General features: G+C 43.3%; 2 protein-coding genes and 1 pseudogene across 2 annotated transcripts in view; 1 reads left to right on the top strand and 2 right to left on the bottom strand.

The window, feature by feature from the left end:
- Positions 1-21,151: 21,151 nt before the first annotated feature.
- LOC123586585 lies at positions 21,152-23,559 on the bottom strand (annotated as a pseudogene).
- A 4,706-nt stretch (positions 23,560-28,265) lies between these two features.
- Positions 28,266-29,567, top strand: BECN2 (beclin 2). Its single transcript, XM_045455778.1, has one exon. It carries the CDS (start codon positions 28,266-28,268, stop codon positions 29,565-29,567), a length of 1,302 nt encoding a protein of 433 aa, XP_045311734.1.
- A 40,470-nt stretch (positions 29,568-70,037) lies between these two features.
- MAP1LC3C (microtubule associated protein 1 light chain 3 gamma) overlaps positions 70,038-72,089 on the bottom strand; it is a 6,157-nt gene continuing 4,105 nt past the window's right edge. Inside the window, exon 4 of the mRNA XM_045453114.1 lies at positions 70,038-72,089. This exon is cut by the window's right edge and continues 1,271 nt beyond it. The gene's annotated coding sequence lies outside the window, so the exon portion shown is untranslated.

The raw sequence follows: 72,089 nt of genomic DNA on the forward strand, positions 1-72,089 counted from the left end.
GAGAGAGAAGTTTGGGAAGAGAGGCAGAGAAAGAGAGAGAGAAGCTAAAACAGTCTCCTCACTCAGCATGGAGCCCAACACAGTTTTTGATCTCATGACCCTGGGATCATAACCTGAGGCACAATCAAGAATCAGAGCTCAATCGACTGAGCCACCCAGGTTCTCCTTGAACATTTTGTATTCAAAAAGCAAAATAAAAACAAAAGCAGCATTGTTTTCCTAAGATGCCTTGCACAAGTCGGGGAGGGGCACAGAGAGAGAGAAACAGAATCCCAAGCAGGTTCCAAAGCTGTCAGCACAGAGTCCAACGTGGGGCTCAAACTCAGGAACAGTCAGATCATGACCTGAGCTAAAGTCAGATGCTTAACCAACTGAGCCACCCAGGCATCCCTCACCACTGCCTTTTAAACAGTACCTCTCTTTTCTAGATTTCCATCCAAGATCATTGTCATCCTGGGAAATGATTTATCTGGCACAAGCAGAGTCACCACCTCTCACGGTTTTGCTGTCACCCTGTTGCCAACATCTGCTGTTTCCCTCCATCTAATACAAGATATATGGGCTGTGGACATAGCCTACAGGCTTGAGTGTAAGTATGATTGGTCACCTGGCTAAATCCTGGTTATTAAGTATTTGGATTCACTAAAGTTCTAAAAGCATGAAACTAGAATATAAAAGGAAGCTATAACAAGGTTCAGCTTTTTATAACATTGGGTGGGGTCAGCTATGTGAGTGATGTGGAAAAGAGTGTGATGAAAAGAATAGATCACTTTTTTACTTGGAGAATAAAATAGTTTACAAAGAAACTAAAGTAAAACTGTGTGCCAAAGGAGCCCAAGATATTAAAAAAAAAAAGAAGGAGAAGGAGAGGGAGGGGAAGGGGGGGGGAGATGTGGGGGAGAAGAAGAAGGAGGAGAAGAAGAAGAAGGAGGAGAAGGAGGAGAAGAAGAAGGAGGAGAAGGAGGAGAAGAAGGAGGAGGGGGGGAGGGGGAGGGGGAGGGGGAGGGGGAGGGGGAGGGGAAGGGGAAGAGAAAAGAAAAATCCTGCAAAAGAATATATCAAAATGTCACCTGCCGTCAGAACTCATCCATTTCTGGCTGGAATGTTATTTGGTACAAACACCATTGAAAACAGTTTGGCAATAGCTATCAAAATTACAAATTCACATATCTTTTGAAGCAGCAATTCCACTTGTAAAGGTAATTTATGATATGCTCACACATTTGCAAGATAATATATGTGCGCCCTTAACTAATGCAGCATAGTGTGGAAAAGCTTGAAAATAAAACATCCATCAGAAGGAACTTGTTAAATAATTATATATGACTGAAGTTTATGCAACTGTAAGATTAAAAGATAAAAACACTTTATGAACTCATACAGAATAATCTCCATACACAATTTAAATAAGAGAGGGGAGAAGTAATATGCATACTTTTCAATGTAGTATGTATATCAAATTTGGTTGCCTTTAGGGAGAGAAAATGTGTGGAGACAAGGAATTTTTTTTTTAAAGACTTAATTTTTCAGAGCAGGTTTAGGTTTACAACAAGATTGAGAGGAAGGTACCAAGATTTCTTGTATAGTTTTTGCCCCCACATGCATTGCCTCCTCCGTTAACAGCATCAGTCGCCCAGAGGTACATTTTTTCTGAGGATGAACTAACATTGACACATCGCAATCTCTAAACATTCACAGTTTACCTTAGGGTTCACTCTTGGTGTTGTACATTGTATGGATTTGGAAAAATGTATAATGACATATATCCATCATCATAATATCATACAAAATATTTTCATTACCCTAAAAAGGAATGTTTTCATTGTGCACTCTTTTGTAGCTCTTGAATTTGAGCCATGTAAATGAATTGCCTAGTTAAAAAAAATTAATTAATTGATTATTTAAAATAGTTTTAAAAATAATGTAAAATATTGCCAACCTGCTGGAGTGTAAACTTCCTGGAGGGGGAAGGACTATGTCTACCTTGTATGTAGTCCTGTGCCAGCACAGTGCCAGCATAGAGTAGCTGAATAGTAGCTGATCAATAAATGAATGATTAATATTTAGTATTGGGTTTTAAGAGGTTTTTTTTTTTTTGGTAATTTGTAAATATTCTAGAACATAGAGGTATTGATTTTTTAGTGATCAGAAATAGAATTTTTAAGTGGAAAGGAAAACTCAGATACATTATAACTTTTAGACCCAAGCAAACGGCTCCCCTGCTCTGGGTCAGCCTTGTGCCTCAGGTAACCCTGTGCACTGGAGCATCTTCCTCAAAGTTTTCTTGTTGGACGGGACCAGCTGAGCCTGTAGTGCCATTGAACAGGATGCTACAGGTGTGGACCAGATCCCAAGGTGCTCTCCAATCCTTGCCCACTGTCCCCCTGCCAGGGGTGACCAGATGCCCCAAGCAACTCCAGGATTTGTGTCCATGCATTATCCCTGCCTGGCCCTGTGGCTGGGTCCTGCTTCCAGGAGGGTGACCAGAGAACAGATAGCTTTCATTGGCTGGTGTGGTATTTCTTCTGTGGAATTGTGTGGCATGGGCCACCAGCTGGTTCTGATATCCTAATTTTGAGTGACTGTCACTCAAGTCAGACACAGTGTAGTGGGTAAGTTCAGGGCTTGACCACTGAGGGTTTACCACTAAGCCTTGGGCTTGCATCCTCATAAATCCCATTCACTGGTCAGTTCTCACTTATCCATGTTCTGACATGTCACCAAGTTGTTTACAGAAGCCAGGACACCAAAAAAAAAAAAATTTGCTGGGACTCACACACCCCAAGGGTGGCCCTGTTTCTAATACAATCATTTGTATTATTTGAAAGATTTCAGTGACAGCAAATGGAAGTGTTAACATTCTGACAAATCAAAGCAGACATTTTGTTCTAGAATAGAATAAAGGAAATAAAATGGAATAGAATAATGTTGGTAGGTGAGGGAAGAGACCTAAACCACTAGAGTCAGAGTCCCTACCCATCAAATCCAGAATCAGAAGAGCCCAGTGAGTTATACAGTGGGCTGTTTTCACAGCTGAAGTCAGTAGTTATACAGTGACTTAAAAAATTTTATGTATGAATACATAAGCTTCAACCCCCTTGCCCATTCTTGGCAAGTTCAGAAGAGGTCAAGCCCTATGACTCCAGCACAGCAGCTCTGGACCCCCTGCCGCATGAGGCTATGGCCCACAAGGTCCACCTCATCTTGCATGGTCAGCTCCCTGCACACCCCAATACATTCTTCCAAAGAAATTGAACTTTAGAGAGAGCGGAGGGTCAGAGAGAGATCAGCTCGAGAAGAGGCCACGTTAGGGAGACAGTCAACTTCTTTCTCCTAAAATCAGAGACTGAAACCCTCTTAGTTTTCTGCTCTTCACCTGTAGCATGTATCTCTGAGCTGAATCAGGCAACTCTGTACGACCCAAAAAAAGTGCCTTGTCGCTGACTAAAAACCCCTCGGTCCCTCGCTACTCTAGACCAGTCCTTTCTGCTCCCTCCAGGAAGCTCCAGACTCTAAGTCAGACCAGAAGCTGTGGAGAGACCCTCGCTGAGGCCCACCAGCTCCTTCCCTGATGTCCTAGGAGGCCACAAAGGCAGCAAAGCTGTGACTCATGATTTACGTTAGGCCAACATGCTGTTGCACTAAGAAATCCAGCAGGGTCTCTTTTTCATTTTCATGGATGTACCTGTATGTTGCATGTGAGGAGACGTGTATGCTGGTGCAGGCAGAGAAGGAAGGGGTGACACGGATAGAGCACTTGTCACTGAAGGCTGGATCCAGCTGGGTACCATGGACACAAACACCACTTATGGGGCTGTGTGTCATGGGCCTGAGGATGTTTGTTTGGCTCCTGTCTCCCCAGCATTGCTCACCACGCCATCAACATCTTGATTCTGCCTAATCCACAGAATCTGAGAACCTTGTGCAGCTCCTTGTCCCTCACCCTCTGCCCCAAATTGAGGGAGAGCCCATGCAACCAGACAGGGAGGCCTGATTTATTCTGGAAAAGAGTCACAAGTACCCTGGGTCAGAAGAAGCACCCAAAAAGTACTGTTAGTGGATCGCTTGCCGCTGATGCCCATTCATGCATTTATTAAAAAATACATTTTAAGCACCTACTATGGGTCACTGCAGCAGAAGACTCAGCTCAAGAATCTGTGCCTGGTCTTGCATCAGGGGCAGTGGGGGACAACATACATCTAAACAGATAAATGCAATAGAGTATTCCTGATCTGATGATGGGGAGGTTCTGACGTGGAGCTGTGGGGGCCCGAAGGACAGAGCAGCCCCTTGTACCTTGCAGGTAGGGTGGAGGGACAGATGCATTTTCAGGCACAACGTGGAACTTCAAAGGTGAGGAGGTAACTGTAGGCAGTGATGAGTCTAGAGATGAACTCTTGGTAGAGGGAGGAAATGGCACAAAGGGGGCGCATCAAGGAAGAGTAAGGGATGCCGGGAGTGGTTTCACTAGTGGACTTGGCCTGTGTGTTGGGCTGGAAATGGGAGAACAGAGAGCTGGGATGGGGAAGTGGTCAAGGGCTGTAGGTTTAGACTTATCTCATGGGTGATGCTTGGGAGGGACCACAAATCATGGCTTTGCATTTTATTGTATTTCAATTTTTTGATATTAAAAAATCCATATTCTAGTTAGGTTGAAATACATGATACAAAATCATTCTGTTGTATCAAAAATAATAGCAATATTTTTTGTATTATCCCTAGATAAACATCTGCAAATATTCCCATTTATGGAAGCAAGTTCATTACTATAAATCAAAACAAGGCAGTAGACATAGCCATGGAGAAACCTGTGCCTTGGACTTTTAAAAAGTCACAATGGGACACCTGCGTGGCTCAAGTGATTAAGCACCTGACTCTTGGTTTCAGCTCAGACCATGATGTCAAGGTTCGTGAGTTCCATTCTTGGTTTTGGCTCAGGTTGTAATCTCATGGTTCATGGGTTCGAGCCCTGCATCAGGTTATAGCGTGGAGCCTGCTTGGGATTCTCTCTCTCCCTCTCTCTGCCTCTCCCCTGCTGACCCTGTCTTTCTCTCTCTCAAAATAAATAAGTAAACATTTAAAAAAAATAAAAATAAAAGAATTTAAAAACCACAGCCAAAGCAATTGAGGGGATGGGTTGTTGAGCACCAATGCTTGCAGAATAGGCCAAGTAGAAGGGCCTCAGGGAGGGAAATGAGTGGTCTTGGTCAGCAAGTTGGCCAAAGACCCTAGGGGAGCTGGAGGGGACAATAGGAAGCTGCGGAGTTGGGGAGGAGAGTGTTAAGAGGGTAGATGTCAAGGGAATGCGATCAGAACAATTTGGCAAGTAGGAGATCATGGGCTATTTTGTCCAAGAATGTTCACTGGAGTGCTGGGGTAGGAGCCCAGAGACAGCAGCAAGCAGAAGAAGGAGATTGAATGAGGAGGGGGAGCCAGTGAGGGTGCAGGCTAGTCTTCAGGATCCTGGTTCTTGCTGGATGGAAGGAGGTAGCTTCCCAGTAAGTGAAGCAGTGAAGGACCTGAGTGCTATTGAAGCTGAGAGAAGGGAAAGGTTAGTAGGAGAAGGAGAAGGTTAAATAATAGTAGGGGTAGGGGAAGCCAAGCCAGGGGATATGACCTGGCAGCACCAGAGAGAGAACCGGAGAGATCTCTGGAAATGTAGGGGTCATTCCAGAGCAGGAGGAAAGACTAGGGCCTAGAGGAAGGCCCTAGTTTGGAGCAGGGAAGAGGAGGCAGGGTGACTTAGTATCATTCTCACCACCATCCTGAAAGTTTAAAATTATTTCCAAATAAACAGTTTTGAAGATTGTGAGGCATTTATAAGTTATATTTATATGTTTTTTTTAATGTTTATTTTTGAGAGAGACAGAGACAGAGTTTGAGTGGGGGAGGGACAGAGAGAGGGGGAGACACAGAATCTGAAGCAGGCTCCAGTCTCTGTGCTGACAGCCCAGAGCCAGACGCGGGGCTTGAACTCACAAACCACGAGATCATGACCTGAGCCAAAGTTGGACGCTTAACTGACTGAGCCACCCAGGAGCCCCAAATTTGTGATTTATATTTTTAAACAAAAATGGAATCATAACAACTATTTTGAAATCTTGCTTTTTTTTTTTTCAATGTATCTTGTTGATAATAAGACATAGCATAGACAAATCTCCATCATTCTGCTCTGTGGCTGGGCACGATTGCTTTGTCTGGATGAAGCATAATTTATCCCATCTACCTCTTGGTAATGAACTTGGATCTGTCCACAGTTTTTGCCTTTGCAAATGACATGTGACCATAGTTTTGAGCAAACACTGAACAAGATTTGCTTCTCACAAATACCATGAGTTTAAGCATATATTTCTGTTCTCAGCCTCAGTTCTATCATTTGTAGAATGAACATTAAAAATACTACGTTGATTTAGTAGTTGCAAGAATTTAATAATAAAGTACTGTGCATAGAACCTGACATACAGGAGGCCCGACTCTTATAACAACAGCACCTATTATGAACGCCTTCTCTGGACATCTCTCTGCACGTGCACGCACGTGCATGTGTGTATGTGTGTGTGTGTGTGTGTGTGTGTGTGTGTGTTGTTCTCCCTATATAATGTTTCTGGCAGTGGAATTCCTGGCTCAAGTCTATGGATATTTCACACCGTGGTAATTATCACTGACTTTCTCTCTACAAAGTTGTCCCACTGCTATCAAAAGTGACTGCCCCCCACTTGATCATTACACTGGAAATAGAAATCTTTAAAAAAAATTTACCAGTCTGAGGTGGAAAATTGCCCAGAGCTGCTTTATTTGTGTCTGTTTTTCAACACCTGTCAAATGTTTACGGCAGTTGGTACTTTCTCTTTAACAAATTCTGCGTATTTGGGGGTGGGAGGGAGCTCACCAATTTTCTACTGTTTTGTAAGCCTCTTTGCACATTAGAGAAATGTGTCTGCCACGTGTGCTGCAAAACGGTGTCTTTTCATTTTGTTTATGGTCAGCTTTTCTTTTCTTATAGAACTTCTAACTTTTTTACGAGATCCAGTTTTTCGCTCTTCTCCTTTGTGGCTTCTGGGCTTCTTGTCCTGCTTAGGATAATTGTTCCACGATTATAAAACATGGCACAAATGCTTTGCATTATTTCTAATACTGTTAAGATTTTGTTTACTTTACATGTAAATCCTGATCCATCTGGGATTTATATTAGTGTAATAAAGGAAGGAAGGATTCAACTCCCCCACTTCCCAGATGCTTAACGACGGTTCCAACCCATCTATTGAAGAATTTGTCTTCTGGCCTCGACACCAGCTTGGCTCTGCTGTGATTACTGTGTGTGACCTCGCTGAGCTCTTCAAGAGCCAGGGACACAGGGTTTTCTCCTCTCTGACCCCCAGGACACCTAGCAGAGCGCTGAGCACAAAAGGGCAGCTCCCAAGCTGAGAAGGCAAACTGGGGAGCCCATCTGGAGTCTCAGCAAGGGACCATGGCTGTGCTAGAATGAGGTCTGTTCCCTCTTTGCCCTTGGCGGTGACCTGTGACCTCCCTACAGATGGAGCCAACATTTCCTTCCTTCATGACCTTACCCAGCTCAGTGGCTCTTTCAGAGGCCCCTCAGCAGGAAGGGCAGGTAACAAACAAGTAACGGTTACCTGAAACTGGGCTTGCCTCTTGGTGCGTGTTGAGCCCAGACACAACGAAGCCAAGGAATAGGAGAGGGAAGGGTTTTAGTTGCAAGAAGTAAATGAGAACATCGTTGGGGATCTTTTCCAAGCACTGTCTCCCTGGGCAAGTTTGAAGCTAAGGATACCTTCATCTTCATGGAGGGTTTGCACAATGAGGAATTCAGCACAGAGTTGGGGTAGAAGTGGGGCATCTGGGTGGCCCAGTTGGCTGAGCATCCGACTTCAGCCAAGGGCAAGATCATGAGTTCCAGCCCCACATTGGACTCTGCTGTCAGCACGGAGCCTGCTTCAGATCCTCTGGCTCCCCCTCTCTCTGTCCCCCCCACCCCCCCGCCCCTGTCCCTCCCTGCTCATGCTCTCTCTCTCAAAAATGAATAAACATGAAAAAAAAAACATTAAAAAAATTGGGGAGAAGTCATCTTAAGGTGATAGAGTCCAGGTCTTAGTAGATGGAAGTCATGAAGCCTGCAAGGGTCAGCACCATGGATGTTCTGGCTCCAGTCGGTCAGGTACCCAGTGCTCAGAGGGGCTCAGATCCTACAAAGATAACTCGAATACTCTCCAAGTCAGTCTCTACTTTTGAATCAGCACTGGGAGTTTCACCACTGATTTATCATCCCTGATATAATTAGGCTACCTCCTGGCCTGACAGCTCTTACTTTTTTTGTTCCCTTAAAATTATTAAGGACTGAGGTCTATTTTTTCTGCAACTTCAACATATCCCAGGAAGTCCTGCAAGAAACATGTTTGGGGCAGGTAGGGCTGGTCAGACAGAGATCACAGGACGGCCGGGGGCCTACAATGACTTTTCTTGTGTCTATGTCTCATCTTTCTTTTTCCAGGGACTCCTGACTCTTTCTGCTTACACAACCATTAACAAAGGGGAAAAAGGGTCCTCTGTTGTCATCTGTTCACCAGAATATTACAGAGCTGCAAAAAAGTGACAGGAACTACAAGTACCTGAATACCTGGGAATGTGTTTATAATATATTAAATGGAAATAAAATTATATAAGGGAATACATAGATAATCCTGTTTTTGTAATAAACAATTCATGTAAACATTGGAAAGATTTGGAGACACACAACCAAGTATTCTGCATGGTTGTAGCAAGAGGGTCAGAGAGCTGAGTAGTGGTCCAGAAATGGAAGAGATGCCACAGGCCCCTGGGCCTCCAACGGCCAAGTGAACTCAGGGTTCACTGCGGTATTCACATTCTCTCCAGACTCGAACGGGAGGTGCTAATCACATAATTTTCAAGAACCTTCTGGTTATAAAGAGGTTTCCCATGCAAACAGGCCTTTAGGGAGAGAATGTCCAGACTACATTGATGACATAATCACCTTTAGTCAGTACATTGTGTTGTGTTTTGGTTTTTACCTTTACCTGTATGAGCCCAGAAAACACAAGTCCACTAACGAGTGCTGGATCAGTGTGCCCTGATCAGCGATCAGGTTGCACTGACTCTTAGTTCACAGGACACTTGCCAAGGGCAGACCCAGGAGTAGCCTGCCACTCACCCCTCCCAAGCTCCCTGGCAGCCTGCAGGGCATCCTGAGACCCTTTCAATGCAGCACCCACCCCCTTAGGCTAATGTCAAGCTTAGATAAAGTGTCCCATGTGAGCCAGGGTGCCTGGAAAACAGTGCTCAGTGAAGCCATTGCTGTCTCTCCCTCCTCTCCTATTCATCAAAGGATTCTGCTTTTATGGAGGGGATTTGTTTGCTGGCTGTCCTGTTTCCCCTCCCCTGGGATTAGTTGATCTTTTAGAATTCCAACTTTAATTGCGTAATTGACTCTTAGCTATACTTCCTTGGTATTATTATTATTACTTAGTGGCTCCTACGTTATTGAACTATACATTGTTAGCCTTTCAGAGAGTTAACAGTGTGCCACTTCACATAAAATATAAGATCCCTGCACCCATGCAAGGCCATTCCCTGCACAATGCAAAGGTACAAATCTTTGCTTAAACATTCCTATGCAGTTTAAAGGAATCAAGAGAAAAACGTAGTCTTTAATGCGTACCCACATCCTTATTATTTCCAGTGCTTCTGCAAGGGACTTATGCACTTTGCGGGTGAGGACAGAGGTATGGTGGGAACAAGAAGAGTTAGGGGTTCCCGCAGTTTCCAAGACACCAGAGAAGTCTTTTAGGCCCTCCGCTTTTTTCCATGATCCCTACTTGCCCAAGCACACTTCTTGCAGAACTTCCTAGGAGGTGTCAGAATTTCAAAGAAATGGGAAAACCCCAGCAGTTAAGGATTTTAAGGAACAAAGAAAATGCAAGGACAGTCTCTACCAGGCCAGGAAATAGTCCAACCATATCAGAGACAATGAAGCAATGGTAACCCACACCCCTCCCTGCTCAGTGCTGACCCAAAAGAAAGCCAGGCCCTGCATTCCTTATGTCAGACAAGGAGCCCAGGACCCCATCCAGGTTATATGAACTCTCAGAGCAGGTCCAAAATCCCTTCTCCTTATCCAACAGTTACCTCTGCTTCATTACAATATTCATGTCTCCAAAGGAGGAGCAAAAGCTTCATTAACATAAGATGCATGTACAGTCTTGTTTTCTAAGTACACCTGCACAGTCTTATGCCCACATTTACATGTGATGACAAAGCTCCCCTTTCTCCCCTTCCTTAAACACTGAATAAAAAGAGCCCTCCCATCCCTGCTCCAGGAGTCATGGCCTTGGAAATTATTCCCCATCATTTTCTTATTTGCTACAAATAAAGTTTCCTTTGAGTGACAACTGCCCGTGGTGTAGTCTCCATCTGTACCTCATCGAGGAGCAAACTCCCATTAGTTTGGTTACAATGGAAGCCAGAGAATAATCCAAGACAACATACAAATATTGTAGAATTTATAGGTCATGGAAAGAGTCCCAAAGACTTGATGGAATTACCTGGGTGATTCAGGTACTGACCTTTGTCAGGGAGGAAGAATTTCCTCTGTCTTTCAAGGTCCTTCTAGCTGGACTTAGAAAGAAACTGACATGAGACAGATCAACAGGAGAAAGTCAAATTTAATAGCGTACGTATAGGGAATCCACACAAACATGGACATTCCAAAGACAGACAACATGATGCTTATATGAGCAAGGAGAGGGACAGGATCTGAGGACACAAAAGGGAGAAAGACCATTAGCAGGAAGATCAAAGGACTTGATATTTGGAAAGCAAAGTTTGCCCTGTTACATAGAAAAATTTCTTAGGTAAAGAGGAATCTCTGGTAATAGCTCTCTTCCTGGTAAAGCGGGCAGTTGAACGGGAGGTAAAGAGTTTTTCCTGAATCTGCTGGGTTTTGATTGCTTTTAACTGAAAATAATGCTCATGCCAAAGTAACCCGTCTTGGGGTGCCCTTCCTTCGGTCCCTACACCTTCACTTTTCAGGGATTGGATTTATTTCTCTGATCAAATATCTCAAAAGACATGTGGAATTTTCTTTTTCCTTTTCTGCTTTTATGAGTTCAGATCTAATAAATTCACTTGTACTCTCTGTCCTCAAACATTTTGGTTCTGCTTGATGATTGCATTTTAGAGGAAGAGTAGGGTCTTTGTTCCATCAGTGGAAACACTGCAATTGCTTCTCTTAAACCTTCCTGGAGGGTCTGTGTGGCTCAGATAAATGCATCCTTTTGCTCTCCTTTAGGAAGACCATTTGCAGGAGGGACACAGCAGATTGGCCCTCCCAGCGCTCAACCCCTTCAGCCTTTCCTGCTGATCCCCATAGGCCCAGGAGCACACAGCCTTTGTTCTGAAGACCGTCAGAAAGTCAGGAGTTTGGATCAGGAAGTATGGAGAGAAGCAAATAGAGAGGTAGGCAGGGGAGAGACCAGGCAGCACCTTTATGATGTCAAGAATTTATTCTAAATGCAGTGAGAAGTTATTACAGAGTTACAAGCTCAGGGGTGAACATGGGATATATAAATAAAGACATTTCATTTCATGGGAATTGGCCCTAGTACTAAATATTTGCAAACTCATTCGAGCCCCCAAAAGTAAACCTCCTGCTTTATCAAACTTATCTCTAACCTCATAAGTAAAAATGTACGGTTAAAGGAAAATTACTTACTTCTCAACAACCACAGTGATTGTGCAAAAAAAAAAAAAAATAATTAAATTAAAACTGAGGAATTATAATGAAGAAACTGTGCAGACCTGCTTTTAACCAAGGGGGAGGGATGAAGGCAGGTCACTAGCAGGGATGAGCATGTCATTCTATTCCAGAGACAAAATCACAACGTTTCTTGGAAAGCTTACAAATAACTGAAATTGCCCTCCCTGACAATTCCCCTTTGCTCCTTTACTCAGTTCTTAGCCTGAGACAGAGGAGCAGTCCCTGAGCCAGGAGCCTGCCTGGCCCATGGGGTCAGCCCATGGGGTCTCCAGTGGGCATAAACAGTTTCACAGAATGAAAACACCTTGTGACAGAGATGGATCAGACAAACCAAAGCCAATCCTTAATCATGTGTGAACACAGACAAAAGCAGGAACTGTCATCCAAACCACAAAACTGACCAGACATCTTATCCTGGCTAATGAGTGATGGCTGATTCTTTTTTTTTTTCCTTTCATTTTTTTTTTTTTTAAGTTTACTTATTTTGAGAGAGAGAGAGAAAACCCAAGCAGAGAAAGGGTAGAAGAAGGAGACAGAATCCCAAGCAGGCTCTGCACCATCAATAGTGAGCTGGATGCAAGGCTTGAACTCACAAACTGCAAGATCATGACCTGAGCCAAGATCAAGAATCACACGCTTAACCAACTATGCCACCCAGGTGCCCCATGATGGCTGATTCTTGATCAGATAAAGCATTAACTACCATCTGTTCTTTCCACCTTCTAGGTATGAATTATCTAAATATCATAGAATTAGCCCTACTGCTAATCTGTAGCAAAGCCTTGTGTCCTAAACATTCACCAAATCCCTCACATAACCCCAAATCCTGTGAGTCCTTTCTACACCTTTTACTGGGACACACCATGGTGTGAATTGTGAAGAGTTAATAAACTCAACTTTGTTCAACTATAGCTGTGTTCCTGGAAAGTACTGACAGGCCAATTAATTTACATAAGGAGGGTGAGGGTCACATTCCATAGACAAGAAATTTGCTTTTATAAACCCTGCCTTGCTTTTGTTTATAGACTAATCTGGTGATCTAAACATTTTATCTTAATGATACATCTCCCTTTATCCCTTAGAATGCTTTTTGCCTTAAGGTCAATTTAGTCTGATATTAATATAGCTACTTAGATTTGGGGGGAATTAGTATTTGCATGGTATTTTTTACTCTCAGTCTATATGTAGGTTTAACTGTATCTCTTTTTATTGGATAATAAATTATAATAAATTTTCCTTGAACTATTGGCCATTTACATTTAGTGTAAAAATGTGATACATTTGGGTTCTGTTGTACCATAAAACCTATGATTTTTGTTTTCCTGTTTTTTTTTTTTTTTTCCTGGTCTCTATTCTTTATTTAACATCTATTATTTTTTATTAATCTACTTTTCCCCACTTTACTAATTTAGAAGTGTTAAAAAAAAAAAAAAAGAAAGAAAAGAAAACCTCAGGCCCAAAATAATATCACTTAGACCAGGTTCCCAAATCAGGGATTAATATCTAATCTAATTGCAGTTTCAATGTCCCCCAGAAATGTGGCTTTAACTGGTCAGTCAGGAATTTTCTTGTCAGCACCAATAAGTTAATTTGTCACTGGGCCCTCTCCATTCCCCAAATGAAGATAAATCATCTGAATGATAAGATTCCCTTTCCCTTTCCCCTAAAAGAAAGTGACCCTGCCTGGGACAATCTTTTCTTTTCTTTTGCTAATAACTTCCTTGCCCCAGGAAACCTTTACAGGAAGGTTTCCTGTAAAACCTTCCATTTTGTACAACTTGGAGTCCCTCTCCACTTGCCAGATGAGGTGCTGCCTGATTCTTGAATGATTTAATAAAGCCAATTTCTTCAAATTTACTTGCTTGAATTTTTTTTTTTCAACGTTTATTTATTTTTTTTGGGACAGAGAGAGACAGAGCATGAACAGGGGAGGGGCAGAGAGAGAGGGAGACACAGAATCGGAAACAGGCTCCAGGCTCTGAGCCATCAGCCCAGAGCCCGACGCGGGGCTCGAACTCACAGACCGCGAGATCGTGACCTGGCTGAAGTCGGACGCTTAACCGACTGCGCCACCCAGGCGCCCCTTCTTGCTTGAATTTTTAAAAACAGATTTTATGTATTTTTGTTCTTGTGGTGGTCAAGAAATTACAATGTGCTTTATTAATTTATTAATGTCTAAATTCAACTTATTTATGTCATCCTTGATAATAAAAGCAATTTAAAACACTTTACCTCCATTAACCACTCCAACTTATTTCTTTGTTTCATGTCTTTCAATTTTATCTTGTTTTTTAATTCACTTTCTTAATTTTTTTATGTTTATTTATTGAGAGAGAGGAGAGAGAGAGACAGAGCACAAATGGGGGAGGGGGAGAGAGAGATGGAGACACAGAATCTTAAGCAGGCTCCAGGCTCTGAGCTGTCAGCACAGAGCCCGACGCAGGGCTCAAACCCACAAACCTCGAGATCATGACCTGAGCTGAAGTCAGCCGCTCAACCGACTGAGCTACCCAGGCGCCCCATCCTGGTTTTTGTTTTTTTTTTTTTTAAACTGTATATGTTATTATTTTTCTGTTTGATGAAATCAAAATCTGTCTAGATATTTCCCATATTTACCACTTCCTTTAGAACTTTCTTCAGATGAGAGTCTACAGGTGAAGAACTCTCCTAATGTTTACTTGTTCTGAAAATACCTTTATTTTACTCAAGTGCTTAATAGATAATTCATTCAACATAGGTTCCAGGCTGACAGTTTTTCTCCAGCCAAGGGATGGCCTTATTTCACTGTATCTTAATGCAGCTAAAAGTCAGCATCCAGTTTCATCTTTGCTCCTTTGAAGATAATCTATTATTTTTTTCATTGACTGCTTTTAAGGTATTCCCATTATCTTCTACTTTCTTCAGTCTTACTATGATATACTAGGTATGTCTTTTTAAATATTTATTCCACTGGGGCACCTAGGTGGCTCAGTTAATTGTCTGACTCTCGAGTGAGGCTCAGATCATGATCTCAAAGTTTGTGGGTTCCAGCCCTGTGTTGGGCTCTGTGCTGACAGCACGGAGTCTGCTTGGGATTCTCTGTCTCCCTTTCCCTTAACCCCTCCCCTGCTTGTGTTCTCTCTGTGTTAAATAAATAAATAAACATTAAAAAAATATATCCATAGGCCTTAACCTAACTGACCAATGGGCCACTTACAACCAAGCATAGTTACCAAAAAAGGGAAATTTCTATACATCCCTATGCCTCCTCACCTTCCTGCTTTAATTTTTTTTTTAATTTTTTTTAACGTGTATTTATTTTTGAGACAGAGAGAGACAGAGCATGAACGGGGGGAGGGTCAGAGAGAGGGAGACACAGAATCTGAAACAGGCTCCAGTCTCTGAGCTGTCAGCACAGAGCCCGACACGGGGCTCGAACTCACAGACCGTGAGATCATGACCTGAGCCGAAGTCAGCCACTTAACCCACTGAGCCACCCTGGCGCCCCATGCTTTAATTTTTTTTAATATTTATGTATTTATTTGAGAGAGGGAGACCAGGATGTGAGCAGGGGAATGGCAGAGAGAGATGGAGGCACAGAATCTGAAGCAGGCTTGAGGCTCTGAGCTGGCAGCACAGGCCTGATGCAGGGCTCAAACCCATGAACCCTGAGATTATGACCTGAGTCAAAGTCAGAAACTTAACTGACTGAACCACCCAGACACCCCCTCGCCTTTCTGCTTTAAATAATCCCTCCCCCACTGCCTGGTTGCAGAGTCTCTCCTCTGCCGTCCTGCCCACCCTTCCCTTGCAGTGTTTTCAATAAAGTTATATTTCCTTTGTTCTGCTTTCGATGAATTCTTTTACTGCCTGAGTCACTGACTTCCATCAATTGTTGCCCCACATTTGGGGATTCCCATCTGATGGAGACAGACACCACAGCAGGTACACTTGTAATGCCCCCCATTTCGAATCCGAGAGACCACCAAGGATACCGATGCAAACGCACGAGGATTTATTTGCAAGCTCCAGCTTGGGCCCAAGTACACCCGACACAGCGGAGCAGGGACTTGGACCCCTAGGTTAAGAGGGGTAGCAGTTTTATAGGGGCCAGTGGCCAATGAGATTGTAACACACACAGAAAGTTGCATAGTCACGTCAGTCCACACGCAGGTGGCCAATTGAATTACAATTTACTCTATAGTAACTGTTGGAACTAGCCTATCACTCTGGTCAGAATTGGCGTGCAAGTTTGGTGGGCAAAAGGCGGGGTTTACATTCTTTGGCGGTTAGGGGTTCCTCATTCCTATATGAGCCGGTTTCCAGTAAGGGTGTGCTCAGCGCTTGACTAGGGTGGGGGAGTGTCTTAAGCAATAAGTAGGTCATGTGGGGGTTATACATGAGATGGTGGGTGTAGCACAAAATGGAGTTAGTCTTGCTCTGCTTGTCCAGGGGTAGGGGATTTTTGTTAAATTCCTTGGGTCCCACACACTCTAGTCATTGTTAAAAATAAAAACTCATTTACATGAAAGTATACCTCTATGTACACAGAGACGTAAATTATAGAAAGGAAAAGTTAGTGAAGTTTCTGCAGCCAATTCCAATGTTTGTGTCAGAGGGGAGGGACATTTTCCACACCAACAAGCAATTCTCCAACACCAGCTGTGTGTCTTACATTCAACTCAATTCTGACACAGGTTAAAAGCTCAGTCCTCCAAGTCTGTCCCTACCCCCGAGTTCAGACACCAATCTTAATCTAGATTATCACCTGGGCTTCTGACTGACTGGCTGTAGATTGGAGGCTCTTACAACCCCATTTGGGTTTGATTAATTTACTAGAGTGGTTCACAGAACTTAGAGCAACATTTTACTTCCTACATCACTGGGTTATTATAAAAGGGTAATACAAGTCAGGAATAGCCAGATGGAAAAGTTGCATGGAGCAAGGTATGGGGAAGGAGTATAGAGTTTCCATGATCTCTATGGGCACACCACTCCCCCTAAATATCATGTGTTTACCAACCTGGAAGCTTTTCCAACCCTGTCCTTTTGAAATTTTATGGAGGCCTCATTACGTGTGCATGATTGATGAAATCATTGTGCATTAGTGATTGATGAACCCCTCTACCTAGCTTAGAGGTCTGGGGTGTCAGGACTGAAAGTTCCATTGCTCTAATCATAGTTGGCTCAGCTGGCACCCAGCTCCCATCCTTTGGCAGGGTCCAAAGCTTGCCTTATTAACATAGCAAAAGACACTTTGATCACTCTCCTCACTTAGGAATTCCAAGGGTTTTAGGAGGTCTGTGCCAGGAAGGGGGTCAAAGACCAGATATATATTCATTATAAATCACAATATCAGTTATACAAAAGGGAACAAAATCTTGTAAAGTTTACTTGGCAGAGGGGGAGAGTTCAGAGGTAGAGAAGAGAGAAAGGGGGACTTATTCTTTCTACCATTGCCTTAGAAGTACAGTAAAACCTTGGTTTGTGAGCACAATTCATTCCTGAAGCATGCTTGTAATCCAAAGCACTTGTTTAATTTCCCCATAAGAAATAATGGAAACTCAGACGATTCATTCCACAACCCAAAAATATTCATATAAAAATGATCACAATCCTGTAATATAATACAAAATAATAAAGAAAATACAAAATGTAAAGAAAAATAAACAAATTAATCTGCACTTCCTTTGAAAACCTTCGTGGCTGGTATGAGAGAGATAAGATAGAGGAGGGTTATTATTATTTTTAAAAAATTTTTTTTAATGTTTGTTTTTGAGAGAGAGAGAGACAGAGTGTGAACAGGGGAGTGGCAGAGACAGAGAGAGACACAGAATCCGAAGCAGGCTTCAGGCTCTGAGCTGTCGGCACAGAGCCCAATGTGGGGCTCAAACTCACAGACCGTGAGATCAGGACCTGAGCCGAAGTCGGACGCTTAACCGACTGAGCCATCCAGGCGCCCCGAGAGAGATGGGTTATTATGTAAGATGACTTTCACTATCACTAACAGAATCACTGCTATCTATTGGCTCAATGGAATCTTTTTCTTTTCATGCAAATTTAACAAGGAATCTATCCAATGATCCAAAATGAAGCAAAACTTACTCTAAATGGAAAAGCAAAGGACTGTCCATACATGCTTTGAAGTGACAAAAAATATACTAGTGCCAGTTGTGGGCATGTTTTAACATTCTGAAAAATCACTGATTCTGCCAAACATTGCAGCCTGAGGCCAAACATCCAAGCATGGGAGAAAATCACCCACAGTCCCACAGAGAGAGAAAGAGAGGGAAGAACCATTGGCTCAGTTGTGATCATGTGACATTCGGTGTCACGTATTCCTCTCATTGCAAGACACTGCTTGTTTATCAAGTTAAAATTTATTAGAAATGTTTGCTCCTCTCGGGGAAGACTCACAGAACAAATCACTCACAATCCAAGGTTTTACTGTACTTGAAATCTCTAGCAGTAAGTCTTCATATATTACTTAGGTGATACAATTAAGCAACATTTTTTTTTTTTTTTTTTTTTAAATCGGGACGGGGCACATAGGTGGCTCAGTTGGTTAAGTGGTCAACTTTGGCTCAGGTCATGATCTTGCAGTTCATGGGTTCGAGCCCAGCATCAGGCTCTGTGCTGACAGCTCAGAGCCTGGAGCCTGTTTCAGATTCTGTGTCGCCCTCTCTCTCTGCCTCTCCCCTGCTCATGTTCTGTCCCTCTCTCTCTCTCAAAAAGAAATAAACAGTAAAAAATTTTTAAAAAGAAAAAAAGAAAAATTGGGACAGAATTCAGCAGTTAATAGCAAAATGATAGTTACCTTCCAGAGTTGATATGACGGTGCAATCAGTCACTCATGCATTTAGTCACGTCACTGAGTGAGCTCCTGAGGGGCCGGGAACTAGCAAGCTAGACGGTCCCTAACATGACAGAGCGCTCATCATGTTGGGAAAGACATGATAAACAGCTAAACCACAAGTCACTAGTTGTGGATGGAATTAAGTTTGGTAAAGGTGCTCTAAGGGAGGGTGTCTGGGGAGCCCCACTGTACCGAACGGCCTCCTTGGGAGGTGAAGCCTAAACTGAGGCCCCAAGAGTGATGAGCTGCCCCCTTCCTGGGAAAAGGAAGGAGCAGATTCAGGGGAAGGGCTCAGCATGTTCCAGAGAGAAGAAGAAACTTTCCAGTACTGCATAACTGGGAACAAACAGTCTTCCAGAGCTGGTGAGGTTTCAGGCTGAATAAATTCCCAGACACCAGAGAAACAGGATGGGCGGGGTTGAATACTGTCAGAGGAGTTTCTTGATAGGCCACACCACCGTGTTCAGCTGCCTTCAGGGCCAGTCTGACCCTAAATGCAGTAAATTTGGAAAACATTTCTGGCTAACTGCGAGAAGGCCTGCTGTCCTTTCCTAGCCGGGTTCCAAACTGCCTTTCTATCCCATGTTCCATGTTTTTCACTTTCCTACTTTCCAGTGGTAAGGGATTAGTAAGCCCTGCAATGCTTCTTTATGCCAGAGCATCATTTTTCATCCCAAGGGTTGCAAACACCTGCAAGGATGACTCAGGAGAGGAGAGGAGCCAGGGTTTTCTGGCAGAGGAATGTGGGAGCTGAGAAACAGGGTCACATTGTTTCCACTCTTCCTGAGGGTACTGGAGCAGTCTGATTGTATTTCCTCTGGATTCTGATCTGTGTCTCTTCCTGACTGTACTGTGTACTTACACAGGTGTGAAGGAGAGAGAGAAGGGGCTCTCAGCAGTGGCCACTTGCATCCTTAAGGCATCTGAGGCTGCTTTGCTGATGCAGAACCCCCATCAGGACATCCATTCCTGGGAAGATCTGGGGCTCTTGTACCCAGGGCTCTGAAGGAATACTCAGTTGGCATTTTCTCTAAGTCCACTTTTCTATTCTGAGTCAATTATTGCTCTATTCATCCAAGACCAGAGTCATCCTGTTTTAATGGAAAGCATGGTTTTTGATCAGGTGTCAAATATGCCTGGGCCCAAAGCCCAGCACCCGAGGGATTCCGACCCTCACCTGAGATCCTGTTGCTTGTTTCAGAAACATTAACATGAGGAAATAGATGTAAGGTAATTAACACTCTCTCGATTACTCAGCTTGTGCTGTGATAATAACTGCAAGTTTCAGGGGTTTACAACCCAAGCATACATTTCTCACTCCAAGTTTTGCAGGTTGGCTGGCCTGGGTTCCAGATGCCTTCTCACTTGGGAATGGAGGGGAAAGGAGTAGCTCCTCCATGGGATATGCTGTTCTCACGGTGGAAGACAGGAGCACAAGGGCGGTGGGGGAAACTTGGGCTTGGAACTAGCACACTGTTACTTCAGCCCACAGTCCACAGTCCACAGTCCAAAATAATTCCCATGTGGAGGGAGAGAAAGATGAATATTTGCTTAACAATAATACAGTTGCCACACTAAACCAGGAACATGTCAGGTCCTCCAAAGTTGTTAGCCTCCACCCCTCCTCCCATGCCTACAGTAGGATTCAATGAATGCATGGCCAGAATGATAAGCCAGCCCTGTTGCCAGCCCAACTTTGAATGTCAAGCCAGCTGGCCAGTGTCCATTCTGGCCCCACAACCTCGACCTTCATCCTAGTCTTAGTGCCCTGAGCATCCAACCTGCCTCAGCTTCCTCATCCTTTCCAGACCCTCACCTCACTCTACTGTGCCGCATACCACGTAATCCTGTGTCCTCACAGCTGGTGGTAGCCCCCACTTTCTACCTTCTCCATGATCCCAACAGGCCATGGTCCATGTAGTTTCGTGCCATTCCAGGCCATTGTGGGCTCTGATTGCTAGGCCCATTGTGAGTGTGTAGACAAGAATATGACATCAACCACCACCTTTGTCATTGAAAAAGACCGCTGAGCCTAAGGTAGCAAAATAGGTGAAAACATAGTCCGTGGTCATATGGTTATATCGCATGGCTATCTTTAAGAATAAGCCTATGCCTTTTAACAAATTCTGGTCCTCAAATTACTTCTCAGTGATATTATTGTGGGGGTTAGGAGAGAGTGTGGGGTGGGCACAAGAATTAGTTGGCAACCTGGCCTAATAAGAGGTGGAAAATGTATAATAAGTGAGGTTGTGAGGACTTTGAATATCACTTTTTCCAAGTCCCTTATTTTACAAATAAGAAAACTGAGAGGTACAGAGAAGAACTTTCTATAGTAAATTATGAGAAGAAACCAAGCCCCTTGAGTCCTGGGCCAAATCTCTTCCCACTGCATCAGAACAAAATGGAAAAAATCTTTAGGTCATCAAATGTCCTGAACCCCAGAATAGGCTATAAGAGGGAGGCTATGTTAATTTAGTCTTCGATTGAGAAGATGTTAAATGGGGCCAATGGCATGGACAAAGGCATCAGAAGCAGTAGGCGTTGTCCAGGGGTGGGGAGCCTTTGGGCTTCAGCCGGTTTGGCCTTAGGTGTAAAATACAGTCCTGCCTGGGAGCATTCAGGATCTTGAAGGGACTGTTTCAAGACATCAAGACTTTGGCTGCTTTCTGAGGACTTTCCTTTCCTTGCTAATGCTTATGAGGACAATAAAAACAAAGGTCTGAGCCTAGATATTGATGGTGGTGCTTTCCTTGTACATATAGCAAAAGTCTTGGGGAATGAGTGATCTTCACAGTCTTCTGAGGGAATGACATGTCATCATCAGGAATTTCTAAAGGCATTCCTTGTGACAACGGAGAGTAATTCAGTACATGCAATAAATTGCTACTCCTAGATTTTCAGTCTAATTATCAAATCATTATGATTAGCAGGCAGTTCTCTGAAAAGAAAATTACCTGTATATTTTAGTAGAATGAGCTGTCCCCTGGAGGGAATTATTTCAGTCAGAGTCATGGTGTCTAGAAGCCCTTCCATAGGAATGAAAACAAAAAGAAAGAAGAAAATAAGGAGCAAAATGGGTGAATGGGTGCTAAGGATACAAGATGGATTTCAACAATATTGTCAAGAGACATTTAGTGCATTGGAAGGGCAGATATGGCACACGTCAACCACCAAGACCAATGGATGCATGTGCCAGTGCATAGGTGAGAAGTTTCAGTACCCACAGGCGGATTGACTTGGAACGTTCTGCCCTTCAGCTGGCATTGACTGCCAACATTTTAATATTGATTATAAAGAGTTAATGTTCTGTAATGCCCAGTAGCCAAAAGTCTATTTGTAGAAATTCTGTGAATCTTTTTGCAAAGAATATTTGTTTTATGCAAACACGTTAGCTCTGCATAAATCTATATTTTATTTTTCTGGCATGGCGTTAGATGGGGATTAGTGGGGAGTGGCAGGAGGGGGGAGCTCCAGTCTCTCAGGCGGAGCACTTCCATGCATTAGTAATGCATGCAGAACCTAGCAACAGTTTACTGAACATTTACTTGACACTACATGCTGTGAAGAGCACAGAAGGAGTATGGTGTAGATGCCTTTGCCCACAACAGCTATTGTGAGCAATGGCTCATTGCTAGCATTGCATCCATTTCACAGAATTTAACTAAGCAGACTGTGAAGTTAAGTGGCTTCCTAAATCAGCATCTGACCTGGGACAGAAAGCCAGAGCCTTGGCTCTTTTGATGGTTTGAGTCTTAAAAACTATCCCCACTGTAGCTTATTGTGATTAACTTCTGTGGAGTCTCACCAGCAAGGAGGATGTTGGCTAGTCTGACGCAAAGCAAAATGAATTAAAGCTTAAAATTTCTTTTAGAAATTTCTTATGTGAACCAGAAATCTGGGCTCCCCTGTAACGATGAGCATTGCCTTCCCATCCTGTGTGAGTCACTTCTGGGCCTGCAGGTGTCTGGCCTCTGCAGACGCTTACATCGCCACACTGGCGTTTGTGAGGCCACAGTCAAAGTATGTGGAGGTTTACAAAGGAGACAGGGGACATCTGAGGCCCATAAGCCAGTGCAACCTTGAGGTTTTTAAACTGTGGTAAGACACATCACACAAAATTTTTTCGCTTTAATCATAGCAAACAGAGGCATATTTGCTTAGCATTTTTGAGCTGTGGCTATTTTTTTCTAGTTAATATGGGTCTTGCTCTTTGAGCCCATCTGAGAGTCCTGGGGCATTTTAAATCTCCAGGAAAGTTTCTAATAGCTATCTTATCACCCCAGGGACACTGCAGAGAGATAGAGAGTGGCTTTAGAGAGGTCCTTTGATTTCTTTTTCATTTTTATTTATTTAGTTAGTCCTTATTTATTTATTTAGTTAGTTAGTCCTTTGTATTTCTTACCTGGCTGAGCATTCCACTGCATCACTATTGATGTCATGAGGGTGGCGGCCACCAACATTGCAGCCCACAGACTGGGCAGTTCCGAAAATCTCTTTAATGGTTCCAGAGAGTTCTCTGGATCAGTGCCACATCTGTTGGGCAACATTGACGATCTCATCAAAAGTGATATTTCTACTGTGCTTAATGTTTTTCTGCTTCTTTCTGTCTCTTGGCGGTTCCTTGAGGGCTTTGATAATCAGGGCAGAGACAGAAGGTGCCATTTCTATCTGGGCCTGTCTGTTCTGAATGGTCAGTTTCACTGTAATCCTCAAACCCTTTCAATCACCTGTTACCTTGGCGATGTCATCACCAACATTTTTTGGAGACAGAGCCTGAGGGCTGATTTTTGGGGCCAGGGCAGACGTGACACCGACTTCACCACCGGTGCACCTCAGGTATATGACTTTGACCTCACTGGGGTCGAACTTAGGCAGCATGATGGAGGTAGTTGGTGTTGGATGAACCTGGATTAGGGACAACCAAAGACAGTTGCAGCATGGCCTCCTCTGAGCCGAAAGTCAAAGCTGTTTTTTTAAGCTTATTGATTAATTTTGAGACAGAGAGAGAGAGAGCATGAGCAGGGGAGGGGCAGAGAGAGAGAGAACCCCAAGCAGGGCTCTTAACCTACTGAGCCACCCAGGTACCCCATCTAAGAGAATTTAGAGGACCTGTTTCAGGAAGGGAGCTATCACCATAGATAACTATAGTATAATATGAACGAGAAGAAGCAGATAGGGACAAATTTTCTTTTTACATTTTTTAAAATGTTAATTTATTTTTTGAGAGAGAAAGACAGAGCATGAGTGGGAGAGGGGCAGAGAGAGGGAAACACAGAATCTGAAGCAGGATCCAGGCTCTGAGATGTCAGCACAGAGCCCCCACACGGAGCTCAAAATCACAAACTGTGAGATTATAACCTGAGCTGAAGCTGGTCGCTTAACAGACTGAGCCATCCAAGTGCCCTAGACAGGGAAGAATTCCTAGCAAGGTCTATTTGTTAAAATTCCTCTCTGTGTTCCATTGTTTCTGAATAGCCTAGCAAACACTTGTTAACCATTTACCCTTTATCATCTTCCTGTGCATTGTTTTCCTTCCCTTAAAAATCCCAGATCCCAAACCCCTTCTCCTTAGTTCAGGATGACTTATACACCTCACTTTTGCCTATCTTTGGAATTTAATGTTTCTGTGGATTCCCCATATGTACGAAATTAAATGTTACTGTCTCATGTCAATTTTTTTAATTCATTTTTTAAAATCTTTATTTATTTTTGAGAGAGAGACAGAATGCAAGCAGGGGAGGAACAGAGAGAAAGGGAGACACAGAATCTGAAGCAGACTCCAGGCTCTGAACTGTCAGCACAGAGCCCAATGCAGGGCCTGAACCCACAAAGCATGAGATCATGACCTGAGTTGAAGTCGAATGCTTAGCCAACTAAGCCACCTGGGTGCCCCTGTCTTATCTCAACTTAATTCTTAGGCATACTAGAAGAACCTTGAAGGGCAGATAAAGTTTTTCCTCCCCACATGTGCAACCATCACCACCATTCATCTCCAGAACTTCCCAAATTAAAACTCTGTACCCATTAAACACTAACACTAGAATATTCTGACACTAACTAGCATTCTGTTCCCAATTCCAGTGTGTGGGTATTTTCCTCACATCAAATAATTCTGACATCAAATGATTCCCTTGACCCCTCCTCAGATTTTATTAATTTCCTAGAAGAACTCACAGAACTCAGGAAAACATTTACCTACTAGATTACCAGTTTATTATAAAAGAATATAACTCAGGAACAGCCAGATGAAAGAGATGCATATAGCAATGTATGTGGGAAGCATGTGAGCCTTTCATGCCCTCTCCAGGCTCACCACTCTCCCCAAATTGCCACGTGTTCACCAACCCAGAACTTCCCTGAACCCACTCCTTTTTGTGTTTTCATGGAGGCTTCATTACATAAGCACAGGTGATTAAATCAATGGCCATTGGTGATCCATTTAACCTCCAGCCTCACACCCCTCTGGAGGTCAGGGGGATGGAACTAAATGTTCCAACCCTCCAATGACATGGTTGGTTCTCCTAACAACAGGCCTCATCCTTAGGTGCTTTCTGATAGTCACTTCATTAACATAACAAATGGCACCTTGATTGTTTTCATTGCTTAAGACACTCCAAGGGTTTAGGAGCTCTGTGGCATGAACAGAGAAGATCATGTATATATTTCTTATGTAAAGTATAATATCACAATGATTTATAGAGAGAACCCTTCTTCCCTCAGCCCCTGGCAACCACCGTTCTGCTTTCTGTCTCTATGAATTGTATTTGATTACTCTAGGTACTTCATTTAAATGGAATCATGTAATACTTGTCCTTTTGTGATTGGCTTATTTCATTTAGCATAATGTCTTCAAGTTTGATCCAGGTTGTTGCAGGAGTCAGAATTTCCTCCCTTTTTAAGGCCATACTTCATTGTATGTATATACCACATTTTGTTTAGCCATTTATTCACCAATGGGCATGTGGGTTGCTTCTACCTTTTGACTATGATGAATGATGCTTCTATGACCGTGGGTGTACAAAGCCTTGAATTTTTAAAGGAGATTTTTATTCACACTTTGCGAGCTTCAGAAAAATTTAGTTGTCTATCTCAAAGACAGATTTTTATTTTTTAAAATTCAGATCTCTTGAGTGGCTCAGTGGGTTAAGCATCTATCTCTTGATTTTGGTTCAGGTCACGATCTCACAGTTCATAGTTCATGAGTTTGAGCTCCCTCCTATTGGGCTCTGTGCTAACAACATGGAGACTGCTTGGGATCTCTCTCTGCCCCTCTACTACTTTATTTCTCTCTCTCAAAATAAATAAATAAACAAAAAATTCAGAATCTCTTGGTGGGACAAGGCTCAGCAGGGTGGAAAAGGAAGATCAGAGATCCAGGAGAATCAGAGACAACAATCCTCTGGAATCCAAATAAGGACTTTGTTTTCCTCTTTCCACAAGGAAAGGATAGCAATCACTTCGAATGTTAAACAATGAGTCCCAATTTGGAAGAGAACAGAAAAGATGTTTTGAGATGTGCTATTTAAGAATCCACTGCTAATCTTAGCAAGAACGATTTTATTCCGTTAATTATGGAGACAGATGCCAGATTGCAAAGGTTGAAAGAGGTCTGATGAGCATATGGAAACAGTGAGAAGCAGTTAACTTCTCTTTTGAGAAGTTCAAGGTTCACAAGGAGAAGGAGAAAGCCAGGCTATGGCCACATAGGAGACCGGTGATGAGAGGAAACTAATGTCAGTTTGAGGTTCTAAACATCATCTTGTTTAATCATCAAAGCAATTCTCTTAGGATGGCTTCTGTTTAATTCATTTTCAGATGAAAAATCTGAGCATCAAGACGTTAAAGCAACTTGTTAAGTTAAGCAAAATTAGAACCCAAGACCGACTCCAGAATACTGTGTCACATGCCAGGAGGTTGTTTGTTTCAGGATGTATAGTGGAAAGATGATTATCGATCATAGGGAGCAAGTCCTCTGTTGTGTCTATTTCATGCACACCCTTCGACTACCTCTTGTATTTACTCCTCTGGTCTGATATCCTGACTGCAATACTCCTTCAACCTCTGAGAACAGAAACACATCAGCTCTCCCACCTTTTTGCTGTGTCTCCCTCCCATGCCCACCCTTCCTTACCAGTATGCGTTGAAGTCAACCTTCCTAACCACTTCCCTGCTGGCACCTTCTCTCCTGCCTCCCTGGTTTAGTCTTGCTTGCTTGACAACACCCATTCAGGTGAGTGACTGACATGTATACCTGATATGTACACATGACAGCCAGTCCCATGTGGACCTTTACAAAAGAAGAGCAATCACACCACTTCTCTCCTCTACTCAATCTCCTACTCACTGAGGTAACTTTCACACACATCTCTTCCCCATCTTCACTTTTTGCTGAAGAACTTGCTTCTTATGCCACTGAGATTAAATTTAGCAACACAGATAACATTTGTGACCTTGTTATGAGGACTTTCTATAGAGCGCTGGAATTAAAGTTGAATTATGGTGGCTTTCAGAGAGAACAGAAGGAGAACTGGAGACAATAGGTACAGACAAGTCTTTCCTAGAGGTTTATGACAAAGCCCAAGAAAAGGAACAGTTTGGACAGGGAAGAGGGGACAAGGCAATTTATCTCAGTGCTGATGATACAGTAGTACATAAAACCCCTGCTCCCAATCCTTAGAATCCTCTTCACTCTTGGGCTTCTCAAGCCCTCCCAAAGGAGACCCAAGAATGAGGACATAAGAATTGGAGGGAAGATCTCCAGAAATCAGGGATTTCCTTCCTAGCTGAAAATGACACTCCAGTTCCATTCATTCCTTCACTAAAGGAAAGCTCCAACAGACTGATTCTGGATTATCCAGGAGGCATCATTCAGTTGTTAGATAAACCACAGTCTGAAACAATCTCTATTCCCCTTCAGCTATGTTTCCTTAGCTTGTCTCTCTGGGCTGGATTGAACCCAAAGCCAGGTATGGCTTGAATTTGTTTGGTTTTGTTGGGTGGGTAATTAAAATGAAGTTCAGCCATTAGCAATGAATATGCTTTGCCATTCTACTCCCAAGGATGAATCAGGACTCAGAATTGACCATGACATTGAAAGCATTTCCAAACTTATTCTGCTGTTCCCCAACTCTTTGGGGAGAGGTATCAGGGTGAATAAAGGCATAATTTGTGTAGTAGATCCTTTGCAATCATTACTCCAGGCATCATGGAGAAGCCATGGGTAAAGGTAGCAGGAAATTGGGAGAGAAGCTGGGAAAATGGGCAGAGGCCCTGGTGTCAGGTTAAGGTGATGGGATTTTATCTTAAGGTAAGACAAAAGCATTAAACCATTTTAAGGAGGGAAGTGCCACGATCAGGACTTAGTTTAGAAGTACTCTTAAGATATGCCTTGGAAATGTTAAAGGACAAAGTGAGATGATCAGATTTGCCTTCTAGAAAGAATTACTTGTCTAAAAGGAGCTAAAGGAACCCTAGAGTATCTAAGGAGGGCACCAAAGTAAGGTGTTAAGAAGAGCAACAAGATGAGATATGCATTTTGAAGGAATTACTCCTCTAAAGAAGTTTAAAAAGGTATAAATGGACAAGTAAGTGGGGAGCCAGAGGAAACTTAGAATCAAAGTAAGAGACAAGGCCTCCACCATGTTCCCCATCCGCTTCATTTGCCAGTGCTGCAAGCAGCCGCTAAAGCTGAATCAGTCCATGGAGACCTCAGGTCTTGAGACCACCCAAGAACCTGCAGCTTCCACACTCTCAGCTCAGTGGGAGCCAGGAGAAACCCTGGAAAGAGGCCCTGCCTCCAAGGCAGAGACAGATACTGAGAAGCTGCAGGATAGTACCTCCTGCTCCACCCTCCCTGGAGATGATGGCAAGATGTCCAGGGACAGTTCTAGCAACTTCATCTTACTTGGAGAGTTTGCCCCTACAAGTATGCTCAGTAACGCCCACAAGACTGCTGGGGACATTTTTGACATCCTGACTGGCGAAAGAGATATGGACCATGCCCTGTGTGAGGACTGTACTGACAAACTTTTAGAGGAGCTGGACACCCAACTCATTCTCACAGAAACAGAGAACCAGAACTACAAACATTGGAGGAAGAGAATACATGACGGGGAGCTGGAGACACTGCAGGAGGAGCTGGAGGGCCTGGAGCTGGAGGAAGCAAGGCTGGCGCAAGAGCTGGAGGAGGTGGAGAAGAACCAAAAAAGAGTAGCAGAGGATCTTGAGGCAGCCAGAGCAGAGACTCGAGTGCTGGGCCAGCAGGATGAGCGGCACTGGAGGGACTACAGTAACTTACAATGGCAGCAACTGGAACTGCAGGATGAGCTGACCAGCAGGAGGAACCAGCTGGTACATGCCCAGATCCAGTGGGACTGGCTGAAGAAGACCAATGTCTTCGGTGCCACCTTTGAGATCAGGGATGATGGTCCTGTGGGCATCATCAATAGCTTCAGATTGGGCTGCCTCCCCACTGTCCCCGTGAGCTGGAGTGAGATCAACATGGCCTGGGGACAGACAGCCTTGCTACTTCATGCCCTGTCCAACAAGATTGGGCTGGAGTTTCAGAGGTATCAGCTCTTCCCCTGTGGAAACCGGTCCTATCTGAAGTCTTTAACAGATGACACCATTGAGCTGCCATTGTTCTGCATCACGGGGCAGATTACTTGCTTGGATGTCAAATTTGACCTCGCAATGATGGCTTTTTTGGACTGCATGCAGCAGTTCAAGGAAGAGGCTGAGAAAGGCAAGTGGGGTCTCTGCCTGCCCTGCAAGATTCATGTGGAAAATGGCCTGATGGAAGACTCTGGAAGCACTGGTGAGTTCTATTCCATCAGAACCTGCCTGAACACGGAGGAGCAGTGGACAAAGGCACTCAAGCTCATGCTTATAAATTTTAAGTGTAGTCTTGCCTGGCTGTCTTTAAAATATTGTCAAAAATAACTTTCTACGAGGGAGAGGGAGATTTTTTTGCTTTAAACTATTTGTGACCATATCACAATTGTAAAATTGGAAGAGATAACATGCTTATAACTTTAAAAAGTTAATGGCAACAGGGGCACCTGGGTGACTCAGTTGGTTGGGTGGCCACCTACAGCTCAGGTCATGATCTTGCGGTCTGTGGGCTCTGGCTGGCCACTCGGAGCCTGGATCCTGCTTCTAATTCTGTGTGTATGTCTTCTCTCTCTGTCCCTCCCCAGCTTGCACTCTGTCCCTCAATAAATTAACATTTAAAAAAGGGATCAAGAGATGCAGAGGGAAAGCACTGGGGTGGGGCTGGAGGAAGGTGGGGGGGGAGGGGGGGCGAGGAGAAAGCTGGAATCTTCATAAAGTGTCTGGGTCACTAATGTATGTAGCAGGACTTTACGGGGAGGGTGAATATTCAAAGATTAAGTTTTTGCTGCGATATATAGTGTAAACCCCTCCTTCATCCCTGAGAAACTTTCAATAAATTTCTATACATTCTTCAATGATTTAAAGTGAGAAGTGTGTCCTATTGGGCTGTGCCATTATGTTGAGACCAACCTGGTGGGGTTGTGTGGCCAAAGAGGATGGTAACATCTTGGCTGACAAGTCAATCCAATCATCAGTTAAGAGTCATCAGATGAATTCTTACAGAGACCTAAAGATTTAAAGAGTCAGAGAACTTTTTTAAAAATGCAAGTTGCAGGGCACCTGGGTGGCTCAGTTGGTTAAGCATCCAACTCTTGGTTTCAGCTCAGGTCATGATCTCAAGGTTTGTGAGTTTGAGCCCTGAATCAGGATCTGTGCTGACAGCTCAGAGCCTGCCTTGGATTCTCTGTCTCTTTCTCTCTGTTCCTCCCTGTGTGTCTCTCTCTCTCTCAAACATTTAAAAAAAATGCATCATTCAACTGTTGTTCCATTGCTCTCAAGACAAAATTCAACCCTGGGTCTCCCTGTGTCTCTCCAGGCTCACCTCACACTTCTTCCAGCACCCTCTTATTCCAATACATGCTAAGTCCAAACTTCCTCTGCCTTTTGCCTAAGCTGTTGCTTATGTGCAAGATCTTTTAACCAAACAACTCCCTGAGAGCTATGTTAGCTTTGTGGTCCATAGATAGTGCCTGTAATAGCTACAGCTGCATACATACTATCTATAAATAGAAGTCATTGTGGAAAATGAGAAAAGGAAGATGCTTAATTTTTTTTTTTATTTTTGAGAGAGCACGTGGGAGTGGGGAAGGGGCAGTGAGAGAGAGAGAATCTGAGGCTGACTCTGTGCTGATAGCAGAGAGCCCAATGTGGGCTCAAACTCAGGAACCGTGAGATGATAATCTGAGCCAAAATCCAACATTTAACTGACTGAGTCATCCAGGTGCCCTGGAAAGTGAATAATTTGTCACACATTAAGAGACTAGGAGATTGGTTACATAAATTAAGGTCTAAGCCTATGATGGAATATCAAGTAGGTATTAGGATGTTAAGAGGAATATTTAATTAATGTAACATTTGATGACAATACTTGTATAAATATATTCACTAAAAAGATTAAGTTATAAAACATAATATGAAAACTCAGAAAAGTAGGAAAAAATTTAAAAAAATGTATTCCTTGAATATAAAGGTACTTCCATAAGTTTTGGGTTTTAAAAAACTCTCCATTTGAGATTAGGAAAGAGACAGGATACTGGTTACTGGCTATCAGCATTTCTATTTAACATGTGTTGATCCTAGCCAGTACAATATATAAAAAATTAAAGGGATAGAGACTAAAAGGGAAAAAATAAAATTGTTGGGGTGCCTGGGTGGTTTAATCGGTTAAACGTCCGATTTCACCTCAGGTCATGATCTTGTGGTTTCCTGAGTTTGAGCCCCATGTCAGGCTCTGTGCTGACAGCTCAGAGCCTGGATCCCACTTCGGTTTCTGTGTCTCCCTCTCTCTCTGCTCCTCCCCCACTCACACTCTGTCTTACTGTCTCTCTCTCAAAAATAAAAAATAAATTTTAATAAAAAAATTATTTTCATATGAATAACTATATCTAAATAAAACAACAGATAAATCATTAGAATTAATAAGTGAATTAAGAATTCAGTGACTACAAAGTCAATACAAAAATAAAATGTATTTTTATATAAAGGCAACAATTAGAAAAATAATTTTGAAATAGTTCAAATTGTCAAATACCTAAGAATAACCTGACAAGGTCCTTAGCATAGGAAACATGTTATCAATTGCCTGTAGAGCAAGAGTTGGAAATTTTTTTTCTTTAAAAGGCCAAATAGTAAATATTTTAGGATTTTTGGTCCATGTGATCCCTGTTGCAACTACTCAGTTGTAGCAACTACTCAATTGTGCTGTTAAAGAGTAAAACCAGCCACAGAAAATACACAAATGAATGAGCATAGCTGTGTTCTGGCGAAACTATATTCATCAAAACAGAAGGCTGGGGGCGCCTGGGTGGCTCAGTCGGTTAAGCGTCCGACTTCGGCTCAGGCATGATCTCGAGGTTCGTGAGTTCGAGCCCCGCGTCGGGCTCTGTGCTGACGGCTCAGAGCCTGGAGCCTGTTTTGGATTCTGTGTCTCCCTCTCTCTCTGACCCTCCCCCGTTCATGCTCTGTCTCTCTCTGTCTCAAGAATAAATAAACGTTAAAAAAAAAATTAAACAAAAACAAAAACAGAAGGCTGGGTTTGGCCCTTGGGCCATGGTTTGCTGCCCCTTCACCTAGATGATAGCTTTCATGGAGTCATGGGTTATGTCCATCTCATTTACACTGTGTCCCTAACTGCACAATACCCACCACGAGTCAATGCTCAATGCATAATTGAATGAATAAATCACCGAATTATACTGAGTGATGGCATTATGGGAAATTTTATTTTCTTCATGGCTTATAAATATTCTCTGGTCTATATATATTTGTCTTAGGATAAAAGAAATTAAGGGATGTGACTAGACATCAAGTCAACCTGCTGTTACATCATTCTGTCCCATTTTGTGATGATCCATCGCCTTCCCTTCTCCCATCCCCCACTTCCCACCAAATTTCTCATACAGGCAAATATTTTCCAGTGAAATAATTTGAATGGCATAAACTAGTAGACGAAGAGATTTTAGGCACCTGCAATAAAAGGTAAATCAGTTTTTAGGTTTTCCTTTTACGTGTGTGTGGTAAGAACACAATATGAGTTTTCCCCTCTTATTGGATTTTAAGTGTGCATTATAACATTGTTAACTATAGACACAATGTTGTCGTGCTAATCACTAGAACATAATCACCTTGCACAATTGAAACTATACCCATCAAATAGCAACTCCCCATCTCCCTGCTAGTCCCTGGCAACCACCATTCTATTCTGTTTGTATGTGTCTGACTTAGATACCTCATAAAGGTGGAGTCATAACTATGGAATTATGAGGCAGTATTTGTCCTTCTGTGACTGAATTAGATAACTCACATTTATTATTTAATTTGTTTATTTTGAGAGACAGAGACAGTGTGAGTGGGGAAGGCACAGAGAGAGGGAGAAAGAGAATCCCAAGCAGGCTCCATGCTGCCGGCACAGAGCCTGATGTGGGTCTTGAACTCACAAAACTGTGAGATCATGACCTGAGCCAAAACCGAGAGTCCGACTCTTAACCTACTGAGCCACCCAGGTGCTCCTATTTTTTTTTTTTTTTAGTTTATTTATTTATTTTGAGAGAGAGCGCATGCAAGCACAGGAGGGACAAAGGGAGAGGGAGAGAGGGAGAATCCCAAGCAGGCTCCTTACTGTCAGCACAGAACCTGATGGGCTGGAATTCAGGAACCATGGGATCATGAGCTGAACCGAAACCAAGAGTCAATACTCAACTGATTGAGCCACCCAGGTGTCCTGATAAATCACTTTTAGAAGAGAGACATTCTGGAGTAACTGGGTGGCTTAGTTGGTTAAGCATGTGGCTCTTGATTTCTGCTCAGGTCATGATCTCATGGTTCATGGGATCGAGCCCCACATCAGGCTCCATGCTGACAGTGCAGAGCCTGCTAGGGATTCTCTTTCTCCCTCTCTCTCTGCTCCTCCCCTGCTTATGTCTCTCTCTCTCCAAATAAATGAATAAAACTTAAAAAAAGAAAAAAGACATTCTGGTCTCCTCAAAGTGATATCTGGAATAGCTGCACAGCATCACCTATGAACATGTAAGAAATGCAAACTTTAAGGCCCATCCCAGATTTACTTAGTCATAATCTTTATTTTAGTAGAGACAGATGAAGATAGAAAGGCACAGTCATGGAACAGCCAGGAGCTCAGTGTGTACAGGGGGTTGGGGGCAGGGGTTGCTGTTGAGAGAAGATAGAAAGATAGGAAAGAGCACTGTCTTGGAAGGCCATCGATGTGATGCCAAGGAGTTTAAATTTCTAGTCAGTGGAGCGCCACCCATCCCCACCCACCTTGGCCATGGTACACAAGCCCCCAGAAGTCACAGATTCACTTTTGGAAGCAGTGTAGATTATAGAGGATTGAACACTGGTCAAGTTTGCAAGCGGGGAGTGGGGTATCCTCAAAAACACCAGCCCTACCCATGAAATGGCAGGTGACTGTTAGAAGATTAAGCAAATGACCAGAAGTGAGAAAGAGAAAAGGGGAAGAGGTTTCCAAACAGGCAAGAGAAGAAAGAAAGTGCCTAATGGCACTTAAGAGGTTTTTGCTGGTTTTGATGCGAGGATTCTCAGAGCAGTAAGGCCGAGATCCAGCTGGGAAGAGTGAAAGGAAAAGAATTAGAGACAATGAATACAGACAATTCTTTGAGACCTTTGACAAGGACATAGATGAAGCAGCAGCTTTGAAATGAGGACAAATCTGAGAATTTTTATAGTATAAGAGGACAGTTGTAGGGAAAGAATACAAATACAGCATGTGTATGACATAAATTGATAATGTGAGACAAGAAAGTAGAAGTCAAACCATGAAGGAGGTTGGGAGGACTGCTCTTGGACAGGAGGAAATATGTCCCTCAGATGAGGTGGGAGGGAGTGAAGATACAGATCATTTGTGGTAGGAGTGTGGGTTAACAGGAAGCAGCTCAGGCGGCTTTGAGGAGGTTGGTGGAGGGATGGTGTACATGGTGGGTGAACAGGGATTGTGAAGGAAACTGTAAACCAAGGTCCAAAGCCTGCAGTAAATGAGGGGGAGTGCGGGCCATGGATGACAGGTAGAAAAGGTAGGAAGTTTATTATGGAGCAGGGACCATAAAGAGGACTGCACTGAGACTCAAGACCAGAAGGAAGAATCTGAATAAAGACAGTGGAGGGAAGTGAGTGGTTATGGTATGTGAGAGGAGAGCTCTCAGAAGTGCTGGTGTTGGACCTGTGGCCAAGGATGACAGACAGGAGGCCTGCCTGGCCTGCCTGCCCTCATGTTTATGACCAGTAGAGACTGAGGTTTCCACTGATGTTGGGACTGGCAGTTGCACTCACACCTTCTTTGCTCCATTGCTCTAATAGGAAGGTGCTAAGAAGGTGGTCTGGGACCTTTGATTTGAGCTCACTAGAGAGTGAGGAGGGTCACTTGGGTCCTGGACATTTAGCACCCACAGTTGATCCCTAGAGAGCTCTGGGGGTTTGTAGAGAAGAGTCAAAGAGTTCTGATGCCCTAGAGAGAAAAAATAACCCTTAACTAGAGTTTCCTTCAAGCACTTGAGAGGAGGTTGGTTGAATCCCAGATGGTTGCCTCCTGATGGAATCTCAGTGGCTCCCAGTGACCACTAAGTAGTTCTATCCACAGATAGAACTCTCTTATGTAGGAGAAAATGGTCTAGCTTCTAGACAATGTCTTGGAGCAGAGCTTGCTACAGGGAGCTAGACAGGGGTTGAAGTCCATTGACATGGATAAAAAGCCATGGATAGTCTACAGATATGAACAGCAAAGTGGAAACAAGTCTTGAGGAGAGTTCTTCTCAGTCTGGGTCATCTCAGGAGAGACATTTAAACTCAGAACTGCACACTCAAATGTCCTTAGCTAGCGCCAAGATGGTAACAATGTCTGACTTGGCACGTCTCCTACCTAAAGGGGTCACAGGTTTTGCAGCTCCAACCAGTTTCAACCTGCAATCCAGGTCCCTGTATCAAATCTTCCAACTTTTCTGGGGAACCTAGATATCTGGATTTAAATAAGAAATCCCGGGGGTACCTGGGTGGCTCAGTCGGTAAAGCATCCGGCTTTGGCTCAGGTCATGATCTCACAGCTTGTGAGTTTGAGCCCCATGTCGGGCTCTGTGCTGACAGCTCAGAGCCTGGAGCCTGCTTCAGATTCTGTGTTTCCCTCTCTCTCTGCCCCTCCCCCGCTCACACTTTGTCTCTCTCTCTTTCTCAAGAAAAATAAAACACTAAAATTTTTTTTATATAAATAAGAAATCCCTTGGTTTCTAAATCACAACACCTAATGAAAATATTGGAAAACATTTTGAATCAAATAAAACAGTTATGGGACCACATGTGACACTATGGCCATTAATTTGTAACCTATGGCTTATTTCACATGGTTGGCCTGAGAAGTAACGATATACAGTTTATGAAAGACTTTTGTCAGTGAAAAAAATCCTATAAGAACAAGTTATTTTTTCTTGACAAGGTTAACTGGAATAAGGAGAAGAGATCTCTGCTTCTTAGAGATAGAGAACTGGGGCATTGGATCTTTTATATAATGTTTGGGCATCAATCAGCAACTTGCAGCAAGTAAGATACAACACAAATTCCAGATCTTTGAAGATTTCTTGTAAAGAAGAGGTTAGTAGTATCAGGCATCCAATACAGGGGATCAAGTTTATCATATTTTTTTTTAATGTTTATTTATTTTTTAGAGAGACACACACACACACATACAGAATGTGAGTGGGGGAGGGGCAGAGAGGAAAATACAGAATCTGAAGCAGGCTTCAGGCTCTGAGCTGGCAGCACAGAACCCTACAGAGGGCTTGAACTCACGGAGTACAAGATCATGACCTGAGTCGAAGTCAGATGCTTAACCAACTGAGCCACCCAGGTGCCCCTATAATTTTAAATAAAATAATTTAAATAATAAGGTATACTGGCAAATAAATTTATCAATATTTGAACTGGAAATATTAGTATGAATTCTTGTGTGTGTTGTGTGTTTCTGGAAGCAGTGATAAGCTGGCTGCTGTAAGTGCCCCACGAATCAGATCTCGGTTTCCCACTCTCCACGGAAAGGACACTTCTTAGAGAAAAAGTGCTTTATCATTTCCCGCCTCCCGCCCCGCTTCCGTCTCCCCCCTTTCCCCCCCAACCTGATGTTGAATTTTAGCTATATCAATATCCTCAGATCATGATAAATGAGTGTTTTTCTCTTCCATTCTGGAATCATTCTCCTTCCATGTCTGGTATCACTAAGAATTCATGGATCCTTTTTTGGGGAGAAACTGCAGTTCACCCCCGGATGATATGGGAACATTCCTTTAGAAAAATGCCACTTTATAAATGTAGAAGGAACAGTTGAATAGAAAATAACCATTTTGCAATACCTGAGGAAATAATTGAGTCAGGTAAGGATGATCAGAGACGCTGAAGAAGGGCACTGGGGAGGAGGATATTTGTGGAGTACCAATATCCCACGGGCTCACTGATGTATGTTTATGGTTGAGAAGTTTACTGCCACATTTTACTCAGGTTGTGAAACAACATCACTAGTCAGGAGATGATCTAATGTTATGAATCTCCTCACAAGATGTATTAACCTCATGGCATCACCTGTAAAAGCTTTTGCAGAAAGTTTAATTTAAGTCTTATCAAGCCCTTAGACCTATTTTCCAATTTACAGGAACAAACTAAATGCTATCACAAAGAAGTAATCAGATTAATCCAGAATGTAAGATTTTCTACAAGACAATTGGACTAGGTTTCAAAAAGTTATGGTTTTTTATTTAAAAAAAAAAAAAAGGTTTTTTAAATGTTTGTTTATTTATTTATTTTTGAGAGAGAGAGTGTGAGCAAGGGAGGGGCAGAGAGGGAGACACAGAATCCGAAGCAGGCTCCAGGTTCTGAGTTGTCAGCACAGAGCCCGATGCGGGGCTTGAACCCATGAACCGTGAGATCATGACCTGAGCAGAAGTCAGACATTCAACCGACTGAACCACCCAGGCGTCCCTGTTGTTGTTGTTTAATGTTTTTATTTTTGAGAAAGAGAGACAGGGAGACAGAGAGAGATACAGAGTTTGAAGAGGGAGGGGCAGAGAGAGAGGGAGACACAGAATCCGAAGCAGGCTCCAGGCTCTGAGCTGTCAGCACAGAGCCTGACGCTGGGCTCCAACCCACAAACCATGACATCATGGCCTGAGCCGAAGTCAGACGCCCATCTGACTGAGCTACCCAGGCACCCCATGATTTTTTAAAAAGTAGGAGGGATTTGTTAGGTTAACAGACACAAACAAGCTGTAACAACCCCATATGATGTGAACTCAGACAACTACTGGAGTGGGCCTCCCACTAACAACTAGGCCCTGGATTTCTCAAGCTGAACATAACTTCACAGAGCACCAAAAATCAGGTCACTCTGCGACCAGGATAGAGCAAGACAAAAACCAGACCACTCTGTAATCGTAAGGACAGACAAAAACAAGAACATCGTCCAAACCACAAAAATGGCCAAACATCTCCCGTCCCTGCTTTGTTCTGCCTGATCCAGAAAAAAATTAAGAAAATCATAGAATTGCCTTTGCTTTTCGACAGCACCCAATCCAGAACAAAACCACACCCTGACCCCTTACCAAGAATCATCTTCAGCCCTCCGCCGCGCTCTTCCCTTCCCCACCCCCGTTGCAAAGAGCCAGTAAATCCAGCTTTGTTCAAGGTGAATCCGGCAAGCAGGATGTCAATAACTCAGACTAGATCCTGGTTTAGAAACAATAAAAGACAACTGTACAACACGTGGGGGAAGAATTATGGAAATCTGAATATAGTGTGGTATTATGTGATCTATAGTAAATCGTGAATTTTCTTAGGTGTGATAATGGTATCATTATGTTGGAGAATAGAATTTTGTGTTATATGTTTAGGCTTAAGATGTTGTGTCTTCAGTGGGCTCTGAAATGATTCAGCAAATTAGGAAAATGTATTCATAAAGTCATTGTGGTAAAATGTTGAAACTTGGTGGTGAATAGTTTTGTGTTTATCATGCAATGTCTTGAACTTATTTTTTCATTGTGCACTTTTCTGAGATAATTGACGTACAACATTGTATGAGTTTAAGGTGGACAACATCATGATTTCATGTCTGGATCTATTGCAAAATGATCACCACGGTAAGTGCACTTATATCCGTCACCACACAGTTAAACAATTTTTTCTTGGGATGAGAACTTTTAAGGTTTATTCTCTTAGCAACTTTCAAATATACAGTACAGTGCCATTAACTGTAGTCACCATGCTGTACATTATATCCCTAAAACTTATTTATCTTATAACTGGAAATTTGTATCATCGACCCCCTTCACTGCCTCCCACCCCCTTCCTCATGAATCTGTTCTCTGTATCTGAGTTTGGGTTTTTTTAGATTCGACATATAAGTGAAATCATAGAGTATTTATCTTCCCCTGCCTCACTTGCTCTGTAACTTTTTAAAAGAAATAGTACAAAAGACACACTTTTAGAATTTTTAAAATTTTGAAACACGCCATAATTAGATGTTAAAAAAAAAAATCCCTACTCCCTGGCTCTGCCATTTATAAGCGAAATGAATGGCAATTAGGTGTTCTCTTTAAAAATTTTTATTTATTTATTTATTTATTTATTTATTTATTTATTTTTGACAGAGAGACAGAGCATGAACAGGGGAGGAGCAGAGAGAGAGGGAGACACAGAATCCGAAGCAGGTTCCAGGCTCCGAGCTGTCAGCACAGAGCCTGACGCGGGGCTCGAATTCACAAACCTCAAGATCATGACCTAAGGCGAAGTACGACCCTTAACTGACGGAGCCACCCAGGAGCCCCAAAAATGTTTATTTATTTTGAGACAGAGAGAGAGCAAGTGAGGGAGGAGCAGAGAGAGAGGGAGACACAGAATCCGAAGCAGGTTCCAGGCTCTGAGCTGTCAGCACAGAGCCAGACACGGGGCTCGAACCCACGGCCCGTGAGATCATGAACCCAGCCGAAGTAGGACCCCCAAACGACTGAGCCACCCAGGAGCCCCGAGGTGCTCTCTTTAAACGTCAATTTTCTTTTCTATGAAGCAGAGATAATAGTATTAATCTCATAATTGTGGGGATTCAGTGGTAATATTTAAAGTGCTCAGCAAAGTGCTTGACATGTTTTATTACTTGTATTATTATTATAATTATGAAGATGTTAACAACTTTGTACTTAAAATTTGTGGGTACTTATATGACTTGTATTTCTACATTGGAAGTTTCTGGACAGGGAATTTCTGGGTGAACAAATATGAATATTTTTTCAAATTTAAAGTTTTTACCAAATATTGTTCCACATGATTATACCCAGAACTATCCTAAGATTTGTGGAGCCCAGAAGTATAAGTGAAGATGTGCATATAACATGTGCGTAAGTACTTAAATCAAGGTACACACTGCTTAGTAAAATATGTTCTATCCTCCTTCCTTGACAAATACATCTTCATCATTAGAAGTCCAGTCTCAAATGTAGAATTCTCAGACTCCTTGAAGTTGTAGGCTGGGATGTTCTGAGCATGTCCACAGCCCATGGACCATCTTCTCTTCTCCTGTCACCCCTGGTTTGACTCTACAAGGCAGAGTTTCTTGTGCCTCATGTGAACACAGCTTCAAGCTTCATACCCAAGCTTTATCCATGGCCCTGAAATCAGCCATCTGTTGGGTATGCCTCCCAGCCAGAGAGGCACACACCAGCAGCACCGTCTGCCTTTGAGGCACCAGCTCCTGAAAGAAGAGTCCTGTGGAGTTCCTGACATGGACATTGTGCCACTTTCACAGAGAAGCGCAGTGCTCTAGATGTCTGGAGAAAGATCTAGAAGGGGTGCGTGTGGGGGAGGGTGGGCTCTAGGTGAGTCTGTGGTCTTAATGCTATAGTCTTCCTCACAATGGGGAGGTCTGCAGCAGATCGGGGTCTGAATGGGGTCTTCTGAATTACAAAGAGGACTGTGCGAGTTTTGCCAGTTTATATTCCCACGGAAGGTGCCAATCCCATCACAGCATAATTAACACTGGATAATATCAAGCTTTAAAGAAATGTTTACTAATCTATTACATGAAAAGAAATCTCAGTATTATTTCAACTGGAATTTCTACAATCATTGTTAAATATTTTGGTGTCTACAGGCCTTTTGGATTTCCTCTCTTGCAACTAAGACTCATTTAATTTTTAATTTTTCTATTAAGTTGCAAGATCTTTTGTTTATTAGAGAAATCAGCAGTTGATCATAGGGTTACAGTATTTTTCTCCTCAGTTCTCCCTTTGATTATAATTATAGTGTTGGTTATCTAGAAGTTTTTATTTTCATTTTTTATGTGGTCAAGATTGGTAGTCTTTTCCTTTATGACCTCTGGGGTTTGTGTCGTGCTGAGAAAAATGGTCTCCATGCCAAGGCTGTCAAATTATACACCCATGATTTGTTTTCTTCTAGTATATTATGGTTTCATTGCTTTTACATTAAAATATTTGATACATCTGGAATTTATTTTAATTAATTAATTAATTTATTTATTTATTTTAAAAAGGCTGAGAAGTGATGGAATTTATTTCAATGTAAGATTTGGTTTAGGGCCCATTGTTCCCTTTTATTCCAAATGGCAAGCTCCATGTCTCAATTGCATTTATTAAACAATCCATCCTTCAGCACAGTCTGACTTGTACGTGGTATGATCATATTTTAACTCCTTAACAACACTCTATGGTCCTCAAGGACAAAGACTACCTTTCTTTTCCTGGGACCTCATGTCAATGGGCAGATCTCAGGTGTTCAACAAATACTTGGGAAAATGGGAGAACTTGCTGCCATCTAGAGAGTGGTTATTGCAAAGATGAAATGAAATAATACTTATGAAGTTCTTAGAATAATAGCACTGCCACATTTTAAGGTACTATTGCTATCCTTTTGTTTGGGTTTTTTAAAAAAATTATATCTAATGTTATATTTAGATATTGGTATTAACAATATATTAAAGAGAAGAATGATTGTTGCCCTTTTAGTCAAGACTTATTCCTTGCTGGCTTTAGTGCATGAGTCACTCCTCTCTGGCCCCCCCCCCCCCATTTTCCATCCCCTTAAAATCACACAGTGGCTAATAACTCAAATAGCTCTATACATATTCCCAGTTGACCTCAGGTTTTGTTGTTGCTTTTGTTTTTGTTTTTAATACACATGGCTTACCATCAAGATCGAAATCTTATGGGGGAAGAGGAAGTAAAACACAATAGTAAAGGGGTTTTGCTTGTTTGTTTTGCTTTTGTTATAATAATGAAGAAAAAATCTTTTTCAAAACCTATGTTGATTTCATATTTACAAATATGTAATCCTGGCTGTGTCAGTCCCCCCAGGTCTGTCCCGGCCTGTTCTGTCTCTGTGTGCTGGTCCCAAAGCCTGCAATGAGATTCTAAGTGGGTAGTGTCACTTCACTAGAAACTGCTTCCTGTCTGTTTCCCACCAAACTTCCCCAAGGTCAGAGCTTCTCAAGGCACATTGATCAAGTCACAAGAGCCCAGCTCTAGTGTCTGGACAGTGCTGGGCAGTATGACCGCTCTGTTTCTCTTCCACCCATTGGGGAAGTGCCCTGATTTCAGTGGATCTGTGTCCATTGTGTTTCAGCTCTGGTAAAACCAATTCAACAGCATGTTTTGAGCAAAGACCTTGGCCAACCATGGTCCTGATGGCTGAAGTGCCTTGGAAAGAGCCTGGGCTTTATAATCAGACAGATTGAGTTTCAAAAGATGTTCCTGGCACTGTGGGCCTGAGAGAGTTACTTAATCTCTTTTTTGGGGTTTCCTCATCTGTAAAACCTGATCATGTGATTTGGAAAGATCCACATGGAAATAGGCAAGACCAGTTATCTGTAGCAAAGTAATCCGGAAATGAGAAGGTCCGGAGAGAGTCCCCAGGAATAAAGACCACATAGTGAGGTCACTGGCGAGACTGCCCCTCTGCAGTGTGCTCTTGTCACTGGAACTCTACCTCTTTGTCACCTGTGAGATGGGGACAACATTGCACTTGCATCAAAGGGTTTACTGAGAGGATTGAATGAGGTGACAGGTAAAGCACTTAGAATCACTCTGGCCCCTCGTAAGGAACTAGCTATCATGTCTTCTGAATTTTTGTTTTGTTTTTGTTTGTTTTTAATTTTTATTTTTACATCTTTAGATAGTGGAATTAACATGTCTAAAAATGTTAAAAGACAAATAGTTAATTAACCTTTTGGTTCAGAGACTCCTTTATGAATGTGAGAGTGTGGAACAAGCAAGTCACAAATGACAAAAGATTAATAATCATCACCATACTGTACCCATGAAACTAATACAACATTGTATATTAATTAACTAGAATTAAAATAAAAACTTAAAAAGATTAATAATCAACATACTTTAAAGTTATTTACCTTACTCTTAACTACAGAGAACAAACTGATGGTTACCAGAGGGAAGGTGGGTGGGGGGATGGGTGAAATAGGTGATGGGGATTAAGGGGTACACTTGTGATGAGCACCGGCTGTTGCATATAAGTGCTGGGTCACTAAATTGTACACCTTGAAACCAGTATTACACTGTGTGTTAACTAACTGGAATTTAAATAAAAACTTAAAAGAAAATAAAGTTATTTACCTTACTCAAGCCTAAAGACATGCAAATTTAAAAGAAAAATAAACATTTTCCTCTTACTGGAAGAAAAATGTAATAGGATATCAAATACATGTGAAATTGCCTGGGGGGAAAGGTTGAGATATTTACTGTCAGGATGGATATGTGGGAAAAAGCTCATACATTTTAAAACAGTATAAATTCATGTAACATTTTAGGAGGATAATTTGGCATCTGTCCAAATTTTGAATGAACATTCTTATACACAAATTATCCCAGTTCTAAGAGCCCTGGGATATTTGTATGAGTGTGCCAATCAGACAGGCATGCATTCAACAGATACTTTGTGAGCATCAGCTCTGGACTAGGGTCACTTCTAGGCACAAAGGGAGGGGAAGTTTTTTTCAAGAACTAAGAACCAAGACAGAGAAGAAGCATAGATAACTACTATAATTTCAGATTTCTTTAAGAAGTGACAAAGAGGGGCGCCTGGGTGGCGCAGTCGGTTAAGCGTCCGACTTCAGCCAGGTCCCGATCTCGTGGTCCGTGAGTTCGAGCCCCGCGTCAGGCTCTGGGCTGATGGCTCAGAGCCTGGAGCCTGTTTCCGATTCTGTGTCTCCCTCTCTCTCTGCCCCTCCCCCGTTCATGCTCTGTCTCTCTCTGTCCCAAAAATAAATAAACGTTGAAAAAAAAAATTAAAAATTAAAAAAAAAAGAAGTGACAAAGAAAGTGACCCTATGAAGAGAAAGCAAGTCAGGGAGAACGGGGTGAGGGATGGGCGACTGATGCCAGGATGGGCTTCCCTGAGGGAACCAAGGGCAGGAAGGCACTGACCAGGGGAAGGTGTTGGGCAAGAGTGTTTGGCTCTTTGGGGAAACAATGTAATTCACCATAAACAGAGGCATAAGTAAATAAAAACAAATAAAGATAAATCAATTTTATGATATATCGTGCAGTTGCTAGGAAGAATGTTAAAAACATGTCTGAGATATATACAGTTTGGGAAAAAGAAAGTACTGAACAATATACTGTATGTAGCTTTGAAAATATAAATATACATATGAGTGAATATTTTTCTTTGGTATGAAATTCTTTGAAATATTAGAATTGGTTACAATAGATTTAGATTATATTACTAATTTTTAAAAATTGTATATGTATACATAATATTATTCAAGATTCAATGAATTGGGGCAACTGGGTGGCTCAGTTGGTTAAATGTCCGACTTTGGCTCAGGTCATGATCTCATGGTCCATGAGTTTGAGTCCCACATGAGTCTGGAGCCTGTTTTGAATTCTCCCTCTCTCTCTGCCCCTCCCTCCTCTCTCTCTCTCTCTCTCTCTCAAAAATAAACATTAAAAATTTTTTTTAATTAAAATAAAATTCAATGAATTGTATGAACTCTTTCTCAAGGACATGGGAAATATGGACAAATTTTTCATACACTTTTTGGTGGTTCCTATATCAGATTAAGAATTCGTGATGCAGGGGCTCAGTCAGTTGAGCATCCAACTCTTGATTTCAGCTCAAGTTATGATCCCAGGGTCGTGGGATCAAGTGTAGAGCCTGCTTAAGATTCTCTCTGTCTCTCCCTCTGCCCCTTTGCTCCCTCCCCAACTTGCATTCTCTCTCTCCCTCTCTCTAAAATAAATAAGTAGGTAAGTAAGTAAGTAAATAGAATTCCTGATGAAAAGTTTAGGAAAAGGAGAAAGAAGGAGTCATGTGAGATCAGCATTGTTTCTGAGCTGTTTGGAGGGCAAACCACACTGTATGTTGGGGATTTAAACTCTTGGGAAGAATTCTTGAGGCTGTTAGCTCTGGAGCTTAATAATCACATAATTTGGGGCGCCTGGGTGGCGCAGTCGGTTAAGCGTCCGACTTCAGCCAGGTCACGATCTCGTGGTCCATGAGTTCGAGCCCCGCGTCGGGCTCTGGGCTGATGGCTCGCAGCCTGGAGCCTGTTTCCGATTCTGTGTCTCCCTCTCTCTCTGCCCCTCCCCCGTTCATGCTCTATCTTTCTCTGTCTCAAAAATAAATAAATGTTGAAAAAAATAAAAAAATAAAAAAAAATAATCACATAATTTGTCTTGTTTTGTCTCCATATTCATCAAGCAACTGTCTGACTATAACTTGGCCTCTCGTGTGAATTAGTTTCTAGGGAGGAAATATGCTGATTACATTGGTCAGTTGATGGTGCTTCTTTTAAAAGTTGTTCATGATCATCGGGGTTTCTCATTGATCTTAAGTTTAGTGGACATGAAATTGTCAATGAGAGGTAGCCATCCACTGGGTCACAGACAGGTAGAGGCCAGGATCATGAAGCCTAGGAGGCTTGCTGCGAAGACACAGCAAGAACATGGATGTCTATGAGCCAAGGAGAACACTCTCATCAGAGACCAAGTGCCCGTGTGCCCACAATATCGCCCAACCGCACCCAGTTGCTCAGGTGGATGTGAAGATTAAATAAAATACTAGATGCAAAGTGCGTGGCTTGCTTGGTGCCTGGACAGACAAGGTGCCCAGTGGTGTTAATTTTGTCTACCACTCCTTGATTATACATCAAAGATACCTGCTCTCAGAGTTTATAATATTTTCTGAGAGAATGGATTATTTAAAGGAAACTGGAGAAAAATATACTACAGTACAAGGTTAGAAAAATAATATAAAAATTGGCAGAATTTGTAAAGAGCTCAGGAAGTCACAAAGGGCTGATGGAATTATCTGGATAAGTCACATTTTAAACTTGACTTTCCCTCAATTTGATTGCATTTCCTTGGTTAAAAATCTTACAAATTGTGTGGATTTGTTTTCTTTTGCCTATTACAGGAAAGCCTGACCTAATAAAATGGGGTCACTTGCCTGTCTTTAAAAGGTTTATAGCAATTTGCTTGGACTATGCAATACCTTTCCAGGGCAAGAAGTGTAAGAGCCTTCTGTCTCTGTCTCATTTACCAGGACATGGACACTTTGACCTGGAGACTCCTTTATGGTTTTGAAAAGGGAACTTGTTTAGTCTTCCAAACAGACAGCAGTTCACAGAAAAGGGGCAGCAAGATTTTGGTCCTTGCTGCCAGATGGCCCTGGGTTTGTATCCTGACTCATACAATTTCCTGTGTGACCTTGGGCAAGGCATTTAAACTTCTTTGCTTCCATGTCTTTTCATTGGTAAAATGGGGGTGATAATAGTACTTTCTTCACAGAATAGTTGTGGGAAGTAAAAAGAAGGTAGAGGTTCTTAGGAAATCACAGGGTCCATTGTAAACCCCCAAGATATATTACTATCGAGAGAGAGAGAGAGGAGTTTGAGAGAAAGAGAGAGACAGAGAGGCTTAGAGATGCCCTAACTCAAGAGTTCTCAAACTTTAGAATCATTTGGAATACATGTTAGCAATGCAGATTCTTATGGACAGATTGCTAGGGTGAGAGTGACCTTCCCGCTTCTGCAGTTTTCTCAGACTTTTTGAGCTTAAAATATTTAATAAGCCAAGTTACCATATTTGGGGGTAGCATGTCCTGAACCCCATCGAGCCTATGTTGTGATTAGGTTTACTTGAAGTCATGAGGGTGGGGTCCCCATGATGGGATTAGCACTTTTACAAGACACCAGAGGGCCTGCTCTGCCTGCCTCCAGCCCCCCCATGTGAGGACATAGCAAGAACATGGATGTCTATAAGACAAGAAGAAAACTCACACTAGAAACCAGGTTGACTGGTACTCATATCATGGGATTTCCCAGGCTCCAGAACTGTTAGAAATACATTTCTGTTACTTAAGCCCCCCAATCTGTGGTATTTTGTTAAAGTAGTCCGAACAAAGACACCTGTTGTTGCCACCACCCCTGGTCCCTTTAGATTTGTAGGTCTAGTTGGGGCCTGGAATCTGCCGTTTGAATGGCAGGATCTGCCTGATACCGATGCAGGTAGTCTCCAGCAGACCTGAAGAAGGGCACAGGATAGTCTCTTCACTCTCTGAGAACTTGGTGTCCTTCCTGCTTTATATCTGTCCTGTCCCTTTCTATCATATGCCCTCCTGCCTCCTGACAACTCTGCTGTTTCATAGTCTCTTGGGAGTTTTTCTTTCTTTCTTTTCTTTCTTTTTTTCTTCTTTCTTTCTTCTTTCTTTCTTTCTTTCTTCTTTCTTCTTTCTTTCTTTCTTTCTTTCTTCTTTCTTTTTTTTTTTGTTTTTTTTATTTTTATTATTTTTTTCTTTTTTTTTCAATATCTGAAGTTTATTGTCAAATTGGTTTCCATACAACACCCAGTGCTCATCCCAAAAGTTTCTTCTTTCTTTCAAGTTTATTTATTTTGAGAGAGAGAGAGCAAGCACACACAAGCAGAGAAGGGGCAGAGAGAGGGAGAGAGAGAGAATCCCAAGCAGGATCTGCACTGTCAGCATGGAGCCTGATGTGGGGCTCAAACTCACAAACCCGTGAGATCGAGACCTGAGCCGAAACCAAAAGTTGGATGCTTAATCAACTAAGCCACCCAGGTGCCCCTTGGGGGCTTCTTAAATAAAACCACCACCAATTCCTCTAAAAGGTCAAGGAAAAAGTTATTTTCAGATCTTAATATTTGTAACTCTTCAGAAAGGCAAAAGATGTGATCATTATAAAGGTTTAAAATACATTACAGAAAATTAAGAGGAAAATAATATGGTTGAGACAAACAGGATAGAATTATTACCGAGGCCTTATTAACATTTCAAAATGGAATTAAAAACATATAGACACTCAGCCAAACGATATTGGCTCCATTCTGTAAAATGGAATGAAGCTCTGGTCACAGCTTGCTATTTTTGGCTTGCATTTCCACCAACAACTTATACCAACTCTTTTCTCCTTGGTAGATGCCTCTCTAGCTTACCTTTTCAGTTTGCAAAGATCAGCTTTTCTCACTGCCACCTCACATTTCCTCTTATTTATCCATTAATTCAAAGAATATGAGAAGGCAAAGGTGAACAACCCATAAATGGTGTGTGTCTTCAAGAATCTTCCATTTCGGGAAGCAAAATAATATAAAAACAGGGAGGGGGACAAAAGATAAGAGACTCTTAAATATGGAGAACAGAGGGTTGCTGGAGGGGTTGTGAGGGGGGGGGTGGGCTAAATGGGTAAGGGGCATTAAGGAATCTACTCCTGAAATCATTGTTGCACTATATACTAACTTGGATGTAAATTTAAAAAATAAATTAAATGGGGGGAAAAGAAGAATATTCCCTTTCATTGGGGAGATAAATGAAGACCAAGACAATCTAAAATTGTTGGGGTGCCTGGGTGGCTCAGTCGGTTGGGCGTCCGACTTCGGCTCAGGTCATGATCTCGCGGTCCGTGAGTTCGAGCCCCGCATCGGGCTCTGTGCTGACAGCTCAGAGCCTGGAGCCTGTTTCAGATTCTGTGTCTCCCTCTCTCTCTGACCTTCCCCCATTCATGCTCTGTCTCTCTCTGTCTCAAAAAAATGAATAAACGTTAAAAAAAAAAAAGTTTAAAATTGTGATGAGGTCAGAGGTGTCTGGGTGGCTCAGTTGGCTCAGATCATGATCTCACAGTTCGTTCAAGCCCCACATTAGGCTAGCTGCTGTGCAAGCTGCTGTCTGTGCAGAGCCTGCTTCAGATTCTCTGTCCCTTCCCCCTCTCTGCCCTTCCCCTGCTCACATGTTCGCACTCTCTCTCAAAAATAAATAAACATTAAAATTGTGACAAGGTCAATAAAGAAACCAAATATAACAAACAAACATGGGTTGGAGAGGGATGAGGAGAATAGAATCTATTTTGTAACTTTGTATTATGGATATTTCCAATGCATACAAAGATGTGATGAATATCCATCACACAGTGTCAATAGTCTTCTAGACACGGCTAATCTTGTTTTATCTGTGCCTCACTCATTTACTCCACTTCCAACTACTTGGAAGCAAATCTGAGACATTATATCACTTCATTCATAAATATTCTTGTATATTTCTTCTAAACCACAGCCATGAAACCATTACCACACCTGAAGAAAAATGAACTCTTCTTTTTCTGTCTACTCAGTGATGGACTACTACTCCTACTCTTACTCCTACTTTGGAGAAATTGGTCCAAAAAGGCTCCTTTAAGATTAGATTGGAGACCCAGTGCAATGTTGCCTAAATTATCTATGGTCAAGAACCAGTTTTTCTGCTTTTTGTTTTTTTGGTTTCATTTCTGATTGGATGAGCACTCTTGTGAACTACAATGAAAATAAGTTGCCTCCTAAGCAAAATTTTAAAAGATTACATAGAACAGGTGCTGGGAGATTGGCCTTCTGCCAAATCAGGCCCGCACCCTGTTTGTCTATGGCTCATAAGCTAAGAGTGTTTCTTTACATCTTTAAATCGTTGGGAAAAATAAAAAGAATATTTCATGACATGTAAAAAGTATGTGAAATGCAGATTTCAGTGCCCACAAGAAAGGTGTGTGGAAGACAACCCCTTTCAATCATTTATGTACATTTTCATATGCTTTTGGGTACACTTTCATACGGCTTTATGCTGCAGTGGAAGAGTTGGGTAGTTATGACGGAGTTGCTCTGAGGTGGGCAGCAGAGGAAGGAGCCTTGCAGGAGGAGCATCCCAGACAATGATTAGGAAAAAACTCAGTCACAGGAAGGAGCATGGCCTGACCTAGGTTGATGAGTTGATGGTCATGGGCAACATTCCCATATGGTATCTTTTGGTCTACACAGGGTTTTAAAACAAATCAGAATTCTGTACCAGAGGTTTTGCATGGAGTTATTTATTTTCTTTCTTTATTTTTTAAATGTTTATTTATTTATTTTGAAAGAGAGACAGAGAGAGAGTGAGCAGGGGACAAGCAGAGAAAAAGGGAGAGAGAGAATCCCAAGCAGGCTCTGTGCTGACGGCATGGGGCTTGATCTTACAAACCATGAGATCATGACCTGAACTGAAATAAAGAGTCAGATGCTCAACCAACTGAGCCACCCAGGTACCCCTAGAGTGATTTCTTTTAAAACCTGGATTTCTGAGTTCTTTTGAGAAAATCTGAAAATGTGGCAATCATGGACCCACATAGAGATTTAATAACTCTAGGGCAGAGAAGCATCTTCTTGCTGGAAGGGGTTGTGTGGGTTCAGTTCAGGCATTTGAGCCTGTGACCCCTATTTCACTAGGTCAGGGGTCTGAGGCAAAGTGAACAAGGGGAAGGTGGGTGGGAACTGTTTGGAAAGGCAGGTGGGGACCAGACCTGTCAGGACTGATGGGTGCTGGAAAAGAGATTAGATGTGAAGAATTCCAAGTAAGGGTGTGAGTTTGGATATTAAGGGCAATCTTAAGATATATTGTTAACAGACTGAGGTAAGAGTGACAGGACAATGGCTGGGAAGCTGTGGCTGAAGTCAGGGGAGAGATGGCAGACTGGACTGGGAATTGGGCAGAGGAACTGGGGAATTCAATACGTATTTTGTAGGAAAAATCAGTAGGACTTGTTTGCACATTTGAGGTGGGGTTGGGAAAAGAGAGGAAGCCAAGGTGGAGGATGACATCCAGGTTTCTGACTGGATCCCCTGGAGGGGCAGTGTGGCTATTTAGGACAGGGGAAGACTTGCAGAGGAAGGAGACAGGGAGAGAGTGTTCAGGAAGAACGCCCAGAGCGCCATCTTGGACCCTGTGTGAACTGTCTGTGAAATTCAGAAAAGAAGCTGCAGGTGGCAGGTGGCAAGAAAAACATGAAGACAGCATACGGGCCATCTTAGAGAAATAAACCCAGTCCCTCTGAAGATCACCACCCTCTGCTCCACACTGTCCCACCTTCACTCTCATCCCCAACATCCAGGCAGCAAGTGCAGGGATCTCTCATTGAAGGTCTTTCTATAAGTCAGTCTCTTATGAAGTACAAAAGTTGTAAAAATCCCTACCCTTATAAAGATCACGGTCTGAGGGGAAAATAGTTTTACTCTGAGCTTTGCAGCTCAGCTAACTGCATCACACTTCGTGGAAGCTGTGGTCTGGGAGGGTGGGAACTTGTGTTGGGGGGTGAAGAGGTGGGTGTGTAGGGAGGTGGAGGATGTGGGGGGAGGTCGCTTCAATGCCAGCTGATGGAATCCAAAGAAGATGAATGAGATAAGGGGGCCAAGCCTGGGAGGGGAGTCCACCAATGACAGGGAGAATGGTGATGGGAGGATGGCCCTAGCACAGTGCTTGAATGGATGAACCTTGCAACTCCAGGCACATCAATCTCCTTCTCTGGATTCAGTCTCTTCTCATCAATGCAGGGCTTTAGACTAAACAGATGGTAGGGAAATGGTTGCTTTGTGATCCGTCATGGGCATTGCCTCACTATTTCCTAATTTTATGAAGTACTAAATGATGCAAATCATTTCTGCTGTATATTGAAATGAACTGAGTTTATTCTTCAGTGGGAGAGCAGGGTGGAATTATGCTAAGTGTGGATCCTACATGTGTCCAACATTACCATAAATATCTTGATGAAGGAGAAGTTTGCAAAACCTTCAGACTAGACCGTTTGAAACCTTCTTCCAGCTGTAATCCGTGGTTTTGAAGTGCTTTGTATGGAAAGCTAGAAGAGACTCGGTATCTTTCAGAATCACAGCAAATTATTTCTGAATCAAGCTAGAATATAAATAAGAAAGTAACACATGAGATTACAATATTTTAAATTCCCATCGTTATTTTTTAAGTTTTGGAATTCCTGTGTGAGAAAGAGAAAAGCCCATCCTCTCACACCAGGGAGCTGACCTGGTGCTCAGTCGCACAGTGTCCTCCCGAGGAACATAACCAGTTTCATAGAGCATTGACCCCAGACAAGGCCGTTCTGAGACTTAGTCCAGGACAGATCAAGAGAAACACAAGACCTCTCCATGATCATGTCTGAACACAGACAAAAATATGAGCATTGCCCGTGCCACAAAAATGACCAAAGAACCCCCTCCAGGCTGATATGAGTGACTGCTGCTTCTTTACCAACTACAGCTTTAGTCTTGTTGCCTTCTTCTTCCCATAGAGATTGTGTTGATTAAGGTACTTAATTACAGAATTTCCCCCACTTCCTGACAGCATCCACTCGAGAGCAATGCCTTCTTCCTTAACCCGCCCCAAATCACCTAGAACAAGCCAAAACCACCAACACCTTTCTGTCATCTCTTAGTGAGACACCCTGTGGATGCCCATGGTGTACACTCTCCATCACCGTAATGGGGAATGAACCCAACTTGTTTAATGGTAGGTATGTTTCTGGTGGCTTTGGCTGGAAAGCATGAACACATTCCAAGCTAAACTATTCCGAAGAAGCTGAACCAAAATGACCAAGTGTAAATGTTTGTTGTCTCTCACCAAGAAGCCCGGGGCCTTCTCAAAGCAGGATATAGTTGACATTTTCTGGATTTGTAGAGCATGTTACTCAGCGCCTTAGGGTTTAGAAATACCCAAGCAGTAGTTGGCCATACACATCAAAAGGCCTAAGAGATTTTAACAACCATAAATAGGTGAATGTGAATTGTCTGAAACCACCTCAGTTAGTTGGGGGGTGAGGGTAGGGTTGGATAAGGCAGCAGCATACGGCCTGCAGGAGAGTGGACCACACAACTCTGGGGGCCTCCACTTCCACTGACTGCAGTGAGAACAGAAGCCCCCGGCATTGTGTGGCCCGTCAGTCCTGGGTGAGATACCGTGTTAGGTGAAAGGTAGCTAGGGATGTGAAAAGAGTTTCATTTGACTTGAATATTAACCGAAGGGCGCCTGAATTGTCAATCAGCCGAGAATGCCTCCCTGCTGACATGAGGCATGCACAAAAAATCCTCATAAAGGCAAACACAACCTCCGAAGCTCTCACGCTGCCATGACAACAGGAGCTCACAAATGATGCAATTGTACAGGCAGCTGAGGGTGTGCATGTGACCGTCGGCAGCAGGGGGGACACAGGAGATGAGGGCAAGGTCCCACCATGAGGGAAATGGAAACCAGGCAAGGGAAAATGTAAGCTAATCCTGGTAACAAAAATAAAATCAGTCACAGCTGTTAGCTGTAAGAGAGGGAAAGGGGAATAAGTATATTTTACTTTTGCACGGTGTCTTTCATCAGAGGTTATTAAAACACACTTCACTATCATTAACTCATTCCTTGGGCACCATGCTGAGTGGGCAGGCACCCATTTTATGGGCAACACGGTTAGCTCAGTGAATCATGTTTTGGGACAAAAATGAATAAGACATTCCACAGCAAATGGCTGTGGCACTAAATACTGCAAACTTGTTTAAACGCCCAAATTCTCCTTTACCGAAATGTATTTAACTTTACTTAATAAAGTTTAACATTAAAAAAATAATGTCTCTCAAAATGGCTAAAATGAGATCAATTGGCTAATCTTGTTAAAGGTTATTGTGTAATTGTTGTAATTTAGATATACATTTGAAATCTATCAAAATACAAAGTTACAACAAAATAATTAGAGCCTCTGTGCCTGGTGCTTTATGAGGGCAGGGCTTTCTGACTGTTGTGTCCATTGCTATGCCCAGCGCCAAGTCCAGAGCTCAATCAATGCTCATTGAGTGGATAATAGGCGTTCAGTGAACCATAACAACTGTTAGTAAATGTAGCTTGCCAATGCCTTCTCACCAACCAAGCAGTTCCCACAAGTTCTGTACCGTGGGACATTTTCTGATGACTTCCTTGGCCACTGATATTCTTTTATTTATTCTACACATATTTCCCATGTCTTCGGGGTGCTAGGAACTGTGTCAGATGTTGGATATTCAGAGTTGATGAATATCGAGCATGTGCACTGGTTAAATTTAATCTGGTGAGGGAGACAGACATGAAACACACAACTCACAAATGGGAATTGACCCCCAGTGGTGACAAAGGCTAGAAAGAGAAGGTACAGGATGCCCAGAGTGGCTGGGGCAGGGAAAGAGGAGAGACTAGGAAGAATGAGACACATGTAATGAGCAAAGAAGGGAACGATATACCACCAGCCTGGAAAAGTGGATGGAGACAGATGTGGGGGAAGGGGGAATGAATTTTCCTCCACTATTCTTTTTTTTTTTTTTTTTTTTTAATTTTTTTTTAACGTTTATTTATTTTTGAGACAGAGAGAGATAGAGCATGAACAGGGGAGGGGCAGAGAGAGAGGGAGACACAGAATCGGAAGCAGGCTCCAGGCTCTGAGCCATCAGCCCAGAGCCCGACGCGGGGCTCGAACTCACGGACCGTGAGATCGTGACCTGAGCTGAAGTCGGACGCTTAACCGACTGAGCCACCCAGGCGCCCCTTTCCTCCACTATTCTGAGTTCTTGACTGAGATCCCTGTAATAAAAGACAGATTCAAAAGAAAAGAACAAGAAGTTTAGTAACATCGTAGGGGCTGAGAATATGTCATCCCAAATATGCCATCCTAGACTTGCACCTTTTAGAGATCCTTCAAACTATTGTCAGAATTAGAAGTCCTTTCCACTGAGTCTTACTGCCAGGCCTTTTGAAGGGAGAAGGTGCAATTTCTAAAATCTAACAGAAAGTAAAGCCTTCATCCTGGCATATTAATTTAAAGGTACTTGAGAATCAGCCAATGCAAAAAAAGATACTCTGACCCTGCCTTGTCCCCCTGGTAGCAGGAGACAAATCTCCCATGGGAAACATAGCCTCCCTGCTCCAGGAGAGTAGAAGGCATACTTATCACCAGGGATGAGGAATTCAGAGCCAAGGCCATATAAAAAAAACATGTTAATATTTCACCAATTTTTCTACTCCAAGCCCAAACCGTTTTGCCTTGCCAAGCCCTCACAAATTAATTGTTTCTTTTTCTAAAAGATTTGAAGGCTTCCTACCCTGGTCACTTCTTTGAGTCCCCTATTTTTATGGGGCTCCTGTATGTATGTACTAAAATTAAATTTGTTTTTCTCCTGTTAATCTGTCTTATGTCAATTTAATTACTAGACCAGTGGAAGATCCTAGAAGGGAAGAAGGAAAACTTTTGCCCCTCCAACATATGTTATGTACACATGGGAGCTACCTACGGAAAAATGAGTAATTCCCTGAGATAGCTTAGAATTCAGACTTAAATGCAGTCTTAATAGAGAAAGGGGAGAAGGGTGTAGGTTTTTTCGGGGAGAGTGAATGATTGTTAGGGATGGTGACTGCTCCCTCAGAAGGATTGATGCCAGGTCTGATAGTCTGTGACTAACCTTTTCTGGGTGTGGTAAGAGCTTCTAGCGTCCTCTGCTGTGATTAGAGGACTCAATCCTCCCAGGATGATGAAACTCCCAGGGAGTTGATCCCTTTTGGAGCATCAGTCCTTAGGCAGATGAGGGGAGTTCAGAGAAAGCCTTTCCATGCATTTGCTGTTTTTCAAGTGCCTGCGGCTCAAAACCATCCATATGCCTAAGTGGCTATTCTGCAGCAGCATATTCTGCTACCCACCACGGGCCATGCCAGGCATTGTAGCCAAAGCCAGGGGCTGAGCTTGTATGTCAGAGCAATGGGAACCCCGGAGGATGTCAGCTGGAGAAGGAGCCTGACTGGACTCGCACCTTTTAAAGATCCTTCAAGCTATTGTCAGAGTCCGAAGTCCTTTCCACGGAGTCTCACTGCCAGGCTTTTTGAAGGGAGAAGGCACAATTTCTAAAATTTAACAGAAAATAAAGCCTCAATGGTAACAGCTCCATGAGGCAGTCAAGTGCACGGACGCTCAGCAAGCCAACTTCCTGAGAGTAGTAGCTAATGCTTAGCTAGTGTTTAATCTTTGTCCAGCATTATTTCAAGCTCATTATACACATTAGCTCATTAAATCTCCATTAAGATTGTGAGGTAGCTGCTGTTTTTATCTGCATTTTTGCAGATGAGTTCTCTGAGGCTCAGAGAATTTTAAGTAACTTTAGTAAAGTCACAGAGCGAGTAGGGGAAAGTATCCTCATTCCAGCAGGCTGGATGGTGGTTAAGGGGATCTGGATGTGCCAGCCCAAATATGCCACTCTGGTATAAAGGTTACATGGAGCTGAAGGCAACTGAGAATCAAGAGATGCAGGAACAATTCTCTGCCCTCCCCCTTATCTGCCTAAAAGCAGGGCATAGCTTTCCCTTTGTAAAGTTGTCCTCTGTACCAGGAGGAGAAGAACAACTCTTACCACTAGAGATGAGAGGATTGTCATGAATAAACCTTACTGAAATAACCCCTGTCTTCCACTAGTTTCCCCCTATATTTCCTAGTCACTTTGCTAATTTATCATTCCCAGAGGCCCAAACCCTTCTCTTTGGTAGATAAAACCTCAAATCTAACCACATCTTCTTTTATGTGAACTCTCCTGCACATAGATATGAATGGTCCATCTTTCGTTAGCTTAATTTGCAGGCCCTCAGGAACTGAACAAAAAAGAGTAAACGAAAAGTTTTTCTCCCCTTGCAGTAGTAATGGGAATCTAGATCACAGAGGGAGGGACAGGTCACACAACCTGTGGGGCTGCCCTGAGATTCAGACACTTAGCTCCCTGGATCCTAAACCACTGTGAAAGCACTTTGGTGACAGAAAACAACCACAAAGTAAAACATACATCAAACACAACTGAAAAACAATAACTCCCGAAACCCCTTGGATTTTTGTTTCACAGCCCTGGTTTCTCCTGTCACTGGTGGAGAACATTTCCACAAACATCAAAGGGAGTTCAGCCCCAGCCCTACACCCTCCAAAACCCCTTCCTTCCTGTTGGGGCTGGGGCTCCTGGAAGTCAACACCCAAGACTCAAGCCCACACCACGTTTAGGGGGTCCCTTCTCTGGCCCTTCTGGGGCCTCAGGCTGTCCCAGAATTGGCATTTTACTGTGTTCTTTGCCTGCTGCCTGGCCTGGATGTGAATTCCTTTTGTCTTGCTTCCCTCTTGCCCCAAGGCATCTCTGATGGATGGTTGACCAATGTTCTGGACCACAGTCACTGCTGGTTCAGGATGCAGGTGATGCCTATAAGTTATTACATAGCAGTGACTGACTGCCAGCAGGGCTGAAACTCTCAGGTTCTTGAATAAATGAGACAGTGGCCATTCTAGAGTTTTGGGCCAGGGGTTTCAAAGTGTGTGGTTTCCAGACACTGTTGCCAGCAACAGATCACCTGGGAACCTGTTAGAAAATTTCAGGCTCCTCTCTAGATCTTCTGAATCAGAAACATAGGTGAGGCCTTCCAGTCTTGTTTAAAAAGTCCTTCAAGGGAGGTTGATTAATGCTGTGGCAGAGCCACGAACCCAGGTCAGGCTCAGCAAACTGTGGCCTGTGGGCTCAATCCAGCCCACCACCTGTTTTTGTAGAACTTGCCAGCTAAAACTGGCTTTTACATTTTCAAACACTTGGGGGGTAAAATCCAAGGAAGAATGACATTTTCAAGACATGTGAAAAATTATTTTAGTTTTTGAAAAATTATTTTACATCCACATTTCAGTGTCCATGAATAAAGTTTTATTGGAACACAGCCACACCCATTCATTGACATTCACATATTGCCTCTGGCTGCTTTTGAGCTATGACGGCAGAACTGTGGCAGAGACCATAAAGCGGAACATATTTACTATGTGGCCCTTTGGAGAAAAGTTTGTTGACCCTGCTCTAGGCTAAACTGTTTTGAAATCAGCAATGTTTGGCGAAGTGTGACAGCTGTCAGCTGCACCCCACACAGGCTAGTTACAGAGGGGAGGTGGTGATCCCAGACTTTGCCGCGTAGAATCCATTTCTGTGCCACGCAGTTAAATGAGTTTGTCTCTAAAAGATGCTAAAAATCGCACTGGGATTTAGAAAAGTTCCCAAAGGCCCAACCAGTCCCAGATCCAAATAAATAAATCTGATTTTCACACCCCAAAATTCTGCTTCCACTGTTGGAAATTTTGCCAGATATGCCCAGCTGGTGTTTATCTATGCCTCTGTAGGGCAAATCTAGGCAAGGAGTTTGATGGTCTTGGGCTAATTCAAAGTGTCCTTGGAAGAAGATTAATGAGGATAGGAATCCTGAGGTCAGAAGTCTGAAGGTTAAGCTTACGTTGGGCTAGGACTCGGCCACACTCAGCTGACAGAGCAAGCCACATTCAGAAGCTGCATTCACTGGCGTCACCTGAGGAGGGTCTGAGGAAGGTCTACAAAACATCAATCAAATCTGTCTGTAGCTTCTGGTATAAGAAGCAGAGTCCTGGGGCACCTGGGTGGCTCGCCAGTCAAGCATCCCACTTCAGCTCAAGTCATGATCTTGTGGTTTGTGAGTTCAAGCCCTGCAACTGGGCTGTCTGTTGTCAGCACAGAGCCTCCTTCGGATCTTCTGGCTCCCTCTCTGTCTGTCCCTCCCCCACTCACGATCTCTCTCCAAAATAAACATTAAAAAAAAAAAAAAAAAAAGCAGAGTCTCGAGAAATGAGTCTAGATAGGTGATTAGATCTTTGAGGAGCTTGTATAACACTTCGTGGAAGCTGGGGTTTGTCCAGCATATGTAACTAAGGATCATGGTCTGTTTTAAAAATGGGGGAGTCACATCTCCTTAAAGCCAGGTTGTATTAGGTTCTAGGGATATAAAATAATGCTCTTGCCCATAAAGAAAGCATGGTCTAGTGGGAGAAACATAGGTAAAGAAAAATTTTTAACACACTAAATTTTGGACTAATGTTAGGCTTTTGGAAATTTGTGAATCCAAGAACAAGACACCTTAACTATGGGCATGCAGCTTCCCAAATACCGCCAACCTCCCACAGAGGCGTGGACTCAGGAGGACTGGGTGGGTCTGCCATCCAGGATGGCTGAGGTTGGGGTGGGGGCATCCTCATGAAGGGGGGCACTGATGCAGGCAGTGAAAGAATTCACCTAAGGCAGAGCAAAAGAGATAGAAGTTTATTGAATACACCTCAAGGGTGCAGCGGGCAGGACAGCAAAGCAGAGACGATCTGCAAGGAGGGAGTGGTGAGGGGCTATAGTTACAGGGTGCAGTGAGGCTGTATGGGAACATATGGAATTTTCCCTTGTTTGGTAATCTTAGGAACCGTGTATCATGAGCACGCTGTGAAAGGGCACACACAAGTTGTGTCTTTCCACGCAGCTTCATTCAGTCTTCAAGCAAAGTGCACCAGAATTATGAAGCAGGTTCAGGATGCCAAACTCAGTGACATTTCACCATGTGATTAAGCATGGCTTCTTACACGGCACATGGGACGGAACATAGGACAAGCCACACAGCCAACAGGATATGGGAAGGTGTAGGGAGTTAGTGAACCAAACAGGAAGGCCGTGGGCGGGAGCACAGTTGGCAGGAGGTCGGGTCCAGGTCAGCCCCCAGCACTCACTGCTTATTATGTTCAAGCAGGGAAGTATCTCGGTTCTGTTCACAGATCAGTCAGGCAGAGCCCTCAGCGGCAGCTGCTTTTTTTAAGTGGTCAGACATAGAGAGGTCACGTCTGGCGAGTCTGACAGTTTGCTGCAAAAACCCTCCCCTTTTTAAAGGGGTTTAACTCATCTTGGGCCCCTGCAGACTTCCCCTGCTTCTGGGGTGTGAGCTGATGCTGGTCCCTCCGTATCTTGTAGCTGCAGCACCTTTAAGTGCTTGCGTCTCTGACACGGGCTTTTCTCTTGACATGAGAGACTCCATTTTGCTCTCTACACGGTGCCTGGTTGTAACTGGTCAGTTAGGGCCTTTGGCTATTTTGAGGTGGGTCGCTTAGGAAGTCTGTTTGCAACAGCTGGGTGGTTGCTGGGGGCCCTTGTGCCCTGCTCATTTTTTCCACTGCTCAAGCCTGTTGCCTAAAAGTGGCCTCTACATGAGGCAGGGAGTCCCGACCACCACAGGGGCAACTCAGAGGGTCAGCTGGGAACAAGGCAGTGGGCAGGAGGGGCTGTGTCTGTTTGGGGGAAGGCCAAGGTGTTCAGTGTGCCTGGGATTGAAGACCCCCGCAGGTGACGAGCGGGTCGCTGCTTGTAATGAAGACCAGGCTCCCATCTGGCTGGACAGAGTTCAACCCCCAGCTTTTCTCTTACCTGCCAGGTGGTCTTTCTTTATCCTGCTGCCTCTCAGTGTCCTCAAGGCTAAAATGAGTTGTGCTTACTTTGTAAGAATTTTGAGAGGCTTAAACGAAACCTTTCATAGAAAACAGGTTAGCACAATTGCTCATTGCTGTCCGTAAATGTTCCCTATTTGTTTGTTAACAAAAATTTAGCTGAGTAAATTTGAAGATCTAATTGGCTTTACATGATTCATGAATTAGGCAAAAACCCATCAGGCAAATAGAGGGGGAGCTCTGAGGAGTGGTACAAAAGGAAAGGTTTTTATAGGAAGGAAGGTGGGGCAAGGAAGTTATTAGCAGAAGAAAAGGATTATTTCAGGCAAGGTCACTTTCCCTCAGGGGGAAGAACAGGAATTCTTATGCAGACGACTTCACTATTGTTGACTGGGGAGGCTGAAACTACAATTAGGTTAGGTACTTAGTCCCTTACCAAAAGTGACTCCATTTCAAACCTGTTCCTTTTTAACATTAAGACTTAAGGGGCACCTGGGTAGTTCAGTCGTTAAGCATCCAACTTCGGCTCAGGTCATGACATGATCTCGAGGTTCGTGAGTTCGAGCCCTGCGTCGGGCTCTGTGCTGACAGCTCGGACAGGAGCCTGGAGCCTGCTTCGGATTCTGTGTCTCCCTCCCTCTGCCCCTCCCTTGCTCGCTCTCTGTCTCTCCCTCAAAATAAATAAATATTTTTAAAAAAGATTTTACGTTATTGGGGTAGGTGGGTGGCTCAGTCGGTTAAGTGTCCAACTCTTGATTTCAGCTCAGGTCATGATCTCAGAGTTCCCCGTGTCCGTCTCTGTGTTGACAGCTCTCTCTCTCTCTCTCTCTCTCTCTCTCTCACTTTTTCTCTCTCAAAATAAAAAAAATAAAAAAAAAACTTTTAAAAAGTTAAAAAAAATGTTACATTATTATTGCTTATGAGTTCCAAACAGTTAAGCCGGAAACACATATTATTGCTTATGAATAAGCCGGTTACACATCAAGCCTTAACATAATCTGCTACCTTAACCCTGTTTGTTTGCAAGAGGGACTTTGCGGGGTGAGCACAAAGGAGGATGGGGGTCAAGAGGTACAGACTTCCAGGTACAAGATAAATAAGCTCTGGGGGTATCATGTACATATGGCAACTACAGTTAACAATACTGTATTATATACTCACATTGCTGAGAGAGTAGATCTTAGAAGTTCTCATCACAAGAAAAAATAGTTGTAACTGTGTGAGGTGGTGGATGGCAACTAAACTTATTGTGGTCCATTTGCAATATATACATAATATCAAATCATTACACTGTATACCTTAAACGAATACAAGCTCCTATGTCAATGATATCTCAATAAAATTGGAATAAAATCCCAAACAGGCCAAGGCCAGGAATGACCTCACTCACTGCTTTCTGAGTACGTACCTCGTACGTACCTTTTTCTAAATTCTTTTTTTCTTTACTTAGGTCATCAGTGATGAGGGAGCTTGAGGCAGGCTGAGGGCAAAACACGAGCTAGCACCCCCCTCCCAGGTGGGGCATGTGTGATATTCTTTGGACACTCCCAGCTACCCCCAAAACCAGGAAAGGACAAAAAAACCAAATGGTTAAATTGATAAGAGTCTCCACCAATCTACCAGAAAAAGGCGATCCCATCAATGGCCTAAAGTCTAGGAACTCCCTACTGTCACTGTTAATGCTTTGCTAGAGGTAAAAACAACCTTAGCTGGACAACGGCTGGGCCTCCAGAAAGTCTTTACCAAGTGAAAGTCTTTAGCAAGTGAAAGTCTTTTTGGAAACTCCCTTCTGACTTTATCTCCCTGGACTCCTTAAAACAGTCACCTCCCACACTCACATTGCACTTCTTTCTGCCCATAGATCCTGTCCCCATACTTTGATAAAATTCACCTTTTGGCACCAAAGAATTGTCTTCAAGAATTTTCTTGGCCATTGGCTCTGGACCCCAAGAACCCCCCTATCGCCCCCAAACTTCATCAATCAGAATCACTTAGCACATTCACCATGACATGGCCAATATTGAAGCCAAGATTTGCTCCTTTCACTAAACATTAATAAAAGACGTTCCCTAGGCTTCAATAGTGGCTTCACAGAGGCCACTGTGGGAGATGTGGGGGTCTGTGGGGGAGAGAGGTTGAGGGGAGGAGTCAACCACCAGGGGAATTTGCACGGTTTCACATTAAATGCTGGTTTCAAGTTTTATTTCAGTTTGCTTTTCTTTTTAACAGTTTTTTTTTTTTTTCATTTTTTCTGAGAGACAGAGAGTGCAAGTGGAGGAGGGGAAGGGGGTGGGAGTCAGAGGATCTGAAGTAGGCTCCATGCTGACAGTAGAGAGCCCAACATGGGGCTTGAGCTCACAGAGAGATCATGACCTGAGCCAAAGTCAAGAGCCAGACGCTTGCTTAACTGACTGAGCCAGCCAGGCACCCTATTTTGCTTACTAAAAAGTCCTTTTACTAAAAAGACTACAGACAAGTTAGTTTGATCAAGAGGGAATGAGAACATTTTCTTGAAGCAGCCATTGTAAGGGTTAAATTGTAGTGTAGGGCTAACCACTAGCTTGAAAATAACAACTTTGTTCTGACACTGAAGGTCAAAAGATAACAGCCTTGCTTTTCCTCTTGTAAATCAAGCTTCATACTCTTGTAAATCAGGCTTTACCAATGAAGGAAACAAAAGCTCGAAGAAAAGAGCATCAGAGACAAGGTCAAGGAGATCCACTGGTTGCAACTTAGCGGCAGAAAGTCTAAAATAATCACCTCATTCGATAACTGTCTCTAACTCATCTGGCAACTGTTTCTAACTCATCTGGGAACTGTTTCTCTGTTCTGTTCCCAAATAATGATAAAACGATGTGATCGGCTTTAAAAACTCCGTACCCCGGCTGTTCAGGGCCGCACTCTTATCAAGAGTGTTGGTCCTGATTGGTCGGCCTTGCCTCTCATTGTAATACACTTTGTTGCGGCTGTCACTGGTGCCCGTAGCATTCTGTTTCAGGAGTCGTGTGGATGCCACACCATGATTCTGGTTCCCGGTCTGCTTTCCACTTTCATTTCATCTGCTTTATTTCAGGATCACACAGTAAGGGCTAAATTTCTGTATATCCCTCAGTCCTCTACCCTCAAGGACTACAGTCTCCATTTAAAAAGTAAACCGATTAGAAAAAGAAAAGAAAACAAACAAGCAAAAGTGTTGGGATTGTCCTCAAACTAGAAAAGGAAACTTCTGTATAGAGTGGAATAAGTACTGCTCAGGACTGTCACTGTGGGGTCCACACCCCCCGCCTCCTGGGCTCCCCATCACCCATCACACAGACACTGGAGACCGCCCTGACTGGGCAGGACAGGACAACGGCATCCCCTACCCCAGCCCCAGGCCAGCTTCTGCCTGACTCCTGGAGGTTTTACAGAAATCCTCTGTATTCCCCGGAACTGGCCTCCCATGTTACTTGTGGACACTGGTGCACGATCAGAGTCCCGAGTCCCTTGCCTGCCTTCTGCCACTTAGTCCACTGGTCCCAGCCGAGGGACGCTCCAGGCTGGTTCACAGCCCTCTCGGGAGCCAGCTTGTCTGGTGCACGCCTCCCTGGTTCTTGTAGTCGAGTCACTTGTACACTCTGCACGGGACCAAAATGATGGGACCTATCCTAAGGCTGCATGTCAGTAAAGCAAGACTGAATACCTCACCTAAAGGCAGTTTCATCCTCCCCTGGACGGGAACCTGTAATCAGCCAAGACTGGAATTCTTAGGTCAACTGTAGGAGGCAATCCCCTGGGATTTCATTGTTTCATTATGCCAGCTACAATTTTATTTATTTCAACGGGTCTGAGGATTACTTGACTCCCAGTCCCCTGGGCAGGTTTTAGCTGTGTCAAATACCTGCTGGTATAAAAAGATGTCAAACTGGCTGAAACTAAGTTAAACTAAATCAGTTTGTCTAAGAGCCAAGTAAGATGGCAGAAAGTGTTTAAAACGGTCCTGAGACTCAGGAAACGCTCCCAAATTATATTCAAGAACATTCGGTCCCCCAGCTGCCTTGTTTCCCAGTGGAAACAAAGGACCAACTCGAGGTTTTCACCACTTCTGGGGGCCCTCGGCTCTGGCTGGTTGGGGCTTCTCTGTGGCTCTGAGTGCCGAGCAGATCCCGGGATCTCAGTGACTCAGGAGAACGACTGGGAGACCCAGACTGAGAGATGTCCACACTGTTTTGGGGGCAGTGGTAGTTTTTCAGAAGTTGAGAGTAAGCCATAGGTTTAACCTCAAAGTCATTTAAGGAATGATCGTCCCAGCTTGAATCAGGACTTAAAAGGGCCCTGAGATCTATAGCTGGAGACAGAGAACTTCCTATTTTTTTAAAAAGTTTATTTCTTTATTTTGAGAGAGAGTGAGTGAGCACAGGTGGGGCAGAGAGAGACGGAGAGAGACAGAATTCCAAGCAGGCTCTGCACTGTCAGCACAGAGCCTGATGTGGGGCATAAACCCACAAACCGTGAGATCATGACCTGTGCCAAATCAAGAGCTCAATGCTTAACCGACTGAGCCACGCTGGTGGCATGAGAACTTTCTATTTAAGTGACTCTGGAGCCAGAGACAGATTTCCACACTGCACCTTGAAGTCAGTCTCCCCCAGAATAGGTCACTACAAGGTCACTCAGAAAATGTCTTCACAGCTGTGCAAAAGTACTACACCCTAAGATTTGGCTTCTCTTACAGCAGGGACTTGGAATTTCCAAATCTAATTTAAAAAACAATTTCGGTGGGGCGCCTGGGTGGCTCAGTCGATTGAGCATCTGACTCTTGGTTTCAGCTCAGGTCATGATCTCATCATTTTGTGAGTTTGAGCCCTGTGTCAGTCTCTGTGCTGGCTGTGTGCAGCCTATTTGGGATTCTCTCTTCCTCCCTCTCTTTCTCTGCCCCTCCCCTACTCGCGGTGTCTTTCTCTCAAAAAAATACATAAAACTTAAAAAAAAATTTTTTTTTAATGTGTCAGTCCTGAAGATTAAAGAAAGGGGCATGGGTAATTTCTTTAGGTTTCAAGGTGAAAAATCACGTTTTCTGAGCAGTCTTCAGTACGATCACAAAAAACACTGTAGTTATTCATTACTTTTCCCTTCGCTTGATCTGATTTCATGATTTAAGTATCTGAGTTTTGTTAGTCATTTCTCTGAACATACTATGGACTCCAAAATCTGGGTCTTTTCGTTACAACATCTTCATGGAAGACATTCCAGGGTCTTAACTCATGTTTCTGTATTTTAGCAACCACCCTGTTATCCCCAAATGGATAGGAGTCTATTTGAAAAGCAAATACAAAGAAGTTGAGAATATGTTCATTATCTTCATGATGGTTTATTCATTCATTCATTCATGTATTTAATTCACACATGCAATCTTAGTTTATGTTGATTCTCCTAGGCAAGGTACTAATCATAATAATTGAGACATTGTAGAAAAAGCAATAATAAATGTAGGCACAAGGTATGTGTGCAGGAAGGGCGGGGGGAATAGCCATCCATACCTGGGGTGGTAGAAGCCAGTTGACTTTGGTTTTAAAGATTAAGTTGGCATTTTCCAGTGAATCAAAGTGGGGAATACCCCATGGAAAGTTTGAGACCCAGAAGGTGGGTGTAGTTCTATTTGTTCAAAATTTACTGTGTAACATAGAGTCTTAAGGTGCAAGGCTATCCACAACCCATACTAGAGCCACACATGGGGTTGCCTGATTTAGAAAATCAAAAATGCTGGACACACAGTTAAATTTCAATTTCAGATAAACAAAATTTCTTTTTTTTTTTTTTTAATTTTTAATGTTTATTTAAAAAAAATTTTTTTTTAACGTTTATTTATTTTTGGGACAGAGAGAGACAGAGCATGAACGGGGGAGGTGCAGAGAGAGGGGGAGACACAGAATCGGAAACAGGCTCCAGGCTCTGAGCCATCAGCCCAGAGCCTGACGCGGGGCTCGAACTCACGGACCGCGAGATCGTGACCTGAGCTGAAGTTGGACGCTTAACCGACTGCGCCACCCAGGCGCCCCTATTTTTTAATTTTGAGAGAGAAACAGAGCATGAGCAGGGGAGGGGCAGAGAGAGAGACACACACAGAATCCGAAGTAGGCTTCAGGCTCTGAGCTGTCAGCACAGAGCCCCATGCGGGGCCAGAACTCACAAACCATGAGATCACAACCTGAGCCAAAGTTGGACGCTTAACCGACTGAGCCACCCAGGCGCCCCACCCCCTCTTTTTTAAGTGTAAGTACCTCCCGTGCAATGTTTGAAACACAGGATGATACAAATGTGAGTTTGATCTGTAGGCTTATTGGCTCTGTGCCTTTAGGAATTTTATTTGACTTTTCTTGACCTGGGTTTCTTCATCCTTAATGGGAATAATAACAATAATAAGTATCTTTCAAGATCTTAGTGAATATTGACTATGAGTTGTAGGGTCATTATAACTCCCAATAAATAAGACTCATCGAGGAAATGGAAGGAGCACAGAACCAAGTCAAGAAGCTGCCTTGGATCTTGAAGGACAAGCAGGAAAATGTCATCCCTAGAGGGAGGGACACTCCAGACATGAAAGAACATGAACAATGACCCTGAAATGCTTAAAAGATAATAAAAACAGAGCACAAGCAAGAAAGGATGAACCAGTACATGAAACATTTGGCAAGAGGTGACAAAGACACAGAATGAGGAGACAAGGCAATGTCTTTGAGGGCCAAATCGAAGGTTGCTGCCAAAATGATGTGGCACTAGAAGGAACCATGATACTTAAGTTCACAAGAAGTATCCATTTTGTTTTATCATTGGGGCTGGTCGTTTTCAGTGACTGAAAATCCTTTGTTCCCCATTTGGAGCACCCCTTTCTTCCAAAGTATCACAGATGCTGAATCTAGTCGAGGAAACTCTTGCCCACTGACCCCACCCATCCCCAACTCAGATTCTGGTCTCCTGTTGACTTAGAGGTTCTACACGGTTGATTTGCAGGTATTAATCTAATCTTAGGAACTGAAAAGCTATTCTAATACCATAACTCAGTGCCTAGGATGCCTGGGTGTGGCTGAGCTCTCTGAACTAGGTGCTGGAGGAGGACTAATATTCATGAAGCATGTATCTTCTGATAAAAGGCATCAAGGTAAAATGACATTTGGGACTTGTTTTATTTCTGCTACTACTAATTCTCTACTGTTACCCGCCCCCCCCCCCCCCCACCTGCCTTGACTTCCTTTCCCACATGGTGGCCCATGGTCCTCACTCTCCAACCCTGCTCCCAGAATCCATCTGGGCCATTTGTGTCTTTATGATGGTTCTGGTTTCCATGGCAGCACCAGGATTTCGGAGGACCCTGCTTCCCTTCCTGATGTTTTGTAGCGTTAACATCTGAGCAGCTCTTTCCCGTGGGCTGGTTAGCATTCACATCAAGGAGACACATACAATGTTCTGTGTACTCTTCCCCAACATTTATGTCTGATTTCCTCTTTGGCTAGAGCTAGCCTTTTCAGAGTTAATGGGGAGTTACCCCATTAGTGACTTTAAAATTGGGGGGATTTAGCTTTATTGGCAGCAAACTGCTTGGCAATTTCTAAACCTAATGAAGTGGTGTTGGCGCCACCTGGTGGCACTTGTCGGCTCTGACATAAATGTCAATGGAGACCCTTGAGTTCTGAACTAGTGAGTTCATAGGGTAGAGGAAGCCGCTCCGGCTATGGTGTTGCTAGTGGGAACCTTGCCGCCTTTGTGACTTCATCACTTGAGAGAAACGTCCATATGTGATTTAAAAACTTTGATACCGGGGCGCCTGGGTGGCGCAGTCGGTTAAGCGTCCGACTTCAGCCAGGTCACGATCTCGCGGTCCGTGAGTTCGAGCCCCGCGTCGGGCTCTGGGCTGATGGCTCAGAGCCTGGAGCCTGTTTCCGATTCTGTGTCTCCCTCTCTCTCTGCCCCTCCCCCATTCATGCTCTGTCTCTCTCTGTCCCCAAAATAAATAAACGTTGAAAAAAAAAATTAAAAAAAAAAAAAAAAAAAAAAAAACTTTGATACCAAGAGTGTGCTGATCTTTCGTCAATAACCTGCTCAGAAGGCCTACGTGTTCTGAAACACAAACGAGAGATTTTTCGGATGAGGGCACTGACGTCGATTAAATAATCCCCCAGACACACAGGGGCAGACTCTTCTTTTGAACCTAGGTTTGTCAGATGACAAAGTTGCGGCTCGTCCCAGGACACCAGAGTGTGTGTGCCAAATTGTGTGCTCACAAAGTTGAGAGAGGAGGGTGTAGGTGGAGCACTTTCGGAAGAGGGGGGAGAAAGCCTCAGGGCTGTTACTACCCATAATGTCTGGGCCCGTGCTTCTCAAACTCTAAAGTGCCCGTGAATCACCTGGGGGATCTTGACAGATTGTAGGTTCTGACTCAATGGGTCTGGAGACAGCCCTGAACTTCTGCATTTTTGATAAACTCCTAGGTCAGGCTGACCTGCTTGTCTACAGACCACACTTCTGGTCTAGAGTGAACTTGAACTGTGGTTTTGAGCAGGGAGCAATTTCACCCCCCAGAGGACATTTGACAATGGCTGGAGATTTTTTGGTGTCACTACTGGGGTGAGGGGACAGTGCTACCGGCTTCGGTAAACAGAAGCTAGGGGTGCTGTTAGTCTCCTATGATACCACGGCAGCCTCCACAACAGAGAATTACTGACCCAAATTCCAGTTGTGCACAGGTTGGAAAGCCCTGCCCTGGATTTAGTCTTGTGTGATGGGCCTGTCTGCTGTGAGCAGCTGAGGTTTCCTAACCCAAAGGGAGTTGGCTGGGAAATGGGTATGAACTGGTTTCTTTTGTTCCCGAAAGGAAACAGTTCACACTAGAAATCCCCCATTCCTTTTTTCAGAGGCAAATGAAGGGTGAGTGGGCCTGGAGGAGACTGGTGAATATGAACCATGATTAGGAGTACCTTTTGGCTGGTGGAGAACTCTATTCAGCGCCTCCAGTCAAGGACTTAGCAACACAAAATCAATGAATCCAGCGACTGGGAAATTTCCTTCTCATCTTATATAGGACCAAAACAACAACAATGAAAAGAAAGTTCTTAATGGGATTTATCCCCCAGGACATCTTGATGATAAAATTATACTGTAAACGTGGACTAGGGGATCAGCAAACTTCCTCTGTGAAGGGTCAGACAGTAAACATTTTTGGCTTTGCAGATTATATGGTCAATGTCACAAATACTCAACTCTGTCATTGTCGCACAGTAGCAGCCAGAGCCCGTGGTAAAGAAATGGCATGGCTGCATTCCAGAAGTACTGTACTTACAAAAATAGCCCATGTCAGATGGCTGGAGTCAGTAGGCTACTGTTTGCTTATCTCTGGTCTAGGCAGTCAAGTGCATCAGATCAGCTGTAGATTCTGTGATAGCTGTGACATAAGCAGATGCATTTTTATCTGATCCTCTTTGGTTTCATGGGAGAGGATGGTTCCTGCACGGAAACAGGCACTAAAACCAAAATGGTTTCCTGGCTGAGCTGATCATTGTAAAAACAAGCAATGGCACAATCCCATCATTCTAGTATCTTCCTCTGAAGTGGACAGCTCAGGTTCTCTAATCTATCACCAAGCATTGATTAGCCAAATGTGTTTAGCATTACCAAAAGCCATGCGGAATCCAAAAAAGGAAGGCCACAGTCCATTGTTCTTAAGCATTCTTTTGTTTTTATGGTACTAAGACAAAAACGCAGAACCACAGCGAATTCAAATACCCATGGACAACTTATTAAAAGTGCTGGTAACACTTGGTTAAGCATTGAAACTGAATACTTTCTTTTGTTACCAAAATAAATTCCACTTCACTCAAATACTTAAATGTAAACAAAATGGAAACATAGTGCTAGAAGTAAACACAGGATGGGTATATACTTTTTATAATCGCGGAGTTAGGAGAAACTTTCTATTGAGAACATGAACTCAGAATCCACAAGGAAAAGATCACAGAAGAATAAAAAGGAGTTATGTAAGACAGTCTGCCATAAACAAGACCAAAGGAACTGGGTAATTATTTTTAATACATATGGTATACAAAGAGGGAATCACTCAACTTTGTGAGCTCGTAAAAATCAATAGACAATGATGAATACTGTAACAGAAAGTAGTCATAATTTACAGAAGTACACATTGCCATTTAATCTTATGCATCTGAGTAGATGCTAAGAAAATAAAGGAAAAAAAAAATCCGGACCCAAATCAATTGGACTTCATCACCTAGGGACAGGTCAGCTGCGGTCTTGGTTCCTCGGATCACGTGCCCTTCCACTTCTCCTTCTGAGGACGGCCATCCTGGAACCCACACTGGGAAAGGCACATGGAGCTCCTCTTGTCTCAGCTGGGCCCGGCCTTGAGTCATCCTAGCCCAGGAGTCAGACGTGAGACCAAAGAAGCCTCCAGATGATCCCAGCTCCCAGCCGTTCAAGTCACTCCCAGCCCTCGGGTCTCCCAGCTGAGTCCCCAGACAGCAGGGAGCTGTTGCCTCTGTGCACTTTCTGGAATCTTTACTCACAGACTCCATAAGCGCAAAAAAACCGTGATGGTTTCATGCACTGAACTTGGGCTGGTTGGTTATACAGCAGGAAACTGGACACTGTCCACCACAAACGAGGCAGCCTGAGGTCGATGCAGGAGGGAAGCCATATTGGGAAGGGTCTTGGAGACAAAACAGAGCACAGCAGCTCACCCAGCTACAATCCAGAGGGATGATAATCTTAGATGCTGGATTCAAGAGCAGCCGCAGGGACGGGTAAGACTGGGAGCAAGAACACCAGCCCCGGGCACGGCCAGTTATGTGGATGTCCAGGGCCAACCAGCTCTCAAAGTCAAAGTCAATCTTGGGAAATGGACTCATTTAGGAAGCATATTCACTGCTCAAGGTGAAGCAAAGGATACATCTGGAGAACAAATCTGGGAGGCTGTTTCACTCAGCAGATGGCAGAGAGGACTTGATGGATGGGTGTTAGAGGAAGTGAGTAGAGCAGGAGAGCAGGCAAGCTGGGCGTGGGAAGGACAGCCACGGGCAGGAGAGCGGGCTGGCTGGTGCCTGGGAGCAGTGAAATGCAGCCTGGAGCAGGACGATGGATCCACGGATCCACGGATCCAGGAGTGAGCAGAGGGCAAAGGCCAGCTCAGTGCCACTGGGGGATGTTAGGGAGATCACACCTTCACTGAGTCTCTCTCTCTGTCTCTGTCTCTGTCTCTGTCTCTGTCTCTGTCTCTCTCTCCAGTTAGAATGCTTCTCCTTTCCCACTTACCAACCTTAAAATAAAACCCTAACACCTTAGCAAAGTCGACCCTGTAGGACTGGCCCCTGCCTAGCTTCTCTCCCCTTCCCTGGCTGCAACCACGCTGGAACCCTTTCCGTTTGTAAAGCTCTCAAACCTTTGGACCTCACAGCCACCCTTCCCCCTGGCATGCTTAGCCTCCACCACTGGCTCCTTGTCATCATTCGGGTCCAAGTGAAAGTTCTTCCCTCCCAGAAGCTCTCTCTGACCCTCTTACATAAAGGATTAAATCTGCTAATTACCTTCTGTTTTGTTTTGTTTTTCTTTATTGTACTTGTAAGCATGGAAACTCATCTTGAATACTGTCCTTCTTCCCTTCCTAGAATCAACTGTGACCCCTGAGGTCTGGGACCTTACCTGTCTTGGTCAGTGTTGTCTTTCCAGCACCTAGGATAGGACTTCCCTTTCAGTAA

This window comes from Leopardus geoffroyi, chromosome C3 (genome assembly GCF_018350155.1).
Source record: "Leopardus geoffroyi isolate Oge1 chromosome C3, O.geoffroyi_Oge1_pat1.0, whole genome shotgun sequence".
Taxonomy (NCBI): Eukaryota; Metazoa; Chordata; class Mammalia; order Carnivora; family Felidae; genus Leopardus; species Leopardus geoffroyi.

Bases quoted from the DNA above. Each gene is read 5' to 3' on its own strand.
- BECN2 (XM_045455778.1), top strand. From the start codon at position 28,266: ATGTTCCCCATCCGCTTCATTTGCCAGTGCTGCAAGCAGCCGCTAAAG.